This window comes from Aedes albopictus, chromosome 2, assembly GCF_035046485.1.
Source record: "Aedes albopictus strain Foshan chromosome 2, AalbF5, whole genome shotgun sequence".
NCBI lineage: Eukaryota > Metazoa > Arthropoda > Insecta > Diptera > Culicidae > Aedes > Aedes albopictus.
In genome coordinates this window covers 254153073-254222719 of record NC_085137.1, presented here as the reverse complement: position 1 = coordinate 254222719, position 69647 = coordinate 254153073, and the positions used below count along the sequence as shown (strand labels likewise).

Here is a 69647-nt window from a genome sequence, read left to right as displayed (position 1 = left end):
GAAAATTTCACCTGAAATTGCCCTGTGTATTCCTCTGGAAGTTTCTCCAGGAATTCCTATAGAAATTTCTTCAGGAATTCCTCTGGAAATTCCTCCAGGAACTCCTATGGAAATTCCTCCAGGAATTCCACTGGAAATTCCTTCGGGAATTCCTCTGGAAATTCCTCCAGTATTTCCTCTGGAATTTCTCCAGGAATTTTTCTGGAAATTCCTCCAGGAATTCCTCTGGAATTTTCTCCAGGAGTTTCTCTGGAAATTCCTCCATGAATTCCTCTGGAAATTCAACCAGGAATTCGATTGGAAATTACTTCAGGAATTCCTGACAATTTCTCTAGGAGTTTGGCTAGACATTCAGAAATTCCTCCGGAAGTTCCTCCAGGAATTTCTCTGGAAATTCCTCCTGGTATTCCTTTGGAAATTCCTCCAGGAATTCCTCTGGAAATTCCTCCAGGAATTCCTCCAGAAATTCCTGCAAAAATTCCTCTACAAATTCCTTCACTAATTCCTCTGGAAATTCCTCCAAGAATTCATCTGGAAATTCCTTCAAGAATTCATTTGGAAATTCCTCTAGGAATTTCTCTGGAAATTCCTTCAGGAGTTTTTATGAAAATACTTCCAGAAATTTCTTTGGAAATTTTTCAGGAATAACTCTGGAAATTCCTTCAGAAATTCCTGTGCAAATGCCTTTGAAAATTCCTCCAGGAATTCCTTTGAAAATTCCCCTAAGAATTTCTTTTGAAATTCTTCCACGAATTTCTCTTAGGAAATTTATCCTGGAATTCCTTTGGAAGTTCCTCCAGGAATTTCTTTGGAAATTCCTTTTTGAATTCCTGACAATTCCTTTAGGAATTTGTCTAGAAATTTCTTCAGAAATTTCTCTATCTAGCAGCTCCTCTGGATATTTTAGCAGTAATTCCTCTGGAAGTTCCTCCAAGAAATTTTCGGGAATTCTTCCAGGAATTCCTCTGGAAATTCTTACAGAAATTCTGATAAAAATTATCCTAGGAATTTCTCTAGAATCTCTTCCAGCAATTTCTCTGAAAATTATGTCAGGAATCCTTTTGAAAATTCCTTTAGAAAATTCCTCTGGAAACTCCATCAGAAATTCATCTGGAAATTCCTCCAAGAATTGCTCTGGAAATTCTTCGACAAATTTTCCAGCAATTCCCCTCAGAATTTCTCTAGTTAATCACCTCGGCATCCTTCCTCTGGGACTTCCTCCAAGGATTCACCTGGGACTTATTCCAATAATTCCTCTGAGAATTGCTCCAGAATTTCCTCTGAAAATTTCACAAAAAATTGCGCTGGGAATTCCTCTGGAAGTTTCTCCAGAAGTTGCTGTTGGAATTTATCCAGGTATTCCTCTGGAAAGTTTTCCAGAAACATCCAGGAATTACTTTGGAAATTCATCGAGGAATTTCTCTAGGAAATCTTCCAGGAAATCTTCCAGATACTGCTCCACGAATTCCTGCATAATTTTATCAAGGAAATCCTCCTGGAACTCTTCTGGAAACTGCTCAGGGAATTCCTTCAGAAATTTCTCTATGAATTCTTCTAAGAATTTCTCCAGAAATTTTTCTTGGAATTCTTCCAGCAATTCTTCTAGGAATACATGTGGAATTCCCGTAGGAAATCCCAGAGGAATGTCTGGAGGAATTCCCAGAGAAATTCCTGCAGGAATTCCCAAAGGTATACCTGGAGGAATTCCTGGAGGAATTCATAGAGGAATTTCCAGAAGTATTCCTGGAGAAATTCCCAGAGGAATCCCTGGAGGAATTCCCAAAGGAATACCTGGAGGAGTTCCCAGAGGATTTCCTGAAGGAATTCCCAGAGGATTTCCTGGAGGAATTCCCAGAGAATTTCCTGGAGGAAATACCAGAGGAATTCCTGGAGGAAATCCCAGAGGAATTCTTGGAGGAATTTTCAGAGGAATTCCTGAAGGAATTTCGAGAGGAATTCCTGGAGGAATTTCCAGAGGAATATCTGAAGGAATTTTCAGAGGAATTCCTGGAGGAATTTTCAGATGAGTTCCTGAAGAAATTTCTAGAGGAATTCCCGGAGGAATTCCCAGACGAATTCCTGGAAGAATTCCTGAAGGAATTCCCAGGAGTTCCCTCCTGGAGGAGACCCTAGAGAAAACTCATGGCTATACCTCCAGAGAGAACTCCTGGAGAAATCTCCAGTAGAATTCTCTAGGAATCTCTAGAAGTAATTCCTGAAGGAATCCTCTAGAAGAATTTTCATGAAGGGGATGCTTGAGGAATCCCCTGATGGTACTTTTGAAGGAATTCCCAAAATTTTCAGAGGGAACTCTTGGAGGAGTTTCTCATAGGGAATTTACCAGTGGAAGCTCCTAAAAGAATTCTTCAAAGAACTCTTGTAGCAATTTTGGAGCTAAGGAACCAGAAAAAACTCCTGCAGGGATTACAATAGAGAACACTGGAGAAATTAACCAGAGGGAACACCAGGAGGATTCCCAGATGGATCCTCTGGAGGAATCTCCAAAGAAAAACTCCTGGTAAAATCCCCAAAGGGAACACCTGGAGAAAATTCCCAATGAAAACTCGTGGAGAAATTCCGTAATGAGAGTTCCTGTAGAAATTCCATAGAGAGAACATTTAGAGAAATTGCCCAGGAGAAATTTCTGAAAGAATCTGCAGATGAAACCCCTGAAACAATCCCCAGAAAGAACTCCTGGAGGAATTACCAGAAAAAAACTTACTTGTGGATTAAAAAGGAGTTTTGGAATTCCTCAAGGAACTCGCTCTGGGAATTCCTCAAGCAGTTCCCTCTAAGGATTTCTTCAGGAATTCCCTTTTGGGAATTCCTCCAAAAGTTCCAGCTTGTAATTTCTCCAGGAGTTTTCTCAGAGGTTTCCTCCAGGAGCTCTATCTACGAATCCTTCAGAAGTTTCTTCTGATTAATTCCTGCAGTAGTTCTATCCAGGTATTCTCCAGGATTTTCCTCTGGTAGATTCCTGCAGGTGTTACCTCTAGGGAATTCCTGCAGGAATTTCGCCTGATGATTTCTTCCAGGAGTTGCCAATGGGGAATTCCTCCAGGAGTTCAAACTGGGGAATACCTAAAGAAGTTTTCTTTGGAGAATTCCTCCAGGAGTTCCATCAAGGCATTTCCCAAGCAGTTCGCTATGGGGAATAACTCGAGTTCCTTCTGGGTACATACACCTGAAGGATTTTCCAGATGGAACTCCACGAGGAACTTCCAGACGGAACTCCTGGTGGAATCTTCAGAGCAAATTGTTTGAGGAATTCATAAAGGGCACATTTGGAGGATTCCCTGATAAACCTCATGGAATAATTTCCACAGGGAACATCTGGAGGAATTCCCAGTGGGAACTCCTCGAAGAATTTCCCAGAGAAAGCTCCTGGAGGTATTCCCAGATAAAAACCTGGAGGAATCCCCAGTGGGAATGGAACACTCCAGAAAGAACTCCTGGAGAAATTTCCCATAGTTACCTGATGGAGGAGTTCACTGATGAAACTCCTGAAGTATTTCTAGAAGGAATTCCTGGAGTAATCTCCAGAGGGAACTTCTGAAAGAATCCACAGATGAAAGTCTGTAGGAACTCCTGAAGGAAATCTGAGAAGGAACTCCTGGAGGAATTCCCAGGCGAAACTCTTCGAGGAATCTCCAGTGCAAACTGTTTGAGAAATTCACAGAGGGCACTCCTGGAGGATTCCCTAATGAACCTCCTGTTCCACAGGGAACATTTTCTTTAGAGAATCCTTCAGGAGTTCCCTCTGGGGTATCCTACAGGTTTTCCCTCTAGTTTTCTCTGGGCAATCTTTTTAGAGTCCCTTCTGGGGAATCCTTCAGGAGCGCCCTCCAGAGAATCCTCCAGGTGTTTCCTCTGGGGATTCCTCGACATTTTACCAATCTTTCAATATTCGGGATTCTTACTGATCAACATGAGAATTTTGAGCTTTACTCAGAGAAAACTTTCTTCGCTTATGAATACAGAGATCATTTTTCTAATCTCTGAAGATTCGGGATTCTTACTTTGGATCATCTTTGGATATGTCCGAATTTTCAGTTACACCCATAGATCACTTCCTACATTTATGATCTTGCTGTTTTAAATAATAATGGCTTTTGTAAAGAAAATAATCTTTGTGCGGTGCTGGTATTTCTTTGCAAGCCCAAAGATTAGCATTAGCATTAGCATTAGCATTTAGCAAGTCGCACAAATTCGTAGGTGGTACAGCCCTGGATCGCTGTTATGAGGGTTGCATCTTTCCTGTCCGTTATTAAAGCACAAAGATTTGGGACTAATCTCTGACTCTTAGACAAGATTGACGCAATCCTCCAACGGTCGAGTGCTGTCCTGGCCACGTCCTTGCGACAGCTGAGGGATGGGGAAGGAAGATTAGTTGGACACCTATGAAAGTACATAGAGACCTCTACATTCTTTCAGGCCTAGGCGTCACGGGAATTCGGATGTTAGTGAAAGGGTAAAGTTCAAAGGAAACGTTTGGTCAACGTTCAGGTGCACGCAATATTTTTGGTTGATGCCTGGTTCCTTTCCTAATTCCTTGTTGGGTGTTCGATTCCAAATCTGAAATAAAAAGTAAAATTATAGATTTTTAAATGGTGATAGGCTCACAACAGTAACATAATTACAAATTACCTGAATCCTCCTGAAAGAGATGGTTTATTAACAATGAAAAACATAACATGTAAAAGAAAAAAAAAGTAGAGCAAATTGTGATCTTGGATTGTTTCTGCATTTAAATTAACAAAGCTAAGAAAATACAAGATCAGAGGCGCCTCGTCCACATGTTCGACCTGTTCTTGGAACGGGTATAGGCTGAGAATAAAACTCGCAAAATATTCTTTAAGTAGATATACCAAAAGAATAAACTAAATTTAAAACTCCCACCGCACATATCACATAACAACTTGCACACAAGGCGCTAACATCGTTCCCGGTTTATAAAGAACGATAGACGACTCCAAGCCATCCACCGGCAGAAACCATATAACAAGAGCATGCGAGAGCCAGCCTTGCGCAGCTCTCTCTTGCTCGACTCTTCGAAACTACATGCCACCGGTTCCCCGATTCATGCGAACGATGGATGCTGTTCCCAAACCAACCGTTTCCTCCCTTTTTTGCCTCCGAATGGCAGTGTTCATTCGAATTCATTTCACTTTACTCTGTCGCTCATACGTTCCCTACTCGTGTAGAACCAGCAGCAACGTTGTCAACGTTTCTTTCCATTTTTCACTTCCCGCCTGCTTCTCACGCGTACACGCACGCTAAGCGCAATCGACTAAAGTCTTTAAAATCATGTTGAAAATTTACAGTTTTAGAATGCTAAAAAATGTATGTTGTATCGTTGTTGGAAATTAAAGGATTATTTAACAATATCTAAAAAAATGGAATAATGAACATTCATTGCACAGTATTTAAATCAATTTAAATAAATATTTACTTTGCCAGCTATGCTTACCGATCAGGTTCTCAAATGTGTGTAAATGATTGTTAGCATGTTGCTCGGTATACTCTTCAGAGAAAAAAACGATGGATACCAGAGGCACACAGCTAAACGCAAAGAGCTTCTTCAGTGGAAAGTTTACATGTGTGTAGCAAAACCAGAAATGAATGAAAGCTTGCATTGTGCCTTCTCGGTTTGTCGTTCTCACCAGGGTGCGAGGCCGCCATTTTTAAGAATCCAACATCTTGCATGTAAACATTTGGGTATCCACAAAGGATTCTATTGTGGGTACACGATAGATGTTGGCTCCTGTCAGATGCATTGGATGGGATTAGGGTTGCCACATACGTGGTCGTTCTACTTAGGCTGAGAACAACTTGCGCAGCTAGAGCACATTTTGGCACACCCAATGTCGTGCGCGTTTGTTATGCATTACATCCAGCGTGGATGAAGCTGGGGGTGCCGAATGTGCTCTAACTCGTTGGCAACGGTTTCCAAATTTTAAATTCGAGGTCATGATACGAGCTAAAACAATTTATGGAGGTGGAAATTTCGTACATTTGCGGAAAAGAGAGCATGTTGGACATGATTGAAAAAAAAACAAGTATCGTCGGTGTGTGAAGAACGTTAAAAAATGACTTCCACCGAAAATTGATTTTTCTAAACGTATGTGAGATACCAAACTTCGGAAGTCGCTCAAAAGCGCCTCTGAATGCGAATCGCATCATTATTTACGATGAAAATGCGGAAGATATTTTTCAGAAAATGGTTAACAAACAAGAAGATAAAAATCAGCTTATGTTAAAAATCACAATATGTACTAAAACAAAAAAAAAAACAGCAAGCATAGTATAATATAACTCTAATGCGTTTTCATTTAGTAAAATAGTAATCTGTAGAACAGGTCAGTCTGCTAGTCACGAGACGCCTCTGTACAAGATCAAAATTTGTTATGGTAGATCTTACGCCGTAACGCACCATTATAAGGTGATCTACCCACGTTACGGGACATTTCTTTGCAAGCCCAAAGATGATAAGAAATTCAATATCTTCATAATAATGGAAAATTATTCAAAAAGGTATGTCATTTCTAGAAAATCGTTTACTGATTATTTTTCTTATAAATAAGATGTTCTTTCAATAAAAGAACGTATATTATTATTGCCGACATATTAAAAAAAAACTGTTGAAAGAATCTCCCATTTCAACTAACCATCACGTGTTGTGTTAGCAAGTACCATACCCGCCCGCCCGGTCCGACGAAACAGAAAATGAATGTACCGTTCGATGAGATGAACACATTGTGCTTTTGTTGTTGGCTGGCTGGTTTTTCGATTCTCACCTCACACCCGCATGCTGCTGTTACAGCGGGGATCGTTTGCGCTCGAATTGGAAAAGCAAAAAGTATGCTATGAACTTATTTTTTCAGTGTTCTAAATTGCACCATCAGATCGGAAATTTTATAAGGAATCTTTTGGCATATACAAAAGTTTATACTTTCATATAAAAAAATCAAATAATCTTGGGTGCAACGCCCGCACCTGCAACAGCGCATCAACACATGCATGTCCTACGCTGCGTTCGGAAGGATCGAGTTCATTTCTACGACTAGAGTGCGGCTGTGGTTTTTCTTTTCCGTTTGACCGGTGTGACTGACTAGAGAAATCAAAAGATCATTGACAATTATTGCTATGCAGCACTCATTGGAGGTATATAGAAACTGTAATTTCATCGAATATTGGCAATGCGGCAGATTTCAAAATGATGATTATATGAGTATCGACCATTTTGTAATTGTATGCCCGACTATTTTCTTCAGTTTTCGTAATAAATCCGCAATAATTATTCTTGCTTTTTTTTCTTCATATCTAGGATATGAATTTCATTATTATTCTTCCTATTGTTCTTTTTTTTCTCATCAAAAACATAAATTGTTCTATATTACTTTGGAATAAACATAATTCTTTTATTTTTTTCTTGTAGATGCACTAAGTATTTTTACTATTGTTAATTTTTTTCTCATCAAAAACATGAATTGTTCTAATATTACTTTGGAATAAACATAATTCTTTTATTTTTTTCTTGTAGATGCACGAAAGATCTCTCAATATATTTTATATTATTTATTTCACTGTTTACTATGTTCTAAACACTATAATGGGTCTGCTATTTTGATTTCGATAAAATATTAATTTTGCAGTTTTTTTCCGAAATAACAGATATCAATACTTTTCCGGTAAAAGAAACACTCGTTCTTCTAAATTGCGCGTGTAGTGGTAGCTAGTTCATTTTCATAACAGGTTCATCCCATAAATTTAAAACGGCGGTTGATCACAGATTATTCTCGGGCTCACGGCTTCCTTTCCCCTTAAGCACTAATATAGCGTTTGAAAAATTAATTGACGTGGCTTGGTGGTCTAGTGGCTACCGCTTCTGATTTATATGCAGAAGGTCCTGGGTTCAATCCCTGGCCCGTCCCTTTCCTCCTACTTTGTATCTTTCTATAAACTTTCTCTCTGCTCTCTACATATACAACTCATGTATATAAACATGTTCATAGCCGTCGCTAGAACAGAAACGGGTTGAAAAAGCCGTTTCCCTTCCTTCCAAACTTTCACAGCACAGTGTCACAATCCTATTAGAAAACGCCTACAAGTTATGCAATCAAGCGAACTGTGCCGCACATCTTCAAAATAATAAAAAAACACACAATTCTATCACCTTCCCCTGGTATCCACAAACCAATGTGTGAACCTTCTGCCAACCCATTCCCACCAACACTCCAACATCCGCATGAGTTTGTGCTGGCGCAGAGGTATATTCGGCCAGATGTGGATACAAACGATTGCAATCATCACTTCCTTACCCCTTCCCCACATTGACCTGCAACCTGACGTGGCAGGCGCCATTGTCGCCTAAAAATAGAAGATCACCAACGCTCACACACTGAAGATGCCTGCTAGTCCCCGGCAGTTATCGCATTGGTCCTTGTGTGAGTGTAGCTGGTCTGGCGATACTGGAGTAGCATCCACGGGCGGTCAATCAAGCTCAAGCTCAAGCTCAAGCTCAATATAGCGTTTGAAAAATTAAGATACATAGTAAATTTTTACGAGGCTGTTTGAAGTGAAGAGCAATCTTAAGGTCACGGTATTAGGGCATGGCAACAAATATTTCTCCACCGTTTGAGTCTACCGTCTACCGTTGACTTTCCCAATTTGGAATTTTGAAACCTTTATTATTGGTGTTCAATTTGTAGGACCTATACTGCCTATGATCGCATATCAGTCCCATATTTGCTGGGTCTCCTATTCATATGGGACAGTTATGCAATCATGGGCAGTATATTTGCAAAGACCTTCCGCAAAAAAGTTGTAAAAAATGCCGACCAAAACATAAATAGCAACAATTAAACTTTCAAAATGTTCTGAGTGAAAATCAATAAACAAAATATAGAAAGAAGTCAGAACACACAGTTTTAAACCGTCTAATGAAGGAAAATAACCCTTCGAGTAGTCCCCCGTGCCGACGTTCTCCGCGCTGTTCAGGTGCTCATCCAAGTTCTGTTTCCACCTTTCTATTATGATACGACCCCCCCCTCAAGATGCTCCCGTTCTAATCCCTGCTATAAGCCGCACCTTCAGGATGAACAATATGCTTTTATTGAAGATCGCCAACACTAACACAAGAAAAACTATCGTTCAACATTCCATTGGAAGGTGTCATGCGGAGAACCAACAAACAAATGTTTTTTTTTAAATTGTTGGTAACCTGATTTCTTAATGCACATGATTAGAGGTTTAGTTGAATGGCAATACGAAAACTGAAAATGTCCTATGATAAGATATAAATTAAATTTAAAACCAGTTCAAAACGAAAGGTAAAACAAACAAATCAATCTTTCTTGGTCACTTTTAAAACGTATTCAAGCTATTTCTTTCGGTGAACCACCTAACTGAGCACTGTTTTCGTCTGTAAGGGGGACAACACTATCTTGATTCACTTCGTTTTCAACAATCGCTCGGGTCCCGTCGTAAGGAAATATTTCCCATTCTGGGTCCCTAAATCTCACCTGCTTTTTGGGCTTCTTCGGTTTCACCACGTCCGGAACGATATGTTCCATTATTGCTGGTCCTTCTGGGTCGTCATCGTCATCCACAAACGGTTCGATTGCGTATTCGGGCACGTATTCCGGGTACGGTTGCTCGTAAAAATCGTAGACATCTTCAAAATCGGACGAATAGAGATCGGCAAAGGTTCGGACAAGCGTGGCATCCTTGTCAATCAGTTCGCCTCGGTCAACGGTCGGGGTTATGGTCAGAATGTACTGCAAAAATTCGCTATCATCTGGCAGGGATTGCATGTAGTATCGTTGGAAGTTGAAACCAGCTGCGTAGTACTCGGCAATATCGAGCAGTGTGGGATATGTACCGTCCTCTAGTTCGTCGAAGCTAAATAGAAACGCAATTTAGAATGAATATAAATAAGTGAAAAGTACTGATCTTCGCCACCTCCATACATTTTTTTTATGTATGAAGTGGCGAAGTTTCATGTTTTAACCACTTACCTTGGGAAAAGTTCCGAAAATGCTTTCGTACGCTGGCGATAATTTTCTGTCTGAAAAAGATCTAAGTTAATATCTTTTCAAATCTGCTACAGTAAAATTAGTAGGTACACTGAAGTTTTTTTTAACGACGGTAATGGTACCGTGTGAAAAACGCGTTTTTAAAAAGTCGAGAAAAAACCGCGTTATTAAAAAAAAAACGCGTGATAAGTCAAGTCATGGTAGATGTGTTTCAGGGGGACTCCTAGGGGAGCTTCAATGAGTTGTAGGGTGTTGCAGGGAGATTTCAAAGACTTTCCATGATACGTCTTATGGGTTTTCATGGGGTTCCATGATGATCCAGGGGCGTTACATGGGGTCTGAGAGGGTATTGAGGGATTTCGGAAGCATTTCAGGCTGTTACAAAGCCATTTTCAAGGGTTTCGGAAGGTTTATGTGCGTTACATGGGGTCCGAGGGAGTTTGGGGGGGGAATCTGGGGGTATTTCAAGAAGCTTCAGAGGATTTTTGGCAGGTTTCAGAAACGTTTCAGAGGCGTTACATAGACGTTTTCGAAGGTTTCGGATGGTTTCAGGTGCGTTACAAGGGGTCCGAGGGAGTTTTAGGGGGATTTCGGAGGAGAATTTTCGGAGGATTTTTCGGCGGAATTTTAGAGGCGTTACATAGGCATTTTCAGAGGTTTCGGAGGGTTTCAGGCATTACATGGGATTCGAGGGGTTTTTTGGAGAATTTATGAGGCTTTCAACAAGTTTCAGAGGATTTTCGTCGGTTTTTCGAGACGCTACAGAGGCGTTGTAAAGGCGGTTTCGAATGAAGTTTTCAGGGGAGTTAATGGGACTCGGGGGGGATTTAAGGGGGATTTCGGAAGCATTTCAGAAAGTTTCAGGAGATTTTCGGCGGGTTTCAGAGGCTTTGTGAAGACAGTGTGAAACGCCTATGTTTCAGGGTTTCGAAGGGTTTCAGGTGGTTATATGGGGTCCGATAGGGTTTTAGGAAGATTTCTGAGGCATTTTAGGAATTGCTCCTGAAAGTGCTCCATTCAAGGAAATTCTCTAGAGATTCCTCTAGGTCTAGGAATTCCTTCAAGGGTTTCATTAGAAATCCTCCAGGAAATCCTCCAGGGATTCCTTCAGAAATTCTCCCAGGAATGTCTCCCGGAATTATTCCAGGATTTCATCCAGGAATTTCTCCAGGGGCACTTCCAAGCATTATGCCAAGATATCGCCATGAATTACCCCAGGTTCTTTTTTCAGGAATTCCTCCAGAAATTTATTAGGAGCTGCTCCAGGAATTTCTTCAGAAATTTCTCCAGGAAATTCTCCATCGATTCTTTCAGAAACTATACCAGGATTTTTTTTTCATGAATTCCTCCATGAATTCCAGGGATTCTTCCGGGAATTCTTTTAGGTTTTCCTTCAGGAGTTTATCCAGGATTTTTTCCTCTAGAGATTCCTTCAGGAATTTCTCAGGAAATTCTTTTAGGATTTTTCCTAGAAATTTCTCCAGGTATTCTTCTTATGATTCTTCCAGAGATTCGTCCAGGAATTCTTTCAGAAGTTCCTTCAAGAATTCCTCCAGAAATTCCTTTCCTCTAGGAATGTATCTACGAATTTCTTCAGATATTTTTTAGGATTCTTCCAGATATTTCTCCAGGAAATCCTTGATAATTTCTTCAGAAATTTCTTCAAGAATTCCTCCTGCAATTCATCCAGAAAATCCTCTGGGAATTCCTCTAGGAATTTCTTCAGAAACTTCTCCAGGGATTTTTTTTTTCAGAATTCCTCTAGAGATTCCTCCTGGAATTCATTCAGTGATTCATTCAGAAATTCTTCCAGAAATTGTTCCACGGAATTTCTCCAAGAATTCCTCTAGGGATTCCTCCAGGAATTCCTCCTAAAATTCCTCCAGAAATTGCTGCAGGGATTCCTCCAGGAATTTCTTCAGGGATTTTTTCAAGAATTCCCCCTGAAATTCTTCCAGGAATTTCTGCAGAAATTTCTTCAGGGAGTCCTCCAGGAATTTCTTCTGGAATTCATCCAGGGATTCTTCCAGGGTTTGTTTCAGGTATTCCTTCAGAAATTCCTCCAGGAGTTCCTTTAGGAATTCCTCTACGAATTTATACAGGAATACCTCCAGAGAATTCTCTATAAATTCATGTAGGGATTGCTCCGGAATTCTATCAGCAGTTCCTCTCAGAATTCCTCTAGAGATTTCACAAGAAGTTCATCTAGGAACTTATCCAGGGATTGCTCCATGCATTCGTCCAGGATTTACTCCAAGGATGCCTCCAGGAAATCCTTAAAAATATTGTTTCATAAATTCTTCCAGAGATTCCTCCAAGAATTCCTCTAGCAATTTCTACAGGATCTCCTCCAGCTTTACTTTCAGAAATTCCTCCAGGAATTTCTCCAGGGATTCCGTCAAGAATTTGTCCAGAAGTTCCTCCAGGATTTCCTCCAGCGATTCCTCAAAGATTTGATTCAATGATTTCTACAGGAATTCTTCCATGAATTTCTCCAAGAGTTCCTAACTCCAGGAATTCATCCAGAAGCTCCTTCAACTTTTCATTCTGAAATTTATTTAGGAACTCCATCTGGGATTCCTTAAGCGGTTTCTTCAGAAATTTCTCCAGTGATTGCTCCCATAGTTGCTCTAGAATTGCAGGAATTCCTCCAGGGATTTTTTTTCCAGAAATTCCTTCAGGGATTGCTCCGGGAGTTCTTTCAGAGAATGCTCCAGGAATTCCTGTAGTGATTCCTTCATAAATCCCTCTTGGGATCTTTTCAAAAATTTATTTAGGGGTTAGGTCAGAAATTTCAGTAATCCGTCCATAATCTTTTCCAAGGATCAGCCCAAGATTTTTTCCAGGATTACCTGATTTTTTTTTAATTACGTGAAGGATTTCTAGAAGAATTCCTCCAGTGATTTGGAATTCTATAAGATAATTTTAGAGGGATACTGGAGCCAGGAAGTTCTCCAATTAGTCATCGAAGAATTATTTTACAATGATCTCTTTAAGGAGTTCATCCACAGATTTATTCTGGAATCCATCCATGAATTCCTTCAAGGAACTCCCCTGCAGTTTATGCAAAATAGTTTCTTCAGAAATCCGTTCTGCTATTCTTTCAGGAATATATTTTGTGATTCTTTGACAGTCACTGTGACCTAAATACTTTAAACACGTAAGTACTTGCATGCTAGAAGCGCTTTCAGACATTTCTCTAAGAAATCCTTCATGAATTCACCCAAAGAAGACTCTTTCGTAATTCTCCCAGAGTTTCCCCCAGAAATTTATCTAGAAAATGCACCACGGATTCCTCTAGAAATTCCTTCTAAAATTCCTTCAGATATTTCTTTTTGAATACATTCCAGCTATTCGTCCAGGAATTCTTTCAGGTGAATTCCAGGAGTTTTTCAACAATTCCATTATTTGGAAGTTCCAAGAAATTCTTCAAGAATTTATCCAGGGACACCTCGAGGGTTTCCTTCAGAGAAAGTTTCAAGGCTTTAAGGACAAACGTCTTGACATCCCGCTTCAACAGTGCATCAAAACTTCAAACGCACAAATCTCAAGAAGCAAGCTTCACATAACAGTGCGTTTTATTATTCTGTTCTTGCTCACTTGCAATAAGCTTAAAATAAGAAGATCAGATGCGTTGGTTTAATTTACGTTGAGATTTGTGCCCTCGAAATCGTGAGTAGGTACCAAAGTCGGCCATTGTGGCGGCCATGTTGGGATTCTAACAAGTCTGTCCTTAACGAGAATACCTTTAAAAATTCCAAGAATCCTTCCGGGAATACGTCAATTGTCTTTTCTATAAGATTATGTTCTAAGATGATTATATGCAGTATAGGAGTATGTATATCCCTTTCGTGACGAACCAGCACAATTGTGCTGTTGAGCGGTAGAAGTTTTGCATATTTTTATCATCTGTTAAGACTTTGTTTTACGTTATGTAAACTGTTTCAATAATTCAGCCATTACTTATACTTATTTATGTGAAAGTAAACTTTAGTTTACGTTGCCTGTGTGCCACCACAAGGTAAACAAAAAGTGGACAAAAACCGTAAAACATGAAAAAGTTTTGTCTGCCGCATTATTTTTATTAACGATTTGTCTATGTAGTCAAAGCTAGAAATCGAAAGATAAAGAGTAGTTCTTTCAAATGAGGTAAAATAATTGTTGTTTTGTTGGGAGTTCTTGGAGTTCTGGAAAGCCAAAGTTGAGCTATTTGTATGGAGAAGTCAATTTTTTGCGCTCCGTCACGAAAGGGATATAAAACTGTCTTTAGGGAAATTTTAGGCAAGAATGTACTCGGAATAATACAACTGAAGGTTTATTCTTAGAGGAATAGAGATCCAGGATATTCCAAGATTACTGAAAAGCATAGACAAATTGGATGATTATTTACTGAAAATTTTGAAGTTAATTTTGAAGAAAATTCTGGTTTAGAAAGAATTTCCAAAAAAAAGTTAAGCTAGGGTATCGCGCCACTTGGGCTGTGGCTTCTATATTCGTCTGTTTTCCACTATAACTCAGTCAATTTTGAACCAATTGACTTGAAATGTTGTACACGGGTAGATACTATACCTATCTCACCACATTCCAAAAGTTGTGTCAATTGGTTCAAATTTGACTGATTTATAGTGGAAAACAGACGAATATAAAAGCCACCGCCCAAGTGGCGCGATTCCCTATGATTTATATAGTTTTGTAGATATTGCCCGTTGTGAAGATTTATAGATTCCGACGCAAATAAATGATTAGGCTCATTTTCAGCGTAGGTGCATTATATATGTTTGTTTACAATGCAAAACTATCACCAAATCTGTACCTAACAACACAGCGTAAAATATTCACCAGGACGCGGTCTGGTTTTATATCTGTGGGCCCACGCAAGAAAAATCCACGCAACTAATTTTCGCGCAGGAGTCTAAACAGGTGGAATCTCCGCAATAAGACCAAAAAAAATATTAGCGCGCACCCTCCATAAGGACAAGGCAAAGCGCGAAATATTGAACGTGATTGTCTCGAAATTGTGTATTTAAAAAGTTCAATTACGGTGATCACGATATCCGTTACCAATTTGAAGTGTCCGTATTTCAAATCTAGAGGTACTGAACGGTTTGTTACATTGTTATCCAACCATGTATCACAGTTAACTAGGCAATCTATCGCAAGATGGAGGAGATGGAAATTTCTTAGTTTGATACAGGGTTGCCATATGGACTTCTTTCAAATTCTGTCGATGCAAAGCCGGACAGCTGATTTGTATGAATACAATAACTTTTCAATCTTACAAACGACAACGGTCACAGAAGTTGCTAGTCTCGTGCTATGCACGACCTATATCAGACCTTAAAGTATCAGGAAGAGGGAAGACTAAAATCAACTTACGCTCTTGTCCTTGTATGGCACATCATCTTCCCATATGGCATGTCCCTTGATGAACATCTGTTGGTTGACGATGTTGTCCTTGTTGCCGGTAGTATCGATCAGCACCACATCCAGAAAGTTTTCCTGTGAATGAAAAATGTTGATATTGTAAAAAAAAGGAAAAATCCCGGGTAGACGCAAAGAACAAACCAAGCGCAAAACTAATTACAAATTTTGCTATAATGTCTCATTTTTTCATTCTTGTGTCATTGAATAACACACTAAGGCTGAAACAAATTTTGATTTTCTCTTATGATTGTCACGTTACAGACAGGCGCGGAACAAGCAGAACTCAGTCTTCCGGAGGAAGAAGTGTCAGCAGGAAGAACGAGATCGCAAAGCGATGGAAGAGCTGTACCAAGCTAAGGACACACGGAAGTTCTACGATAAGCTGAACCGCTCGCGCAGTGGCTTTGTGACCCTAGCCGACATGGGCCGAGACAATCACGGGAATCTTCTCACGAGTGAGCGTGAGGTGGTCGAGAGGTGGCGGCAGCAATACGATGAGCACCTCAATGGCGTCATTGCAAGCATCGAAAGTGGCATGGTAACAGATCTAGAAGCAGGACGAAAGATTTCTAGCCCCTAACTTCCAAGAGATTGATGAGGAGAGGTTAGCCGGTTGAAAAACAACAAAACCGCTGGAGAAAATCAACTACCAAGCAAGTTACTAAAATACGGTGGAGAACCACTGATGAGAGCACTACACTGGGTCGTTACCAAGATTTAGTAGGAGGAAGTATTACCGGAGATGGAAAGTATCGTGTATCCTACAAGATACTATCTGAAATTTTATGCCGCCGTCTATCACCGATTACAAGAGAGTTCGTGGGACAATATCAGGCTGGATTCATGGGTGAACGCGCTACAATGGACCAGATGTTCGCCATCCGCCAGGTGTTGCAGAAATCCCGCGAATACAACGTGCCCATATAGCCGAGGCGGTAAACGCACGGGTATTCAGCATGACCATGCTGAGGGTGACGGGTTCGATTCCCGGTCGGTCCAGGATCTTTTCGTAAAGGAAATTTCCTTGACTTCCTTGGGCATAGAGTATCTTCGTGCCTGCCACACGATATACACATGCAAAAATGGTCATTGGCAGAGGAAGCTCTCAGTTAATAACTGTGGAAGTGCTCATAGAACACTAAGCTGAGAAGCAGGCTTTGTCCCAGTGAGGACGTTACGCCAAGAAGAGGAAAGAGGAACAACGTGCCCACACGATTCTATAACATTCCCCAGAAAACCAATCCCCAGAATTCCATTCCCCAGAAAACCATTTCTTAAAACGCGTCATTCCACAGAAAGCATATAAAACTATTATTTTATTTCTAAATGGTTTATATTAATCGCTAAAAATCAAATATTCATTCGTAAAAAATCACCGGAAGAAACATCCTGCCAAAAATTCTTATTTGACAAGAAAAACTTGGGAAATAAGCATGATTTGCCTTTACAATTTAGGCTATTAATATAATTATTGACATCGTAATTGCTTACTTTTTCAACATGCATTTTCCCTTCTTTTCTGCATAGGCTGTTCTTTCGAATTGCACTTTTCAGAAAATGATCGGCATCAAAACTTCTTACGTTTTTAATGTAGATTTTCCCTTCTTTTCTGCACAGGCTGTTCTTTCGAGTTACACTGTTCAGGTAATTATCAGCACCACAAGCACAGGTGTTTAGAAATTTGTAGAAAATATTCAATAAATATTTAAGCAATTTTAACACCGGTGGTGGATGTAACGCCAATAATTTCCTGAAAAGCGCATTTCGAAAGAACAGCCTATGTAGAAAAGAAGGGAAAATCTATGTTGAAAATGTAAGCAGTTGCTATGCCGATAATTTCATGAAAATTGCAACTCGAAGGAACAGCCTATGCAAAAGAAGGGAAAATGGTTGATGAACATAAAAGCAGTTGTAATGCCAACAATTCTTATAACGACTCAAACATATTTTTAACGAAGAAGGAAAAAGGTGACATCACAGACACACAGACGTAACGCTCTGACAATGGACTACCCGCTTGACGCGCAGCCACAGTTGATCAGCAGGAGTAAATCCATTTAATTTTGTACGGCGAAAAACATCTAAACTTGAATTACTTGAAATAGAAAGCTCTTCCTACAAAAATATTTGGTAGGCATAATAGTGGTTGCCATTGTGCACAACCACTACCAAATATTTTTTCGATTAATATACTCCCCTTCGAGAAATGTGCCTTTCGATGCTATTCGCCATACAATATTTTTGCGATTTACTTTTAGCGGTTTTTCGCGCATAGAAGCTAGCGCCACATTGGTCGATGCGGAGAGTAGGAAAACAGCCGATGCAGATAATTAATTGCCATCGTACATCGTGCGAAGCTGTTTCCGAGACTAAAATTTGAATCGAAAAATATTTGAAGTGTGACGTCTGTTTGTCTATGGTGACATTGTTTTCCTTTCGGCGTTCAAAAACCCAACAATGCTCTTTCTTTTTAAACAAGTTTTTTTAGAATGTACGCAATTGGTCAGAGTTGATGTACACCTAAGGGATGCGGAATCAACTTTTTTGGTCATTCAATTTGAGCACGTTATTTTTCTTTCAGTGCTTCCCGTTGTTGAGTTGGCTGGAGATCAAATTTAATGTGCACGCACAAACTTATCCACACAAAGTTTAAACAAATCGGCTACAGCAAACGTTGCAATAAAACGTATATATTCAGCTGATTCGGTCATACATGGGGCTTGGATGAATAATTTACAAACTGTGGGCAAGTTTAATGCATAATTTTCACACAGGAAAACTTTGGAAAAACGTTTTTCTATTTGATGGCAAAGTTTTTGTGTCATTATACATTACACTTGTTTTAGCGTGACTAAGCAAACCAAACTTATATCCAGGCACACTCTGATCATTTTGGTGTTTTGGCAGCAAGGATGGGAACTAGACATGTTCACATTTTAGAAAATGTATTGAATCTTACCGGTCAAGTAAGTATCATAATTCTCATGCTAAAATGAACTTCTGGTCAAATTTTCAGCTAGATCGATAAAGATTTCGTTATGCTTCAAGTCGATTTGGTTATTTCGGGCTTTTCTGCACTTTAAAAAATCATAATTATTGAACGGAAAGACATACAGTAAGGATTATAGCTCGAAATCAAAACTTATCATATTCCACAAAAGTCGTCCATGCGTATTAGTACAATTCTTGCAAGTTTTTTCAGTATTAAATTGAGTTTTGTTCTAAGTGGTACCGAAAAATCCGTTATCTTGGAGTTAAAATGCTTTTTGTTATAAATTATTAAAAATGCTGGAAGCCTTGCCAAACGCCAGCACCCACCGAGGGGAAAAAAACACACACAAAGCGCCTATCGAATGAAAAAAAATAAGCACGTTAGCATTGGTTGTTCATTGCTGATGACGATGACTGTTTTCAAATCGTTCTGATTCATCAATGAAATGTGACCAAAACAATCATCGTTTGGCAGAAAAAACCAAGGCTAATGTGCTCATTTTTTGTTAATTTTGATGCCTCTTGAAGCTTTTTTTGTCTCCCACGATGGATTTATTACAAAAAGCTTCCGGGTAACCGCGAACGGGGATCGTCGTGGGATATATTACACGATTATCTCCATAATATTTCATCTCAGAGAATTTCATTAATTCATGCTTCCCAGGCCATTTTGACTCCAAGATAACAGATTTTTCGGTACCACTTAGAGCAAAACTCAATTTAATACTGACAAAACTTGCACAAATTGCACAAGTATGTATGGAGTATTCGAGCTATAACCCTTTCTGTATGTCTTTCCGTTCAATAGCTATGATTTTTTAAAGTGCAGAAAAGCCCGAAACTACCAAATCGACTTGAAGCACATTGAAATCTTTATCAATCAAGCTGAAAATTTGGCCAGAAGTTCATTTTAGCATGAGAATTATGATGCTTACTTGACCAGTGGAATTCGATACATTTTCTAAAATGTGAACATGTCTAATGGGAACACTCACTTGCAAAGAGTTACACTCACTTGCAGTTTTCTCAGCTCAGAAGCGTGCAATCAAGAAATGATGTATGGACGACTTTTGCCTTTTAGTTTTTCGTAAAACTTTGCCGAATAGAGTAGGGGTCGCCCACGCATACCGATGTCGTGAGGGAGCTGCGAAGGCAACTCTCCACAAGGTGAATGTAAATTACACTCACCTCGTGGAGGGGCGCTTTCAGCGCATTGTTATGACTGTAGGATTCGTGTGCGACCTCTACTCTATTCGGCAAAGTTTTAGACAAATCCACAAGGCAAAAGTCGTCCATACATCGTTTCTTGATTGCACGCTTCTGAGCTGAGAAAACTGCAAGTGAGTGTAACTCTTTGAAAGTGAGTGTTCCCATCCCTGTTTGGCAGCAGCCTGGCTGCTGTCAAATTTCAGTCCGCAATCCTCAGATGTACACGTGATGTAGTCCCATGTACGGGAACCACATTGCAAGCAAGCTCCCAGGAGCACAGTACATTTTGAGACTGAAAGTTGTGCACCTCATTTTTCTCCAGATATGTAAATTAGAAAAGTTCACGACAAAAACTTCCTAAATGAACGAGAATTGAAACCTCAACCATTGCATTGAGAGTCCCTAGTCATATCGCATAGACCAACCAGACACTTGTGTTGTGTACGGAAAAAAGATGTTGAAGTTTTTCGTTACCAAGTTGTTGTTTTTCCCCTTAGATACCAGCTCACGCAGCGCATGAGACGAGCTCCCCGGGAGCTATAGGGCACCGCACTGTTTTGATTTTGTATGGGATTTTGACGTTTCGTGGCCTTGTTGTTTACAAAATTTCTGTTAGAGTGAAAGAGAAGGAGAGAATTTCATGCAGTGACCTATGCGCTACGCTCGCACAATAGAAATACACTAGAACGCCAATGGCGCTGTACTCAGTTTTCCTATTTAATTATTTTAATAACTTTAGTTGTAATAATTGATTATGTTTAAGTGCCCATCTTGTAGAGCAGGGACGTGCAATTTCGAAAGAAAAACATGACGCACGAAAGCTGTAGCAAATCGTTTCCCATGCGACGAGGCTGCTGCGATGCTTCATAACTCACACTGCAACACGCTCGTTCATTATTGCTACTGAAACAAGTGTGTTTGAAAATTTAAGTGAAACACTTTGGATTTTCGTTTCAATTGTGGGTCATTTAAAATTTTCAATGTGCTAAAAACACTATTTAAAACAATGTTTCCAATAGTGGTGCACGCCAGTAGAATGATCATTATGTGTTATGAAAAAGGAACACAAGTTCGACCGCTTAAATCCAATTAACCGGCGCCCGTAGCCATTGAGAGACTAACGCGCAAAGGTGAGGCACTACTGCTCTGCTGAGTGAAGCACAAGCAACACCACCCAGAAGAGAGACTACCGAGTGCTACGATGGATGAGAACGTTTTCCGAATCGAAAAGAAAGACTCGAATAGTATGTCAAACAGATAAAGTGACTCATTCAAATGTTGCATGAAAGTGTATCATTGAAACGAAATTAAACGCCCCTGTTGGTGGGAGGCTCGCTGTCACATTTATGTACACATGAGCAATCGGAAACTCTGCAATTGGTATACCTACTATTATTTAAATTATAACTGCTTACATTTTCAACATAGATTTTTCGTTCTTTGCTGCATAGGTCGTTCTTTTGAATTGCACTTTTCAGGAAATTATCGGCATCACAACTGCTTACTTTTTCAACATAGATATTCCTTTCTTTTCTACATAGGCTGTTCTTTCGAGTTACAATGTTCAGGTAATTATCGGCATTACAAGCACAGGTGTTTAGAAATTTGAGAAAATTTATCATAAATATTATAACAATTTAACACCGGTGGTTGTAATAATGCCCATGATTTCCTGAAAAGTGCAATTCGAAAGAACAGCCTATGTAGAAAAGAAGGAAAAATCTATGTTGAAAATGTAAGCAGTTATAATTTCATTAATTTTACTAATTTCCTTAATTCTAAGAAAAATATTGTTTAAAAAGAGGAACATTGTTGGGTTTTTGAATGCCGAAAGGAAAACAATGATACTTTTTTTCCTTCTTCATTAAAATTATTTTTGAGTTTTTATAAGAATTGTTGGCATTAAAACTGCTTATATGTTCAGTTTTCATATTCCATAGTATTGGAATAATGATAAAAGTCCTTCTCATACCGCATGAATGAAGGGCATTTGACGCGAATAATTAGAACAGCCATTGGGATGGAACCCTCCAACCATTTACGTAGAAAAACGTGGTCAGTTGAGTGTTTCCGAGTTACTCAAAGTTTTCGACAGAATAATCTTTTTAGTATAAACCGGCCATAAATAAACTGGTCCATCAACATCTTGTACACTAAACAACATCAGTAGAAAATGCGTTTTCTCTGTACATTTTGCGGATCACAATTAAAACGTTATTCATCGCGAAACACGTGCTGCACAATTTTTACAAATCTGTCAAGAACAAAACATTTGATAGCAACTGGAATGATGACAGTTTGTGAACTTTCAAGATAGATTCAAAGATCAACATGCAACTGTATACAATGGTAATTAAACGTTTGAACCATTGTAGAATATTTTTATGGATATGTATGTATGTATACATCACTTAATTTGTTAAATATACCGTACAATAGATGTTTGCGCGTAAAACGCTATAAGGTTAAAATCCTTGCCTACCATTATGGTCAACATTGTACTGTTTGTGTATCGAATTATACTTATTAGCAGAGTATATTACGCTTTTCTGTTGAATGGTACGTTCTGGGGAATGAATTTCTGTGGAGTGGATTTCTGGGGAATGTTATAGAATCGCCCACACATCACTTGTTCATCGATTTCAAATCGGTGTACGATACAATCGAACTAGAACAGCGATGGGGCGGCAGATTATGCACGAATATGGATTCCCGGATAAACTGATACGATTGATCAAGGCGACGATGGATCGAGTGATGTGCGTAGTTCGAGTATCAGGGACACTCGCGAGTCCCTTCGAATCTCGCTGAGGGTTACGGCAATTCACGAGTATTTTCGCTCCCCTTAGAATTTGTTGGAGAAAACTGGAGATGGTATTTCTTTTTTTGCTCTTTGATACGATCTCACAGATGGGAGAATGTGGATAGGGGATGCTATCATGTTTTGGGGAGAACTCTGATCGACTCTCAGAGGCGCAATGATGCATAGAGAGAATTTTACTATCTGTTTTTAGGGGAAAGATTAGAATTGCTGTCACGGATGTGAGAATGCAAATATAGAAAAAGAGCGTAATTAGTAATCAATCACGCATGGGGGTATTGGGAAATTATTTGCTCTTTGGTCTCGGGGAGAGTCTTGGAGAATTTTGATTGGATCATAATTATGATCGAGAGAATTAGAGTTAATGGATAGGGTTAGGACCCTCATACAAGGGATTGCAGATCCAAGGATTGGGATCATTTTTTTTTTGAATTTCCATTGCTTATCTTGGAACTTGAGATCGACGTCTTTTCTGGACAATCAACACCTCTTGTTATACATCTTAATGTGGAAAAAATAGTTGAGTCCAGTTTTTTCAGTTTGCTTAGGGTTTCCCATTTCAGCTTGGGAAAAAGCAGTTGAGTTCAGGCAGATCAGAAAAATCAGAAGCCCCTCCCTCTGTCCCTCTGAAAATTCGGTCAACCCGGTCAACAAGGTCAACAAGGTAATTGCTACTATTAATAATCATTTGAATATCGAGAGTTGAAATTGAAAAAGGTACCCGGGTATCCTGCCGGCCACATAAGGGTTAAAATTACATTAAAAAGACGACACATATATATATATATATATATATATATATATATATATATATATATATATATATATATATATATATATATATATATATATATATATATATATATATATATATATATATATATATATATATATACAACACGGCAATTACAATTCTTCTAAACTAAAGCCTTCAGTACACGCTTTGCCAAGTGTGCAAACTTTTCCGCACGCATCATCCAACAGCAAAGCATACGCTTGACATTTCCGATGTTTTGTCAATGTTGATACCACTGTTGTCCTGTTGGATTATGCGTGCGGAAAAATTTGCACACTTGGCAAAGCGTGTACTGAATGCTTAACATCTGCGATTGTGCATCGACCGAAAGCATAACGAAATGCTATCGACGAGCAAGCAGACAAGCAGATCGGTGAGAGCATGAGAAATTTTTCAGTGGTTCTCAACACAAAGATAGTGTTCATTAGGGTAGGTCAACCAGGAAAGTTAAAATTTAATCGTTATAACCCGGTTTACCGGCCGCTTTTATAACGTTCAATTTTAAAGACTCTATACGTTTTTACAGTTGTACCACAATTGAACCACAGTGTAGGTAAACTAAAGCGATACTAACCTCTCTGTCAACGTCCACTACGTAGGCATACAGGATCTTCTCGTAAACGAGAGAAAGCAGCGACCAGGAAGCATCCCGCGTCCACCGATGTCCCACGGGCTTCACATACGCCAACGACGCTCGCATAGCCTGTGCCGGCATACTGGAAAAGCACTTGGCCATGAACTTAACTTCCTTTAGCTCCACCTCGGAAACGGTTCCGTAGTCGATGTAGAAAACCTTGACCTTATTGTGCATCAAATCGCTGACGATCTTCGCCCGATGCCACATGTTGGAAAACTTGGCCACGCAATAGAGCCCAACGGCCACACTGGATGGCGTCAGGCGCCACTCCTGCCGTTCCAGATGTGAATAGTAGTCATCGATCTCGTTCATCAGTTCGTCGATTTTGTTGGCATTCTCGCCCATGTGATACCAGAAGCGATGCGGGTTGTGCACCTCGGTCACGAACATTTGAACCGACTGCCTCGGAACGATTTCCGGTGCAATCTGTTGCCTTTCTATTGTGTCAGTCAAATTCATTGCACCCTCGGGTATTTCCAGACAGTTGATCAACGCCAGTACTGCATCGTCCGGAATAGCATCGTTGGATTTGGCTGTGGTAGACTTTTTCGGAGGACTATCTGTGATCGTCATTGTCTGAATGGATTCTTGCACCTGGGCTAGCTGTTTGCCATCTGTCAGAACAAACTTAGGCATATCGTCATCAGAACTCCCAAAACCGTCCTCATCCGCAGCGGTATCTACGAAATCAAATTCCCTGTTTTTGACCTTCCGAGATTCGTCGCGATGTTCGTCATAATAATCGTTCGTAGTCTGTCGGACGTAGTTTTGGGGAGGTTTCCAATACCCGTTATTGGTTGAGGATCGGTTGTAGGATTGATTGTTGCTTTTTCTGTAATCTGAATTATATTCTGGTGACCTGTGGATAAAATTAGTTCAGTTGGAAATGTATTTGAATTCAAACGATTGGCAAAAACAAATCCAAGTACCTAGTAATCAAGAAACTTACCGATATGCCGGACTGGAATAGGTGTTGTTATTGTTGAATCTTTTCCGTGGGTTTGATTTGCTGTTCTTGACCAATTCTCGGACGTGCCGAGTATTTTGTGTCACAACTGGCTGAACCATCGCCGCTGTTCCATATCCCGTTATCTAAAATGGACGTACGCAGGTACAGATCAGTTAACTCAATCATTAATAATCCGCCATCCTGTTCCGCCGGGGTCCAAAACTTACCGTCACGGTGTCGGTCAAACTGCGCAGAAATTCATCCGCAGCTCGGAATCCCAACCGGTGGTAGGGCAGTTCGAATCCTTCGATCTTTTTGAAATCGTCCACCAGCATCTTGACCGAGAGCCCGCGCGCACCGCCGGAGATGGCAATCGACCGGACGATGTTTTTGATTTCCTCCATTGAGTAGTCGGCCATTGTGTGGCAACAGATGCGACCAGTTTTTTTCTGCGACGCCAACGAACGAAAAAGGATGTTTTCTTTTGGCGTTTGCAGCACTTTTCAACAGAAATTTCTACAACAAATCACAATAAAACGCGAAAAACCACCTGGAAAACCAAACGAAAACTCGCAGTTTGTTGTGTTTCTTCTTTATTTTTGCCTGCAACAGGGTGACCAGCCGGTTAAAAAAAACGCACTGTTCTGTCAGGGGTGTGAAATATTTCATGATGGGAGCAAACTTTTCGAACTTGAAATTTGGAAGCTTTGGGCGATCCGGAGCGATGCGAGACTCGAAGACCAATCCAATACCAAGAAAGCAATTCGCCCCCAAAACGACGATTCGACCGCTTGGGAGTGTTGTCGTCGTGGTGATGCTTCCCGAAAGCAATGTCAAATTCGTTCGGGGTTTCAAAACATTGGAAAGAAATTCATTATTTTTACAGTCAGATTGAGATTTACGAGTAAATGAGTGTGAAGTAGGATATTTCTGGGTCTGAAAATCGTTCAGGCGAAGTGGATAGCAAATCCACAGACAAACAGACGTAACACTTGCGAAATTTCCATCGACCACACTTTTAACGATCATTTTGAATTTTCATAGTTGTGGCTTTCACAACCAGAGGCGCGCGCATCGTTTTTCTATGCGTTTGACGTTTCACACTAGCGCCTTCTGTTGACGATATTGCACAACACAGTGATTCGTGCAACTTTTCCACCAGGTGATGGTAGTGTGAACTGGGCGATGGATTTCCATGAAAATCGTTCAATGTGTTACGTCTGTTTGTCTGTGGCAAATCTAACCTAGAATATCCTACAATTTTAACCTCAACACCTCACTTGCACAAGCCGGATCTTATTTTTCACGGAAATGGTGGAACAAAATGCAAAAGTAATGTACGTGCGACCGAGGGAATTGAAAGTTCTACCATTCCCACTTAAAAAAATTGTCGGATGTGGGTTGTAAGTAGGAAAAATAAAATAATTCCCCCAACAGATTATGTTCTATGTTGATAGGTATGTAAAAAAGGTAAACATCATCAGTTCGGTAGTTGCGCTACCGAAACAAAGATGGGTAACAGTATGTTTTGTTTTGCCCTTGAAAGCCAATAGGGCGATAGAGGCTTGCAGCAAAAACCTAACCTGAAAGAAATCCCATTCGATTCAATTTTTTTTTTGAGGGCAAGGACGGCTTTATGGACCGACGCCGAAGGAAAAAAAGAGAAGGAGACAATGATGACGTCAGTGTGCAAGCGCTCATAGTTCGTGAAGCCGCCGCCTTTGGATGAAGGGCGCCAATGTACAAAATTTCTGAAACAATCATTTCCACATATTGTTTAATGTATTAATGCCTTTTTTACTGATTAGACTTCAATGCAATAAATTTCATCCTTCTCTCGGCCCTTCTCCGATTTCGTTGTTGCTATCTGACGTTTTATCACAAACAGACGTCTCACTCTACTCACTTCACATCGTTATACTTTCTAACGGTTAGTTCAAATATTTTGTAGTTCGCAAATCGCGCGGTCACGGCGCTCGCATCGTTTTTGCTCCTGTTTGACGTTTGCTCACTATCGCCACCTACCGAGTGGTTTGCGTAGCACAGCTTGATTAGCATTGGGCGATTATGTTTTCGTGACGATGATTTTTATCGCAATTTGTTCCAAGTGATACGTCTGTTTGACTGTAGTTTTATAACCCTGGTGTTACAGACCTAGGTCACAGACAAACAGACGTAACACTTGCGAAATTTCCATCGACCACGCTTTTAACGATCATTTTAAATTTTCATAGTTGAGGCTTTCACAACCAGAGGCGCGCGCATCGTTTTTCTATGTGTTTGACATTTCACACTAGCGCCTTCTGTTGACAATATGGCACAACACAGTGTTTCGTGCAACTTCTCCACCAGGTGATGGTAGTGTGAACTGGGCGATGGATTTCCATGAAAATCGTTCAAGGTGTTACGTCTGTTTGTCTGTGCCTAGGTGCTGCGAATAGAAACGGTTTTATTTTTCAAGCTAGCTAACACACACCAACACACTCCCGGCACACAGCTTGTAAACACGCACGAGCGTTCAATTTTCTTGCAAACACCTCTCTCAGCGCAGTTGTCAAACATGCCGTCGCGACGCTGTTCGGAAATGGTAAACATGATCAATCCACCATTATTCCAGTTTTGTTTTCGTGTGCAAAGTTTATTATTTTCCATTCGCGATGGAAATTTTGATGGATAGTTATTACAAAATTAGCTGAAAGGGTTCAAAACAATGTTTATCCTTCTCCTCGCTTTCCAACGGATTGACAGCGGCAAATGGAGATATCGTGACTACAGTTTTGATTATATCCGCAGCACCTAGATAACAATACTCTTCAATCAAGCACACAGGTACAACAAGGTTTAACATAACCTCTATCTTCAATGTTTGGCTCCCAATGTTTGGCTCCCGCAGAGAGAGCATATTGAGTCAGTCCGCGGTACTCAGTTACAGACGTAACACTGGTTAAAATCCCCTCGCCCACGGCTTCAACGATCATTTTAAATCTCCGCAGTTGTTTGCTTTCACAACCAGAGGCGCACGCATCGTTTATGTTCGCGTTTGACGATTCACACTAGCGCCTGCTGTAGACGATATTGAAAAGCTCAGTGCTTCGCGCAATATCGTCACCAGTGGGTGCTAGTGTAACTGAGCGATGAATTTTTAAGGTATTTGTTTCTTTGCACAGCAAAAAATAAATGCAACCCACCCGATGTAATTCATTCCCGGTCAACCATTTCACAAACTTCGTTAAAGTTCTTTACCAAAATGTAAAGATTAATGTCGACTATTCTTTACTAGTTAGTTCGTTACAAAAATTCAAACATCTTCATCGATCGATAACGAAACTTGAAAAATATCCTTTATCGGTCATAAGATAAAAACCTTTACCGAAACGTAAATTTATTTCGTTGAATTCCATGTTGTCGCTGGAACTTCGGTTTCCTTTATGAATATTTATCGGAAAATATTCATTTTCCGATATCAACGTAACTTTGCATATTGGTATCGAAACACAAATATCAATCACGATGCTCCTTTATCGTTCTGCTCGGTACCGTTTGATGAAGCTGAGCAAAGGTATTCTGGGTATTCTGATACTTTGGATGACAGGATGAATGTTTTGGTTTTGCCCGAGTTAGAAAAAAAAGAAACCAAAGTGAAAAGACGGTTTCTCCCAGCGGAAAAATGTTTCTTAGGTCCGGATAAGGCCGGATTTCACCGGATTGCTCCCCGGGACAGCAATCCAGGACAGGAGTTTATGCTGTCGGTAGGTACATATGAAATTTCATTCGCAGTAGGAAGCCACTGCGCCGCACCGTCGTGTTGGTTGGATGATTACCCCTCCGATGATTCCCGTGCTCCAGGAAAACTTACTCCTGCGCTAAAGGTTGACCGGGCGGGAATCTTTATGAAATTATGTGGATCTTATTTGATTTGAAAAATTGAGATTTCCCAACAAAGATTCAGTTCCCAAATGCTTGATAAACCTTAGCGCTGTTGCATCTTTGGGAATTATCGTAAATTACTAATTGGTAATTGGTTCTATGTTGCGATGAAGGAATATATGCCTTTGGCCAGCCATAATCTTAGAAATAGTGTGTGACTCAGTAAGTAAGCATCAACATAATACCTTCAAGTTCCTATGAATATAAGTTCAATTCCCAATTTAGGAAATGATTACAAAAAAATCACAATACATATATGATCAGGAAGGGTGGGTGGTGAGGTAGTTGTTATTTTTAGTTTTTTGATGATTTTGACAGATCGATAAAACAGAACCCGCTATTTTCAATATCGATTTATCTTCAAAAATATTTATCTATCGTTAACGATGTGACTTTGCTCTTATTTAAATTTCTTTAAGAAACGATGACGATCGCTATCGATTTTATATATGAACGTCTTTAAAGATCGTAATAAAGAAATGTAAAGATTTTTAAAGATATGGTTGACCGGGTTATTATAGCGAAAACCGTTGAAATTGAGCAAAGTTGATACATACTGCAGAATCCTCACAAAACAGGCTTTCTGTTCCATCATTAAAAGTTTTCTAAATATCTGCCATATTGCTAAAATGACTAAAATAAACTGATCGAATTTTATATCGACAAAAGCACATACGACCTATCCAAATCGAGCTTCAGAACTATCTCATGTTACTTTCACCCTTATTTAAACTCAATCTAGAAATGTACCACAATTCATTAAGACTTTAACCTGCAGAAGAGAGAGTCGATGAAGAGAACTCTCTCATGTTACTTTCGCCCTTATTTACACGCTAAGGTCAGTTTACCTTTTTTCCAAAAAGTGCACAATCGCAAATATGCGTAAATGATACTCAAATATAGGTAAAAAAGACTCAAATATGGGTAATGTGTACTTAATTGTAACCCAAATATGGGTAAATATTACCCATAAATGCGAATGTGCACTTTTGCAAAATATGAGTTTTATATACCCATATTTGCGTAAAGTTTACGCAAATTTGAGTAAAATTTACCCATATTTTAGAAAAATAGGTAAACTGACCTTAGCGTGTAAACTCAATCTAGAATTTTGTCAGCTACACGCTAAGACCAGTTTACCTATTTTTGTAAAATATGGGTAAATTTTATTCAAATTTGCGTAAACTTTACGCAAATATGGGTAAATTAAACTCATATTTTGGAAAAGTGCACAACCGCATTTATAGGTAATATTAACCCATATTTGGGTTACAATTACTTAATAGAATAGCCTTGATCTGTCTATCTGTCCTTCTGTCTGTCTATCTGTCTATCTGTCTATCTGTCTATCTGTCTATCTGTCCTTCTGTCTGTAATGCTTGCATGCAAGTTGGTAAAATTTGCAAACAAGTGCTTGGTATTGAGATGATGACTAAGGGTAGAGGGTTAGGGTAGAGGGCTAGGGTAGAGGGTAGGGTTAGGGTAGAGGGTAGGGTAGAGGGTTAGGGTAGAGGGTAGCATAGAGGGTTAGGGTAGAGGGTAGAGTAGAGGGTAGGGTAGAGGGTTAGGGTAGAGGGTAGGGTAGAGGGTTAGGGTAGAGGGTAGGGTTAGGGTAGAGGGTAGGGAGAGGGTAGGGTAGAGGGTTAGGGTAGAGGGTTAGGGTAGAGGGTAGGGACAGGGGAAGGGGGTTAGGGTAGAGGGCTAGAGTAGAGGGTTAGGGTAGAGGGTTAGGGTAGAGGGTAGGGTAGGGTAGAGGGTAGGGTAGAGGGTAGGGTTAGGGTCGGGAGAGGGTAGGGTAGAGGGTTAGGGTAGAGGGTTAGGGTAGAGGGTAGGGTTAGGGAAGAGGGTTAGGGTAGAGGGCTAGGGTAGAGGGTTAGGGTAGAAGGGCTAGGGTAGAGGGTAAGGGTAGAGGGTTAGGGTAGATAGTAGGGTAGAGGGTAGGGTAGAGGGCTAGGGTAGAGGGTTAGGGTAAAGGGTAGGATAGAGGGTTAGGGTAGAAGGTTAGGGTAGAAGGTTAGGGTAGAGGGTAGGGTAGAGGGTAGGGTAGAGGGTTAGGGTAGAGGGTTAGGGCAGAGGGCTAGGGTAGAGGGCTAGGGTAGAGGTTTAGGGTAAAGGGTAGGATAGAGGGTTAGGGTAGAAGGTTAGGGTAGAGGGTTAGGGTAGAGGGTAGGGTAGAGGGTAGGGTAGAGGGTTAGGGCAGAAGGCTAGGGTAAAGGGCCAGGGTAGAGGGCCAGGGTAGAGGGTTAGGGTAAAGGGTAGGATAGAGGGTTAGGGTAGAGGGTAGGGTTAGGGTAGAGGGTAGGGTAGAGGGTTAGGGTAGAGGGTAGCGTAGAGGGTTAGGGTAGAGGGTAGGCTAGAGGGTTAGGGTAGAGGGTAGGGTAGAGGGTTAGGGCAGAGGGCTAGGGTAGAGGGCCAGGGTAGAGGGTTAGGGTAAAGGGTAGGATAGACGGTTAGGGTAGAAGGTTAGGGTAGAGGGTTAGGGTAGAGGGTAGCGTAGAGGGTTAGGGTAGATGGTAGGGTTAGGGTAGAGGGTAGGGTAGAGGGTTAGGGTAGAGGGCTAGGGTAGAGGGTTAGGGTAGAGGGTAGGGTAGGGTAGAGGGTAGGGTAGAGGGTTAGGGTAGAGGGTAGGGTTAGGGTAGAGGGTAGAGAGAGGGTAGGGTAGAGGGTTAGGTTAGAGGGTTAGGGTAGAGGGTTAAGGTAGAGGGTAGGGTTAGGGAAGAGGGTTAGGGTAGAGGGCTAGGGTAGAGGGTTAGGGTAGAGGGTAGGGTAGAGGGCTAGGGTAGAGGGTTGGGGTAGAGGGTTAGGGTAGAGGGTAGGGTTGATTGAGATGAGATGAGATGAGATGAGATGAGATGAGATGAGATGAGATGAGATGAGATGAGATGAGATGAGATGAGATGAGATGAGATGAGATGAGATGAGATGAGATGAGATGAGATGAGATGAGATGAGATGAGATGAGATGAGATGAGATGAGATGAGATGAGATGAGATGAGATGAGATGAGATGAGATGAGATGAGATGAGATGAGATGAGATGAGATGAGATGAGATGAGATGAGATGAGATGAGATGAGATGAGATGAGATGAGATGAGATGAGATGAGATGAGATGAGATGAGATGAGATGAGATGAGATGAGATGAGATGAGATGAGATGAGATGAGATGAGATGAGATGAGATGAGATGAGATGAGATGAGATGAGATGAGATGAGATGAGATGAGATGAGATGAGATGAGATGAGATGAGATGAGATGAGATGAGATGAGATGAGATGAGATGAGATGAGATGAGATGAGATGAGATGAGATGAGATGAGATGAGATGAGATGAGATGAGATGAGATGAGATGAGATGAGATGAGATGAGATGAGATGAGATGAGATGAGATGAGATGAGATGAGATGAGATGAGATGAGATGAGATGAGATGAGATGAGATGAGATGAGATGAGATGAGATGAGATGAGATGAGATGAGATGAGATGAGATGAGATGAGATGAGATGAGATGAGATGAGATGAGATGAGATGAGATGAGATGAGATGAGATGAGATGAGATGAGATGAGATGAGATGAGATGAGATGAGATGAGATGAGATGAGATGAGATGAGATGAGATGAGATGAGATGAGATGAGATGAGATGAGATGAGATGAGATGAGATGAGATGAGATGAGATGAGATGAGATGAGATGAGATGAGATGAGATGAGATGAGATGAGATGAGATGAGATGAGATGAGATGAGATGAGATGAGATGAGATGAGATGAGATGAGATGAGATGAGATGAGATGAGATGAGATGAGATGAGATGAGATGAGATGAGATGAGATGAGATGAGATGAGATGAGATGAGATGAGATGAGATGAGATGAGATGAGATGAGATGAGATGAGATGAGATGAGATGAGATGAGATGAGATGAGATGAGATGAGATGAGATGAGATGAGATGAGATGAGATGAGATGAGATGAGATGAGATGAGATGAGATGAGATGAGATGAGATGAGATGAGATGAGATGAGATGAGATGAGATGAGATGAGATGAGATGAGATGAGATGAGATGAGATGAGATGAGATGAGATGAGATGAGATGAGATGAGATGAGATGAGATGAGATGAGATGAGATGAGATGAGATGAGATGAGATGAGATGAGATGAGATGAGATGAGATGAGATGAGATGAGATGAGATGAGATGAGATGAGATGAGATGAGATGAGATGAGATGAGATGAGATGAGATGAGATGAGATGAGATGAGATGAGATGAGATGAGATGAGATGAGATGAGATGAGATGAGATGAGATGAGATGAGATGAGATGAGATGAGATGAGATGAGATGAGATGAGATGAGATGAGATGAGATGAGATGAGATGAGATGAGATGAGATGAGATGAGATGAGATGAGATGAGATGAGATGAGATGAGATGAGATGAGATGAGATGAGATGAGATGAGATGAGATGAGATGAGATGAGATGAGATGAGATGAGATGAGATGAGATGAGATGAGATGAGATGAGATGAGATGAGATGAGATGAGATGAGATGAGATGAGATGAGATGAGATGAGATGAGATGAGATGAGATGAGATGAGATGAGATGAGATGAGATGAGATGAGATGAGATGAGATGAGATGAGATGAGATGAGATGAGATGAGATGAGATGAGATGAGATGAGATGAGATGAGATGAGATGAGATGAGATGAGATGAGATGAGATGAGATGAGATGAGATGAGATGAGATGAGATGAGATGAGATGAGATGAGATGAGATGAGATGAGATGAGATGAGATGAGATGAGATGAGATGAGATGAGATGAGATGAGATGAGATGAGATGAGATGAGATGAGATGAGATGAGATGAGATGAGATGAGATGAGATGAGATGAGATGAGATGAGATGAGATGAGATGAGATGAGATGAGATGAGATGAGATGAGATGAGATGAGATGAGATGAGATGAGATGAGATGAGATGAGATGAGATGAGATGAGATGAGATGAGATGAGATGAGATGAGATGAGATGAGATGAGATGAGATGAGATGAGATGAGATGAGATGAGATGAAAATCTTTCAGGGATCCCTAATGGAGCTCCTCCACCGATTCCTGCAGGAGTTTTTTCGAGGATTCCTGAAGAAGTTGCTCCATGGATTCCTACAGGAGTTCTTACAGAGATTCCACTTAAAATGGCACCAAGGATTCCTCCTGGGATTCTTTCTAGAATTCCTCCTTGTTCCTGCAGGGAATCCTCCAGGAATTGCTTCAGGGCTCCTCGAATTACTTCAGGGATTCCTCCTAGAATTGCTCGACGATTTCTTTCAGGAATTGCTTCAGGAAGTCCTTCTCGGCTTTCTCTAGCAATTTCATCGGAGATGATGTCTCGAGTTCCTTCAAGGATTCTGCCTGGAATTCCTTCTAGAGTTCCGAGAGTTCTGTCTAGAAGTTCCTTCAAGTTTCGTATGAGGGATAACCCTAGCAGCTCTTTCTGGGATTAGTCCAGGATGGATTATTCAGCGAGTTCCTTCAGGGGCTCCTTTCCAGGTATCTCTTCAGGAATTTCTCAAAGATTAACTCCTGAAATTCTGTCTGTGATTCCTCTAAAATTTCAATCAGATTTATCTTGAAACTTTTTCGGTGATCGCTCCATGAGTTCCATCAGGATTATCTCCAGAAGTTTCTAGAGAGATTAGTTTAGGAGTTCCCTAAGGGATTAGCCCAGGACTTCATTTAGAGATTACTCCAGGACATCATTCATGAATTTGTCAAGAATTCTTTCAGGGATTCCTCCAGGGTTCACTTCAAGGATTATTTCACGAGTGCCTTCAGGTGTTCCTCCTGGAATTTCTTCTAGAATTCCTCTACGATTTCAATCAGAGATTTCTCCACGAGTTTCTTCAGAAATTTCTCCAGAAGTTTCTTCATAGGGTCCTCCAGGAGGATTTTGTATTTGCTCCAGGAGCTCAATCAGGGAAGAAGCTTATTCAGGGAAACATATAAGAGTTCATACAGTAATTGCTGCAAAAGCCTTTGGACAGATCTCTACAGAAGTTATGCCATGGATTCCTTTAGAAGTTCGTTTAGAGATTACTTCTGGAATTTTTTCAAAGAATCCTGCAGGAATTTTTTTTAGAAATTCCTCCTGAAATTCCTTTGGCAATTTTTTTCAGAAATTCCCCTATCTATTCCATCGGGGATTCCACCTATAATTCCTAAGGCGATTCCTAATTCGAAATATGTCAAACTTTAAATTATCCGCTGTTCACAACTACCGAGAAACATGCGGCGAAGCCGCATATAGAGGATTGAGGAAACAAGGCGGCAGCAGGCCGCCGAAGTTTCCGATATCCGACGCGGCGTGTTTGCGTCGGTTCGGTTCTAGGCAAACCACAGATCCAAGATTTTGCTCGGTATAATGCAAACAGAGATGTTATCCTTATTTTTAGTCCGACGAGCGTTAGCGAGTTCGGACAGCAAGCGATTTCTCGGTCTATTGCACGCATAGTTTTAAACGTCTCTCCAATCATTCTAGCATAGATGTGTCATTCGGCATTTTTTGTCTTAAATTTTCTATGTGTTACGAACGCGAAGCGTGAAGTACATTTGAATCCACACAATTCGGAACGAATTCCTTTCCAACCATTTCCTACAACTAACCAAGCGAGCCGCATCATAAAACCCCAATCAAATTCGAACAATCATGACCTACCACAATATAATAGGGCCCGCGATTATAAACGTAGAGCAGAGCGGCAATGTTTATCAGCATAACGTAGCAAAAGATATGCGGCTGAGGGACTCGACTGACTTTGAGCAGCATGATAAAATAAACAATCTGAAGCGACACCCGATGGAAACCATACCAATAGCCTAGCAGATCGGTAGCATTCTAAATGTAATCAAAATCCATCATTGAACTTGATCTTGAAAATTAGGTCAGCTGAGCATCGGGATCGTGCAAAATATGAATGGTAGATCTAATTCTGTACAAATACAATCAAATCATGTAGCTAGAGAGATTGCTCAAATTCAGGAAAATTCTCTCTTCGGAGAAGAAAATATTTCTCCTGTGAAAACACGAAAAACCATGTACCCGCGAAAGATCATTCTAGAAATCTGGCCGCTCATATATTCATGTTAAAACACGTACTGAAAGTGTAAATGTGTAGATCGTAACGAGAGCCGCTATTTCATCATCCTTTCAGGAAAGATCATGTGTAATTTTTGGTAGACCCTGCGGCTATAAAAGAGGAAGATCAATGAAGACGACAGTCAGTTTTGTTTTTGGACTCCACACTGGATACCTCCCGGATAAGTATTTTGCTACTCGAATTCCTTTGATCCTGAACTTGCACTTGCGAAGCTTAAATTATTCTGATCACTTGATTGGATAATTCAATCCTTCTAAAGTGTTGATATTTAGAATCGTGGAAGTCTAAGTCATTGGATCGGTCGAACTTTTTCTCACTCTGGTAAGCCAAGGTTCCGAATGCGAGAAACGTTGGCATGAGTCTAGAAAAGGCCAGTTTGATTTTGATCCAAGTGTAGAGGCACTTATTTCTCACTCTGGTACGCCAAGGTTCCGAATGCGAGTAACGTTGGCATGAGTCTAGAAAGGCCTAAGTGATCTACACACGATTTTAGACGAGTCCCAAATCATTGAATCTATCGAACTTTTTCTCACTCTGGTAAGCTAGGGTTCCGAATGCGAGAACGTTGGCATGAGTCTAGAAAAGGCCAGTTCGATTTAGATTCAAGTGTGAAGGCATTTATTTCTCACTCTGGTACGCCAAGGTTCCGAATGCGAGTAACGTTGGCATGAGTCTAGAAAGGCCTAAATCCTATCACACACGATTTGGACGTTCGATTTTAACTATTCTCCTTCTTGAACCTCCTACCCTGAGTGAGTAGTATCGGTGTTCGAAAATAACGCGTTCCGTCTAGTCTGTTGGTTGGCACGCACGGAATGTAATACCGTATCCCTTCGCAACGGTACCGTGAAACGATTGTGGGTTTCGTCATCCTGATCATCGTCGATTCATCATCGCAATAGCTGTGGACAAGAGTGCTGCTGGATTCAGTAAGTATTTGGTCTAGTCCCACCGCAAGAGGAACACACCCCGATCGTGCTGCCAATTGGAAGATTGCGCCCCGGTGCCATCGCCAACAATTTGGTGGCTCCAGAGAGGAGGAGCTACTGCCACCAACATTTTGGTGGCCTGCCAGAGAGGAAGGAAAATCGAACTCCAGGAGCGCGCTGAAAAGTGGAAATCGACACCGAGTCTAGTGTGAAACAGTGAAGAATATTGAACACTGAATATCATCAAACCGTCGTGAACCTTGTCGTGAACAGTGACAAGTACTGAAGAAAAAGAGTACTTATGGATTATGTTTGCTGAAAAATAGTGCCGGAAGGTGAATCTGAAATCCGCAATAAAAATTGTGGAAGACTGTCAATGTTAAGCATAGTGAATTAACTGGTTGCAAAGTGGGTAGAAATCAATGCCAACGAATAGTATTTTTTCGAGTTGTAACGTGGTTTACTGTCGCCAAAAGTGCAGTCTGAGTGTTGTGCATAGTCACAAATTATACGGTTACAATTCTATCGGATCCAAACTGTGAACTGACATTCACGGATAGTGGCAAATAAGCCTATACAGGCAAGGAAACCCGAGGTACAAGTGACACAAGTGTGCAAGGAACAAGAAGAACCCAATTCACGATAATCAAGTGAAAAGGAATACGAATACCCAGCAATCCAGAACAAAGAAGAAAAATAAATCACGATTGTTTTTATGTGACTGACCTGAACAGGTCTAGTTGGTCTAGTCGTGCCATAGTGACTAGCGCCCTTTTTTGGGAAGGCATCATTGAACTCGATATCGTGAAGAATATAAGTGAACAGACATTCACAAATCGGTCTAGTCGTGCCATAGTGACTAGCGCCCTTTTTGGGAAGGCAATTAGAAGTGAACTGACATTCACAAGTAGAAATTTGGTCTAGTCGTGCCATAGTGACTAGCTCCCTTCGGGAAAGGCAACATTGAACTCAACGATATCGTGAAGAATATAAGTGAACTTACATTCACAAATTGGTCTAGTCGTGCCATAGTGACTAGCGCCCCTTTTAGGGAAGGCAATATTGAACTGAACAGTCGTGAAAAATTAGTGAAAGTGAACTGACATTCACAAGGTTTTGGTGGTACGAGATACAGCACTGTGCAGACAGTCTTGGACGGCGACTTTTATGCAACGAGGTTTGAGTGGACTCAAGGAAATTCCGAAGCAAACCTGAGAATCAGCAAACATGTCTACAAGGTTCGTATTGAACAAGAACGGCCATTGCCGTCTTTGTAATGAGGATGATACAGTGTGTGATATGGTATGTTGCGATGAGTGTGACCGCTGGTTTCACTTAACGTGTGCAAAGCTGGATCATAAACCGACTAAACAAGAAAAGTTTTTATGCGTAAAATGCACACAATTGGAAATTGAACGCAATGACTTGCTCGACAAGCTACAAAAACAAAATCTGTCAGAGCATATAAATCAATCGATAAGTAATGCGTTAGCAAGAAACAATGATGCAACACCATATTTCAAAAGACAAGGCCTAATTAAACTTCCAGCCTTCAATGGAGCTCCACGTGATTGGCCAAAATTTAAAAATATTTATGATGATACTACAATTGAAGGAGCATTCACTAATTTGGAAAATTTAAACCGGTTGGAACAAGCGTTGAGTGGGTCTGCAGCAAAATGCGTTGCAAATTTGATGATAAGCGCAGCGAATGTCCCGCAAATCATTAAACGACTTGAAGAAACTTTCGGAAGACCTGAAACTGTTTATAAGCAGCTGTTAAGCGACTTGATGAAAGTACTTCACCAAATACGAGTAAACCCTGTTGAGTTATCGGACGCTCTGGACAATCTTGTAACAAACATGGAATCGTTGAAGAAAATAGACTTTTTACGTGACCATCGCCTAATTGAAGATATCACGAAAAAGTTACCATTTAATTTGCAAATTAGTTGGACAGAAGTGGTGCAGCGTAATCAATCTCAACCCACACTGATTGATCTGATCTAGAATACATGTTCACACTAAATCCAACGATTTGTGCAATATTTGCAATTTAAATCATAAAACTCAGCAATGCAACAAATTAAAAACTGCTAACGTTAATCAACGTAAGGAAATATTATCGCAAAACCAACTCTGTTTCTCTTGTCTTGGAAAAGGGCATTACTTAAGGTTTTGCCCCAAAAAGACGGAATGTAAATTGAATGGATGTAAAAGCAAGCATCATCGATTATTACATCAACCTAAGCAACAACAATACAAATCGGAGAGGAATAATCATCATGGATATAAAAAGGATGTGTACTTTCAAATAATACCTGTAAAACTGAGCAACAAGGACAAAGTCATCAATACATTTGCATTTCTGGATCCGGGATCATCACTCAGCTTGATCGACGAAGCCATCGCAGATCAGTTGGGGCTTGATGGAAAATCTGATCCATTATGCCTCACTTGGACGCAAAATTTATCAAAAGAAACTCCGAGTAAACGAGTTAACATTCAAATACAAGGGAAAGGCAAGCAGTACGTCATGAAAGGTGTTAGAACAATTCCGGACTTACAACTGCCAAAGCAATCACTGAAGATCAAGCACATCAAAAAACGTTTCAAGTATTTGGCAGACTTGGACATCGACGGATATCATGATGCAAAACCAACTATATTAATCGGGCTGGAGCATCCCCACCTCCTGATGACAACTGACAGAAGACACGCTGATGAAAACTCTCCTATGGCAGTAAGAACCAAACTCGGTTGGCTGATTTTTGGTAAGATCTGTAGGGAAGATGATTATTTTTCAATGTCAATTAAAGAAGAAAAGGAAGCAGAAAATCTCTCCAAAATGTTAGAAGACTTTTGTTCGTTAGAAAATTTTGGAGTTAAAATCATTGAAGAGCTCCCTAAATCAAAAGATGACGAAAGGACAGAGAAAATTCTTAATCAAACTCTCAATTATAAGGATGGACATTATGAACTAGGTCTTTTGTGGAAGAATGATAAATCTAGTTTTCCTCCAAGCTATAACAATGCCCTGAATAGACTAAAATCACTAGAAAGGTCTCTAATGAAGAACCCAGAATTAAAAGATTGGGCAAATGAAAAATTTAGTGATTTCTTGGAGAAAGGTTACGCTAGACAGCTTTCACCTGCAGAGCTGATGAGTGAGAATCCCAGAATATTTTATTTGCCTCATTTCATTGTCATTAACAAAAATAAGGTTCCGCCAAAGCCACGAGTTGTATTCGATGCAGCGGCAGAAGTCCAAGGAATATCATTTAATTCCGAACTAATGACTGGTCCTGATAATTTAATGGGACTTTTTGGAGTTCTCTTGAGATTTAGAGAACACAGTACCCAAGTAACCACTAAGCCGTAAAAATTGGCACCAAGTTGGTTCTATATCCACATGAAGAGCAATGTTAACAGAGCTCATTAGAACTACATCCTATAATAGATCTGCTTAAAAGCCAATTTTGGCGAAATATTCGGCTGATATACGGCCAGCTTCAATCTGCGTACCGAGTCTCTGGTGAAAGAGTTGTCAAAAATGGGTCAAGAAAAAAGAAAAAAAAGTTATTTACTTTCTTTATTTTTTTTTCTCCGGATGTTTTCCATCGAAGTCTACTTTTCTTCGATTTTTACAGCCTGATCCAGATTCGATCTGATGTCCTAGGGGTCGTAAGTCTTAAGTGGAAGTCGTCACGTTTCGCATCTGCTCCATCGATGCACCAAGAGATCGGTTTGCTCAGCCCCGTATTTAAGGAAAAGAAGGCAACAAGTTGGGACAGCATTGATGTTCCGTTCCGAATGTTCCGGATGATCCGATGTTCGGATATGAAATCGGGCACAATGTGGCCGCATTGGAAATGTATAAAATAGTTTTATGGAGGGTGGAGGGAGATCTGCAGGAGATGCAACTAGGGAAGTTTGGGAGGTTGACGAGGTTCCGTAACAAGAAGAATCAAAATGGGGCCCATCGATTAGTTTTGGTGTTCGTCTGTAGGAAAAACGATTGAAACTCATTGAAACAGTAAACATCCGATGCATTTATATCATAATCGAGGAAGCAGCTATACATTTGCTGTTTCAATGTAATGCTTGAAGTGTCCGACGACAAGCTTCCACCGCACTATCGATAGTACGAAATTTCCGAGGAGATTTTATTGTCTTGCTTCGGTTTTGTTTTGTTTTGCTTGAAATCAGCTTTGATTGATATAAACGTCATGCACGCCAAGCCTTTTAACAGCACTGTCAGGCTTCTTATTCGGCTGATAGACACTGGGTTTACAAGCACTATAGCATAGCGTCATATACTAATATACGGCTTATTTCAGTGCTTACTATTTATAATGCCTGAGAGCATTTGAAAATTTCCTACTGAGCCTATTGACACGAAAAAGCTGCTGTATGACCTTTAGACCGCTTACGCCAGTGCTTAGTGGTTACTTGGGTATTGCAGTATCTGGAGATATTATGGAAATGTTTCAGCAAATTAAAATTATAAAGGAAGATCAGTATGCTCAACGATATCTCTGGCGTAATTGTAACACAGCTGCACAGCCGAATATTTATGTCATGGAATCCATGATATTTGGTTCAACTTGTTCACCCGCTTGTGCCCAAGCAGTAAAAAATTATAATGCTAAATTATTTGAAAATCAATTTCCAGTTGCATCTACTGCAATTGTCAACCAACATTATGTGGATGATTATCTAGACAGTTTTTCAAGCATGGAAGAAGCAATTAAAACGGTTAATGAAATAATAAAAATTCATCAGTATGGTGGATTCTTTATAAGAAATTTTGTTTCAAATAAAAATAAATTGATTGATCACATTCCAAAAGAAAGAGTTCAGATAGTAGACACGAAACAATTTGAACATAAAGATTCAATTACCGAAAAGGTACTCGGAGTGTTTTGGAACATTAAAAGAGACTCTTTGCAATATCGAGTCAAATTTGGTAAACTGGGTGAAAACATATTAAGAAAAGATCAAATGCCAACAAAACGCGAAGTGCTTTCATTTGTAATGAGCATCTATGATCCACTAGGGCTCATATCAAATTTTATTATTCATGGAAAAATGTTACTTCAGAGATTACATAAAGAAACTTCTGACTGGGATACTCCTATCTCTGAGAGAGCGTTTAATCAGTGGAAATTGTGGCTACAAATGATGAATCAAGTTTCGAAAATTGAAATTCCCAGGTGTGTTACACACCCATCAGCAGAGTATTACGAATTACACACATTCGTTGATGCTTCAGAAGATGCATTTGCAGCCGTAGTTTATTTGAGAAATAAAACTAATAATGGAGCAATGGTTACGTTGATAGCAGCAAAATCTCGAGTTGCTCCATTAAAGAAAATTTCAATACCTCGTCTAGAACTACAAGGTGCCGTACTTGGTACTCGTTTAATGAACACAGTTAAAAAAGAGTTGCGCTTGAATATATCAAGAATCATAATGTGGACAGATAGTCAAACTGTACTAGCGTGGATCAATAGTGAGCATAGAAAATATAAACAGTTTGTAGCTTATCGCGTTGCTGAAATTTTAGAAACAACATACATGGATCAATGGCGATATGTTCCCTCAAATCAAAATCCTGCTGATGAAGGAACCAAGATTGTTAAGAAAAATCCAAAGTGGTTTTCTGGTCCATCATTTCTGAGTGATAATGAAAGAAATTGGCCATCCAGAAATAAAATTGGACAAACAGTTGAAGAAATCAGAAATTATGTTTCTTTGCACAATAAGTTAGAGAAATATTCTTTCATCAAAGACGATCATTTTTCTGACTTTTGGAAATTGAAAAGACATGTTAACATATTCAAACAATTCGTTAAATGGATTGTCAATAAAGGAAAACCATTGCATAAACTCTCTTATGAGGATATGGTTGAAGCAGAAAATATTTTATTTAAAAAGGCTCAGTGGGAATGTTTTAACGATGAAGTCGTGTCTCTTACAAATGGTAATGGAATAGATAAATCAAGTAGACTTCGTGAGCTCAATCCATTTTTGGATCAAAATGGAGTTCTTAGAGCTAAGGGCCGTTTAGAAAAGGCAGTATGTCTGTCTAGAAACGCTAGAACTCCAATCATACTCCCATACGAACATTATATATCTTTTTTGGTAGTCAAAACGTATCACGAAAAATATTTCCACTATAACGACAATGCAGTTATTGCTGCCATCCAACAAAAATATTGGATCCTCAAGTGTAGATCATTATTGAAAAAAGTTAAGAAGTATTGTCAGAAATGCATACTTAATAAAGCAAAACCATCTCCTCCCATGATGTCCACCTTACCGGACTTCAGGACTCAACCATTCATTTATCCTTTTACAAACACAGGAGTGGATTATTTTGGCCCACTGGAAGTAATGATTCGAAGATCAGTTGAAAAAAGATGGGGTGTAATATTTACATGCATGTCTAGCAGAGCAGTCCATATTGAACTTGCAGAGAAGCTTGATACTGATTCATTTTTTGTTTGTCTCCGTAATTTTCAAAATCGCAGAGGCAAGATTAAACACCTTTTTAGTGACAACGGAACAAACTTTGTTGGAGCAGCTAGAATTATTAAAACGTTAATTGACGAAATCAATGAAAAAATGGATAATGGGGAAGCTGCAAAATTGGATTTAAAATGGACATTCAATCCTCCAGCTGCCCCACATTTTGGAGGTGCATGGGAAAGGTTAATCAGAATTATCAAGCAATCCCTCAATGTTATGCTGCAAGCTAACAATGGTAAGATACCAAAAGTGGAGGAATTAAGAGCTGCCTTGATTCAAGCTGAATTTATTTTAAATTCGCGTCCCCTAACCCACATACCAGTTGATAATATTGAAGATGAAGTTTTGACACCATTTCATATTTTAATAGGAAGAGCAGGAGAGTATGTCCCTCCTTACGATACGCTTGATTGGAGTTTGAATCAGAAGCAATGCTCAAGTGTAATGGAATATGGTAAATATTTTTGGAACCGTTTCAAAAAGGAATATATTCCTACATTAATTAAAAGAAACAAGTGGAATAATAAAGTCGATCCTATAAAAATCGACGACCTTGTGTTGATTGTCGATGAAAAAATGCCACCTGGATCTTGGTTAAAAGGTAGAGTTATTCAAGTTAATACTGCTGACGATGGTCAGGTTAGATCAGCATTGATACAAACGAAAAAGGGAGTTTATTCTCGTCCAACTACAAAAATCGCTGTAGTGGACGTGAATGGGATGAACATAGAACCGATTAATGAAAAATCAACCAAATCCAATTTAAGAACAAAAGAAACAGAGAAAAACAATAATGTTTTATTAATTTCATGTGCAGAAAACAAAGAAGACAATCAAAGCACTATGAAAAAGAACAACGCAATGCTGGGAAAACGTAAAGGAAATCAGAATATGAAGCATTTGGCAAAAAGAGCTAAAAGTGATATGGACAACAAACATGAAACAAGAGAAAAGTTGCATACCAAATCAGAAATCAAGCAAAGAGCTTGGTTATCATTGGTTGTAATATTGTCTTTTATTGCATTAATAGCTGGATTTGAATCTAAAGGCTTAATTGCTTATGATTGTGCCAATCCCGAGGTGAATATGACAAGCTATTCTCTTCTTGATGTCGAATCATGCGTTCCACATATGAATAATTTATCTTCATCTCAAGTATCAATTCAAGTATTACAACGAAATGTCAGAACAACAACAAGGGTATTTCAATGTAAAGTTATAATTAAAAGATCTATTAAACATTGTGGAGCATTCTCACATGTATCGGAATATCAATATGGATACTCTTATATAGTGAAAGAATTTAACTCAGAAGAATGCAGAAAGGTGCACGCATTGGGGACCGTTGCACTTACACATGACAGATTGATACATGAACTGAAATTAAATACCACAACTCATGGAGAGACACTTATTATAGGAAGTTTATCAGGAAGTAAGTGTTACGGTGGGACTTATAGTACACCCTTTTATACATGGACAAATGCATTGGTATTTTATGAATACGAAATTTCTTTGTTTGGCTACATAGCTCATGTAGACATAGAAAATGATCAAATTTCATTGAGGAATGGTCTGTATTGTCCCTATTCACTCGGACGTTGTTTGGACTCTGAAGAAGGATATTTAACATGGGACTTGAATTTGAATAAGTCATGCGAGGATACTGAATTCGAAGTTATCTATGAAGGGTTGGTTAACAAAACAATGAATTCAGAACCAGCAGTTCATCTTTCTACAGCAGTAATATATAGCACAATTTCCGAGTCACAAATATTTTTAATAAAAACCCGGAAGTTAACGAGGATTTGTGGGTACTCAGGATTTACAACTGATCATCCTCGTATTCTCATTATTGAAAACAGTGATTGTAAGTCACCGTTCTCTAAAAAGGTAGAGTCAGGAAAAAAATTTATACCTATTCACATATTTCAACTCGAAAATAACTATAGTGGAACACTACATTGGACAAAATTTGAATGACATTTACAACATGGTAATGACTGAAATGTGTAAGTTGGACCGAGCTATAATGGAAACCAAACTAACCCTCGCACGATTGAATCCGAACGAATTCGTTTCAAGTATTATGAAAGGAAACGGCTATACGGCAGTCGTGGCAGGAGAAGTTCTTCATGTTTTGGAATGTAAGCCAGTGTATGTTACTCCCAAAGCGTCAGAAAGATGTTATCAAGAGTTACCAGTGAACTATAATAATATAACCATGTATTTAGCCCCAGTAACACGTATATTACAGACAAGAGGCACAGAAATAGATTGTACTCCCCTGTTGCCTGCTAAGTTTAAATTTGGGTCTCGGTGGTACACAACTGATGGGAGATTGAGAGAAAGTACAAGCCCAAACAAATTATCAACTAACATTGTCACAAGCTGGAACTATACACCGCTACCAAATTTGATGGAAAGTGGAGTATATGATTCTGATAATTTGGTTAAAATGAGAAACATGATATATGAGCAAGGAGAAAAACGTGCGGCCTCCGCAGTTGTGTACTAAATAATGGCTGGACAGCATCCAAACAGACAAGGATTTCAATTTGAAGCTATGATTTCCGAAAAGGTATTGGATAATGTATTCAGCAAATATTGGAAGAAGTTAATATCTTGGACTACTTGGCTGGGCAATCTAACATCTACTGCTATTGGTTTATACCTAATAGTGCGTATTATTAAATTCTTCGTCGATACACTTATTCATGGAAGAATTTTATATGACATATATGGATTTAGTTGGAAGTTAATTGCATCATGCTGGGATTCACTCACTAGTCTTCTATCTCACAAGAAATTTATGGAAGAAACCAAAAAATTCACCAAGGAAAACGATAGAACAAAAGACCTGGAATCAGTCAAAGAGAAAAGCGACACTAAACTAAATGAAAATGTAGAAGAGCCATACAGAGCCAGTATGTATCCAACAATTAAGAAGATATAGTTGTTCAAGATAATAAGATCAATAATAGTAATAAGAAAAATAATTACTATACTTTATCATAATCAACATTGTAAAGGAAATGTTTGGAAGATCACTTCGCTTATCGAAAGATACTAGGTAAATCTCCCTGGTAGATTTACGAGGGCCGGAATGTTACGAACGCGAAGCGTGAAGTACATTTGAATCCACACAATTCGGAACGAATTCCTTTCCAACCATTTCCTACAACTAACCAAGCGAGCCGCATCATAAAACCCCAATCAAATTCGAACAATCATGACCTACCACAATATAATAGGGCCCGCGATTATAAACGTAGAGCAGAGCGGCAATGTTTATCAGCATAACGTAGCAAAAGATATGCGGCTGAGGGACTCGACTGACTTTGAGCAGCATGATAAAATAAACAATCTGAAGCGACACCCGATGGAAACCATACCAATAGCCTAGCAGATCGGTAGCATTCTAAATGTAATCAAAATCCATCATTGAACTTGATCTTGAAAATTAGGTCAGCTGAGCATCGGGATCGTGCAAAATATGAATGGTAGATCTAATTCTGTACAAATACAATCAAATCATGTAGCTAGAGAGATTGCTCAAATTCAGGAAAATTCTCTCTTCGGAGAAGAAAATATTTCTCCTGTGAAAACACGAAAAACCATGTACCCGCGAAAGATCATTCTAGAAATCTGGCCGCTCATATATTCATGTTAAAACACGTACTGAAAGTGTAAATGTGTAGATCGTAACGAGAGCCGCTATTTCATCATCCTTTCAGGAAAGATCATGTGTAATTTTTGGTAGACCCTGCGGCTATAAAAGAGGAAGATCAATAAAGACGACAGTCAGTTTTGTTTTTGGACTCCACACTGGATACCTCCCGGATAAGTATTTTCCTACTCGAATTCCTTTGATCCTGAACTTGCACTTGCGAAGCTTAAATTATTCTGATCACTTGATTGGATAATTCAATCCTTCTAAAGTGTTGATATTTAGAATCGTGGAAGTCTAAGTCATTGGATCGGTCGAACTTTTTCTCACTCTGGTAAGCCAAGGTTCCGAATGCGAGAAACGTTGGCATGAGTCTAGAAAAGGCCAGTTTGATTTTGATCCAAGTGTAGAGGCACTTATTTCTCACTCTGGTACGCCAAGGTTCCGAATGCGAGTAACGTTGGCATGAGTCTAGAAAGGCCTAAGTGATCTACACACGATTTTAGACGAGTCCCAAATCATTGAATCTATCGAACTTTTTCTCACTCTGGTAAGCTAGGGTTCCGAATGCGAGAACGTTGGCATGAGTCTAGAAAAGGCCAGTTCGATTTAGATTCAAGTGTGAAGGCATTTATTTCTCACTCTGGTACGCCAAGGTTCCGAATGCGAGTAACGTTGGCATGAGTCTAGAAAGGCCTAAATCCTATCACACACGATTTGGACGTTCGATTTTAACTATTCTCCTTCTTGAACCTCCTACCCTGAGTGAGTAGTATCGGTGTTCGAAAATAACGCGTTCCGTCTAGTCTGTTGGTTGGCACGCACGGAATGTAATACCGTATCCCTTCGCAACGGTACCGTGAAACGATTGTGGGTTTCGTCATCCTGATCATCGTCGATTCATCATCGCGATAGCTGTGGACAAGAGTGCTGCTGGATTCAGTAAGTATTTGGTCTAGTCCCACCGCAAGAGGAACACACCCCGATCGTGCTGCCAATTGGAAGATTGCGCCCCGGTGCCAACACTATGTACGGATTAACGGATTATATAGTAATCTCTTAATATTTTTATTTCGATATTTTCCTAATATGAATTTTCAAATATGTTTGTCAAAAATATAAATTTTCTTGGCCGCACTATTTTTTTGTGATAATTGCAAACATTTTTATTTTATTGTTCCCATTGCTTGATACTCAATTATGTATGGTTTATTTAAATTCTATTTTGTATTTTTTTAAATTTGTGTTTGAATGTTTTGATTGTTTCATATATTGCTACCACCCGTATTTCCCGCAAATCCAACAGTTTTTCATGCAGTTTTAGGAAAGAGATTATAGTATAGTATAGTCGAAAATAGTTTAATACAAAAGTGCACACAAAACACCAATTGGAGAAGCAGGCTCAATTCCAAAGGAAGCAGTATGTCAAGAAAAAACAGTACTGATGGTTATACTCTTGAAACAAAAAAAATGATAAAAAAGAGCATAAATATATGAAGCTGACGGGCGCCACGGCGCCTTCATACTCACTAGTTACTCATATTTGTGTCCACATTACCCATATTTGAGTTCTGTTTACCTATATTTGAGTATCATTTACGCATATTTGCGGTTGTGCACTTTTTGGAAAAAAGGTAAACTGATCTTAGCGTGTACGACCTTTTCGCGAATTTCTCCGGAAATAACACATGATTTTTTTTTTCTGTGCATGCATTCTTGGTTCGATCGCCATCGCCCAATTCTAGTGTCAAAATTTTCGAAGATAATCAAACGGCAGCCCTGCAGCGAGCACCGCTACATCGAAAGAAAAACACTCACCGCTGGAAGAAGAAAACCTCTGTGTGCGACCATCTTTTTTGACATCCGCAACTATCGGACGAGAAAAGTTCCGACCGACCGAGAAAAAGCAGCCCGTTTCCGACAAATTTGTGATTTTCGACTCCAAATTATCCCGAAGGTTAGTGGCCGGATCGAAGACCGTTCGAAATCGGTGCGCGGTGGTGTGTTTTGAAGCAAATTACTCGAAAATGAACGGCTGGTAAAATAATCTTACATAACACTTGCGGTTCGTGGTCCAGCCAGCCATTCAGCAGAATGCGTTGAACTGTCAAGTGGGAAAAAGATTATTGTGTAATAACCTGTGATAGCGGAGAATCTGTGTCCTGATCGGGTTTCTGTTTCCCATTTCGGTTGCATTTCCAGGAGGCAGCAAGATGTTCAAGTCCGTTGTTCCAGTTTTGGCCCAGGTGCCGGCGGAGGTCTGCCTCGGACAGCAGCACCGTGGAATGGCCACGCTGAAGGCCATCTCGATTCGTCTGAAGTCGGTCAAGAACATCCAGAAGATCACTCAGTCCATGAAGATGGTGTCCGCCGCCAAGTGAGTTTTTCGGGATTTGGGGGGAATTTCGGTGAAAACTGTACGTTGCTTGATTTCAGGTACGCCCGTGCTGAACGTGATCTGAAGCAGGCCAGACCGTACGGTGTCGGAGCTCAGCAGTTCTACGAGAAGGCGGAAGTTGCCGCCAAGGAAGAAGAACCCAAGAAGCTCTACATTGCCGTCACCTCCGACAGAGGTATGTTTAATTCTTTATTTTTTCGCAGTAAATCATTGAAGTTTGGTTGCAATTCCAATTAGTCCACAAAAAAAGCTAGGGTTCGTTTGTTAAAAGAGACATCAATGTTCAGTTTACTCTTTTCTTTTTTGGGTCTTAAGTCGTTCTTTTGAAGTCTACGCCAGAATGACGACCCTCTATTGGCTTCGATCCTGGATTAATCGAATAATCCCCCTGGATAATTATCCTTGGGTTTTTATTAATTGTATACCGACTTTGGTGCTTAATTTTAATAGGAAACCACTATAGCCATAACTGGTACACTTACCCCATCCCTTATTTTGACCATTGCTACATACACCATCGAATATCAACTAATCGAACAATATAACTTTATTCCTATTTCCAGGTCTGTGCGGTGCTGTCCACACCGGTGTGGCCCGTCACATCCGTGGCGATTTGGCTGCCGATCCCAACATCAAGGTGATCTGCGTTGGCGACAAGTCGCGTGCCATCTTGCAGCGTCTCTATAGCAAGAACATCGAAATGGTGTGCAACGAGGTGGGTCGTCTGCCACCGACCTTCCTGGATGCTGCCAAGCTGACCAATGCCATCCTGAACCTCGGATACGAGTACACCGACGGCAAGATCATCTACAACAAGTTCAAGTCGGTCGTGTCGTACGCCGTAGCCGACATGCCCATCTTCAGCTTGAAGTCCGTCGAGTCGGCCGAGAAACTGCCGGTTTACGATTCTCTCGATTCCGATGTCATCCAGAACTATCTGGAGTTCTCGATGGCCTCGCTGCTGTTCTTCGCCATGAAGGAGGGCGCTTGCTCGGAACAGTCCTCCCGTATGACTGCCATGGACAACGCCTCCAAGAACGCCGGCGAGATGATTGACAAGCTGACTCTGACCTTCAACAGAACCAGACAGGCTGTCATCACCCGTGAACTGATTGAAATTATCTCTGGTGCTTCCGCTCTGGAGAGCAAGGATTAAGCAGGTGCACGCTTCTGTGAATGCGATCGTACGAATGATAACAACAGATCCTGTAAAATCCATTCACTATCAGAACAGCAGAGCGGTCACGCGGGAAAGCGGGAAATTGTATTGCGATACTAATGGTAAGCTGTGAAAACCTACAGTGTATCAACATCTTCGTGATTGGGTAAAATAGTACACGGAATATTCGATAAAATATGTTATATGGAGAATCTACAATCTCGCTATGTAACCGAATGAGAAAAGAAAGCCTTAAAGGAGCTCTCCGTTAATTACGTAAGGGTTTAGGGAGAGAAGGGGGTTTGAGAAATCTTACACGCCATACAAAAATATTTAGGGTATTTATCATACAAAAAATCTTACAAGGGGTGGAGGGGGTGTCGAAAAATCGCAAAAATCCTGTTGGAAATCATAGCAATCATGTGAAGCATTTGAATTCCATCATAGTACATAAGGCTAATGTCGGTTGCTATGTACATAATAAATAACAACTGCATGGCAACCGTTGGGGTATAAATATCGCTCTGGTCCCTGGGAGCAACTCAGTTTCTTTTCCACCTAATAAACCACCAGTTACAGTGCTCTTGTAAAACGTGTTTCTCTTCAGGTTATTGGCCCAGTCACGCCAACCTAAGAGCAAAAAGTGAAAAATTCTCAAGCCCGTTCCAGAAACCAGGATGTCCAGTGCGAAGAAGGCAGGAATCGTGCAGTTTGCCGGCGAAGGCTACGACACGTGGAAGTTTCGAGTGGAGACTCAGCTTTCGGCGCACGGAGTGAAGGAAGCCATCACGAACGACCCCCCGGAGGAAGGCGCAGCGAAGGTGGCATTTCTGGAGAAGGATGAGAAGGCGAAAGCGCTGCTGGTGGCGTACATTGCGGACAGCCACCTGGAGTATATTCGCGACAAGCAAACCGCAAAAGCGATGTGGACGTCGTTGGCAAATACCTTCGCGAAAAAAGGTTTTGCTGCCCAGACGTACATCCGGCGGTCGATGGCGTTGCTGCGAATGGAGGAAGGAACACCGCTGGCGGACCATTTCCGTCGGTTCGATGAGCTGGGACGACAGCTGAGGGATGCCGGTGCCACGGTGACGGAGCTCGACATGGTGAGCCAGCTGTTTATTTCGTTGCCACCTAGTTACGATGTGGTTACCACGGCAATGGAAAATTTGGACGACCAACAGTTAAACCTCGGGACTGTCAAAGCACGCCTTCTAGCGGAGGAGCAAAAGCGTTCTGGACGAGATTCCGGTACGAGTGCAGCGAGCGGTTCGAATGGAGTGGTGTTGGCGGTTAAGTCCGGAAATCGGCGTGGGAAGTCAACGAAATTCCCAGGAAAATGCTACCATTGCGGAGAAGTGGGGCATAAAAAGTTTGCCTGTCCCAAGGTGAAAAATCATCCGGATCGGGCGCAGGTAGCGAGACTCCCGATCGACAAAGAAGTGGCCCTTGTTTCCGGAGCGACGGTGTCCCTCGAGCAGGACGAAATCGAGTGGGTGCTGGACTCGGGTGCAAGTTGCCACATGGTCAGCGACGAAGGATATTTCCAGGAGATCCATGTGCTACGGGAACCACTTCACATCGACAGCGCGAAGGATGGTGAGGTTCTGGTAGCATCCAAGGAAGGAATCGTGAAAGGCAAGTCACTCGTTGGAGAGCACCGATACACGTTGTCATTCAGCCACGTGTTGCTTGTCAAGCAGCTGAAGTATAACCTGCTGTCGTTGGCGCGGCTACTGAAAGCGGGTGTGCACGTCGAATTCAAGCCGGATTGTGCCGTTCTGACGAAGGATGGCGATACCGCAGACAGACGTTCTAGCTCGAACAAATTTATTCAAATTTTCCATGTAAATTTTCACTAGCGACACCTAGGCAACCGATTGCCACAGTGCAGTCGCGAGCAGTTGACAGTTTGAGAAACCACGTGCTTCCAGCCGCTTACTTACCACCCAATTCACCACCCACCGAAAAATAAAATCAAAATAAACACTGTCAAAATCATTCCTACATTTGCGTCACATTCACAAAGATTTCCCAATGCGAGTGAAGTTCATCCAAATGCAGTTTTATTCAAGCAAATCTATGTAACATAAAAGTAATAATGTGTAAAATATTTTACAAGAGTCTTGCGCTAATTTGTGCAAAAGATTTTAGACATTAAATAAAAGTCATTTACTCTGCACAAATTATGTGGAAATATTATTAGCGTGCAACACGTGCGGTCTTTTCCCGCCATCCGGCTGGAAGACGACCGTGGTGACAGTTGTTGGTCGCAACGCACATGTGAGGCAGCAATTGAATATGAACGCCGCTAACGCCATCTGTTCACTGATTGCCACTTGGCAATTTGTGGCGGCCATGTTTTTTACACAAGCTGCTGAGTCAAACTTGAACGTCTGTCTGCGGCGATACTATCGGTGTGGCGAGAGCGAAGGGTAATCTTTTTTACCTGCGGATGAACCGGCTACCCAATGGAACGGCGTTGGCGGCGGATAGCACTCCGGACCTGGGGCTGTGGCACAAGCGTTATGCGCATCTCAGCTTCAAGAATGTGCTCAAATTGAAGAATGCCAAGATGGTGACAGGACTGGATGGTATCCATGGTGACGCAAAGTTTTGTGACACATGCGCGGAAAGCAACATGGTGAGGCTGCCATTCAACGGAACGAGACCGCAGACTCGAAGACCATTGGAGCGTGTGCACACGGACGTGTGTGGACAAATCACACCGACGACGGCGGATGGTTACCGCTATTTCCTATCGTTTGTGGACGATTACACGCACTTCGGAGTCGTTTACCTGTTGAAAAGAAAGGATCAGGTATTCGATTATTTCAAGGTCTACGAAGCAATGGCGACGGCTAAATTTGGAACAAAAATAGCAAGCTTGCGGTGTGATCTTGGACGTGAGTATTTCTCAAATCAGCAACTGGCCTACTATGTACGAGGAAAAAGGGATCCAAGTGAAGTCAACGGTCGGGTACACCCCGCAGCATAATGGTGTGGCGGAACGCTTTAACCGCACCATAGTGGAGAAAATGCGAGCAATGCTGACGGAGTCGGGTGCACCGAAGTACCTTTGGGGAGAAGCGGTCCTGAATGCTGTCTACGTTGCCAACAGAAGTCCGACTGAAGCAATCAAGGGAAACCAAACGCCTGCGGAACGATGGCACGGAGAGAAGCCGGATGTCACCAAGCTGAGAGTGTTCGGATGCCAAGCGTTTTCCTGGATACCGAAACAGAAGAGAGGTAAGCTGGATCCAACCGGACGGAAGTGTGTATTTGTCGGGTACGCACCGGCTGGATATCGCCTCTGGGATCAAGATTCCCGGAGAATGTTCGTGGCCCGTGATGTCCGCTGCAATGAGGCAGCATTTCCATTCAAGTCACCAAGTGAAGACATCGATCGTCAACTGGTTATTCCGGAGGAAGTATCACCGATTCCCGAGCAAGAGGGGGAAAATGAAGATGCTGGACCAGACGACAATGCTCAGGACGATGACCATGTCTCCGGTGGTTATTCCACTGCTGGAGAGGAGGACGACAACGAGGAAGGCGCAACCGCACTCCCGCCACAATCAGAAAGGAACACACCACGTAATGATGTTCCGAGGTCCAGTGGTCGGGAGTGCAGGAGACCAGGTTGGTTTTCTGATTTTATTCCGTATAGAGCGCTTTCTGCTGGTGTAAATTCCATACAGGTTCCCGAACGTTATTCCGATGTCGATGGTCATCCGCACGAGCCTGACTGGAGGCAAGCAATCGATGAAGAGCTGGCAGCGTTGCAGAAAAACCTCACATGGACCGTGGTTCGATGTCCCGCCGAGGTACAACCCGTACCGTGCAAGTGGGTGTTCAACGTAAAGACCGATGCTGATGGACGTCCTACGCGCTACAAGGCGCGGCTGGTAGCTAAGGGCTACGCACAGAAGAAGCACATCGACTACGAGGAGACGTTTGCGCCGGTGGCGCGGTTGGCTACCATCCGAACTCTCCTGGCACTTGTAACGACGAACGGACTGAAGATTCACCAGCTAGATGTCAAGACTGCCTTTCTGAATGGGAAGCTCAACGAGAAGGTGTACATGCAGTGTCCAGAGGGGGTGGTCCTACGTCCTGGAGAAGTCTGCCTACTACATCGAGCGCTTTATGGTTTGAAGCAGTCGCCGAGGTGCTGGAACAGTCATCTGAACGAGTTCCTGACAACGTTGGGATTTACGCGATCGAAGTACGACTATTGCCTGTATGTTCGGATTACTGGCGACAACACGGTGTACATCGTAGTATACGTGGATGACCTTCTGATTGCTGCCAGGAACGAAGTCGAAATCGAGCGAGTAAAGAATGTGCTGATGCGGAAGTTTGAAATGACGGACATGAAGGAGCTGCATCACTTCCTGGGCATTAAGATCACTCGAGATCTGGATCGAGGAGTAACGAAGCTGTCCCAGTCGGGGCATATCGACAAGATTATTGCTCGTTTTGGCATGGAAAACTGCAATCCCGCCAAGACTCCAGCAGAACCCAAACTGCAGCTGAAGCGAGGAGATGGAAGATGTCCGTATCCCTACCGCGAGCTGGTCGGTAGTCTCATGTACATCATGATGGGCTCTCGACCGGATCTTTGTTTCATCGTTGGCTACTTGGCGAGGTTTCAAGATGCTGCTGGTGAAGAACACTGGAAGCATGCCAAGCGAGTCCTACGGTATCTGCAAGCAACGAAAAACATGGAGTTAGTCTACCGAAGAAATCCAAGAGAACCGATGGTCGCTGCCTACGCAGATGCAGACTACGCAAGCGATGAATCCGATCGCAAGTGCGTCTCTGGCTTTCTACTGAAGGTTCACGGAAACACAGTTGCCTGGTCATCGAAGAAGCAGTCTACTGTGGCAATGTCTTCTACCGAAGCCGAGTACGTTGCCATGAGTTCCTGCGTGAGTGAGACGATATGGTTGGCCGGTTTGATGGCCGATCTTCAGCCGGATGCCCTGCTGTATCCGGTACCGATATATGAGGACAACCAAGGAGCGATTGCGATGGCTGAACGAGAGGAAACGAGGCGAGTCAAACACATTGACGTGAAGTACCATTTCATCCGAAATGTTGTTGCCGACGGTAAGGTGAAGTTGGTATACGTTCCGACTCAGAAGCAGCAAGCCGACATCCTCACGAAGTCCTTGCCCGCTCCAACGTTCGTAGCTTTAAGGAATAAGTTAGGAATAGAAGGAATCAATTGAGAGGGGGTGTTGGAAATCATAGCAATCATGTGAAGCATTTGAATTCCATCATAGTACATAAGGCTAATGTCGGTTGCTATGTACATAATAAATAACAACTACATGGCAACCGTTGGGGTATAAATATCGCTCTGGTCCCTGGGAGCAACTCAGTTTCTTTTCCACCTAATAAACCACCAGTTACAGTGCTCTTGTAAAACGTGTTTCTCTTCAAATCCCCTAGTCCAGTATCTGCAGTAATTGAATAACGTATTCACCATTGGTATTGATTTATCAAATAGAAAGATATTCCACAGGGAAAAGTATTCCCTTCTTGACACTTCAGACACAGATTTTATTATGTCCCGTTTCTAACGATATTTTTATGACTAGGGGGATTAGGGGCATAATAAACACCCGGGGTGAAATAGACACCCCTGGTTTTGCCGAAACCGTTGACTTTTATGTAAAACTTTTAATGCATAAGTGTAAAGGAACAAGTCATGGTTCTATTTTTCAAGTACCATATATGTTGCTCCAAAATAACCAGAATATCATTGAAATTGAAATATGTTTTTAATATGGTGAAATTCTTATAATTTCGAAGCAGCATCAAATAAGGTACAGTAGACGTTCGGTCGGTGCAAATGGTTTAACTGCAATGCTTTCTAACTGCAAGTCCGGTAAGTGCAACAAATTTGCAGTTATCGCACCGCCAAACGTCAAAATGGTGCGCCATGTTAGCCCTAATGAACAGTCGAATGAATTTTTTGTTCATTTTACGTCAATTGACGGCTTGTTGACACTGTCAGGCGTTGCAGTTATCGAATTTTCGTTCGCTAAGTAAAACGTAAACATGTTGCAGTTATCGAACGTCTACTGTATTATGAGTGATGAAGTGTGTCCACCATAAAAACAAGTTAGTTGTTACCTTATCTACATGTATACGAAGATTTATCAATGGATAAAATATTTTATTTTTGATCAGAATTTAATTAAAATACACTCCAAAAAATCCACACGTCAAGGCTACATGGAAAATCACGTAGCCTCAGAAAAGTATTCATTTCTCTGAGTTTACTTGACGAAGGTGACAATTACCAAACCATAAATAAATACGAAATGATGTTCCAGTTACCTTCACGCAACTGCTCAGTAGCTCTGACGTGAAAATCACTTGCCTGCGTAAGTTCATTTGACAGCTTCATTCCCTGTTCATTTTGTGTTTACGTTATCATCAAGATGGCGTAGCTTGATTGCAAACCTCGTTGCAAAATTAGGACTTTTTTTTGCATAATTTGGCATTCTTATTGAAGGTAAGTAAAATTAACTGTAAGTAGCAATGCAAATAAGTCATAAAGATCATTTTCTTACGACGCAGCAGGAATTTTAAATTGCTAAGCGGTTGAGTGTCGCTGAATTAATGCCGTCGGTGAAACCGCCAGCTGCAAGCGGAAAAGATCCCGGGTTTGCAGAGTGGGCTTCGGCACTTGCAAATACAATGCATCAACGTCGTCGAATAATGCCAACTGCCATGCTGTTTGCTGTTTGATATTTCAATATCCAGTCATTAGAAAGGCCGCATCAACATTGCAAAAAAAAACAAGTTTCTGTCGACTTAGGGCCATCTGGGATCTATGTTTACGCGTCTTTATCATTAACAAAAAGCTTGTAAGGTGCGCTATTTGCTAATGATATTGAGCTATGTGGGTGGAACCCAGAAATCCACAATTCAACAGAAACGTGTTTGCTTACAAAATGTTGATGTGGACCTTTTAATTGCTGGTCTTGATTTGTGAGATTACCTAAATCGAGTCCTAAATGTAATACGGAACGGTCGTTTGTGCCAAGACGTAACAAATAGATTGTGTCAAAATATACGATAATCTTCCATAATTATGTATCTTGTTTTAACTTATTCCAATAGCTGCATTATCCTTCTGCTAATGAACGATAGTGCAGTTTATTGCGAAATTTGATTGAGTTTATTGTGAATTATTGTAAATAAAGCGGGTCCAGCTTAAAAAGCAGTGCAATTTACCTTAATAATGAGTAAATCACACCAAAGTACCATCTACATCCTACTAAAACTATTCGTGCAATGGACTGGAAGTATCACGTAGCTGCTACGTGAAACTCCGGTGGAACAGGAACAGTTCATAAGTTCATGCGTTCATTCTTTGTCACCTTCGATTCACGTAGGTGCTACGTGGAAAGTGCGATGGAAAAAATCTACGTATGTTTTCACGTAGCCTTGGCGTGAAGAATTTTTGCAGTGATAGCAATTTTAATGTTGTAGTCGATTCGGGGCGAAATGAACACTGGCAATTATGAATGGATGTATACGCGCATTAGGGGTAGGCGGGGTATTATGGACACCCTAAGGTTTTTGCCAACTTTACCTGGCAAGATGTTAAAAAAGTTTAGTTTTTTGATACATGTATCCTTTGAAAGTCTATTTAGCATCTATTGCATAAGAATGCTCACGAAGAAAAATGATTATCCACTTCAAAAAATGTTACGAAAAATGTTAGTTTTTCATGACCGTCTTCAAGCATACGGGGCAGAATGGACACCCCCATGGGGCAATATGGACACCATGAGACTTTTACGAATTTCGTACATTATTTACACCTATAAAGTCATTTCATTACAAAACAACTATTTTGGTTGAATAATAGGCCAAAGTAGTTCATTTTTGTTCAGTTAATTTAAATTCAGGCTGTTTTGGATAAAGCTTCGTTTTTGTCGGCATGTACAGCTGTGCCTAGAACAACTATTTTCCACTGCTGTCGTTTTTTGACCAATTTGTTTCACCCTATGTCTACTATAGTGAACATTTAACCGAAAATATACTGAAATCGAAGAATTTGGTTGGTTTGTGATTTAGGTTATATTTTTCCCTTGCCGCTTCTTTCAAAAAGGTGAGTGACCATTTTGCCCCGGCAGCAGAAGATATTTCCAAACTTGATTTTTGATATAATAAAGAAGAAAATATAAACATCCCTCCCCCTGGATATTCGATCTTGACGCGATGGGAGGGCTTAACCCATTAGCACTTTAGCGCCAGTTCTTTCACCACCGCTTGGACTTTGAGCTAGATATATCTAGTTTACGAGTTGAGCGCAAGTGAAGGAATCGCCGTAAGTGCTAATGGGAACCAAAGGAATATCCGTCGTGCATTTATCACAAGTCAAAAACAAATTATAATTCAGCTTGCATAGACCTAATCTTTGCAATCTTTGAATTTTCTCAAATTTAACAATAATTGTTAAATTTAGCGTAACGCAAGAGTGGGTAGAGGAGGTCTCTGCGTTACACTCATCATTCGTTACTTGAATTCGTTAGTACACAGGACAGGGGACGCTAGGATAAGTTGACTTACAGCCTTACAGATTAGATTCATTACAATTAGAAAATTATGGACTGATTAGGTAAAGATAAAACTGTTGATTATAGGAGTTTGTATTTGTATTTCTTATTTTTATCGGTTTTGTGAATTTATAAAAGTTGACAAATAATCATTATCATTGCAGGATCGTCAACTACGCACGCAATTTTTTTATATTTTTTGTAGTGAATATAAAACCCTAAACATGGTTGCATATGAAAGCCTTAAGTCTAAGCTGTAACACGAAAAATATTGAAAAAGTTTCATCAAGTACATATTGAGATATAATGTTTTAAAAATGTATTCAAAAATTTTATAAGTTTTACTAAAAGTTCTATAACTTTCAGAAAACTTATTCGATCTCGCTCAAAATTTTAACAATGGAGCTTTAATATATGGGTATAATTGGTCAAAATTTCAGCGTTTTTTATTGACGCATAAAAAAGTTGTAATCATTTAAATGAAAAATTATTTTGACCAAAAAATTGCTGTACGGACAATTGTTTGATACACTGTATATTCTCCATTCATTAAAAGTTCAAAAAAGTTCGCATATTTCAAAATATTAAGGGTGTCCATTCTGCCCCGGGTGTCCATAATGCCCCGCCTACCCCTACGTACTGTTAAGCGTTTTAGAGAGTTTGAAAAATATCAATTCTATTATTTTAGCCTAAAGTTTATTTAATTAACTTTGATGTTATGTAAACTCGTCTAAGATGGAGTATTATATCTATGGTATTGATCTCCGTAGGCAAATTACTTAACTGGTCGAAGTAACCAAAGAATTAGCATAAAATATGCAGGGGTGTCCATTATGCCCCGATGGGTGTCCATTTGGCCCCGTACCTTTTCTGCCAGCCCTGAAAAACACACGGTTTACAATTCATTATTTCTTCACAATAAAGATATTCTACCTGCTGTAAATGATTGAAAGACGTAGGAAACAAGTTAAAGTTGTAAGTCAACTGATAATATGTTAAGTTTTACTGTGTTATACAGGCCTAACGTACTCATTTGCTTAGGGTGTCCATTATGCCCCTAATCCCCCTACTTAGATGTGCAATACACTGAAAAAACCGACATGGTAATTTTGACCGTATCGAGGGTGAACTTAAAACACTTTTACTACTTGATTTTGGTAGACCATGATTCCTGCTTGAACGTACAATGGGAGGGGTTGAATTTACCATGCTGCATAATGTTGACATTTCATGGTATTTTTGAATGGGATTCCATAGTTTAATTTACCATGCGCATGGTAAAAAGCAAGCAGTAACATAGTACGTTTAACCATCGTGTAATAGTTTCAGTTACTATGCATTTGGTTCCGTTAATGGTACTTTCATCTCTTTTGTTTAGATTTAAAAAAAATCCTTATGATACATTCAATAACTTTATTGGCTTTCAACAAATAAATAACATGTATAAACACAATAAACATAATAATTATCTTTCGAAAACGCCATTGGCGTACGGCGAAGCTTTTTGGAAACGTACGGCTAAGTGGATTTCGAGGCATGCATCGGCGGAACTGAAGACAGATCCGGCAACGGGCGAGGCGCTGGGGTTTCCTGGAAACTGAGGCCGCTGGCGCTGCGATGCTGTTGAGCTGTTACGATTGAGATTGTCCTGACGGAGACTTCTCCACAAGGTTCACTCCCTTCATTCAGTCCCGGGCATCAGGAATAGTCCTGAAACTTTTACAGCTGTTCCGTGTGCTGCCTGGTAGCCGATTTGTTGAATGTGGAGGTTTCTGCGTCGTTCGTTTTCGGAGGTACTTCCTTGATTCTTCTATGGTTTGAGAAACGGAGCGACCGGCGAAGTGGGAGTCCTGCATCTTCGGTTCAATTGCAAACGGTGCTTTGGCATTCCGAATTAGAGGAGGCTCCACCGTAACCAAAAACATCATGCAATAAGTGTCGGAACTTCTGGCTGCCATTTGGGTGATGAGAGTTGCGTGTTTTTAGATTCGTTGTCTACCGGTAAACAATCTTTAACCTCCCACGGTGACGGTGGAACCTTGGGTGGAACAGGCTTCCGGAAATACTGGCTTCTGTTAGTGGCAGTAGGTACCGAGGTTCTGTGATTTTTAATGAATAGTGTATATAATCAATATTATTTGATTGAATCAACTATGAGCCAACTCAATGAACGCTTACCACTAAGTTTTCTGTTCACTCAATGCACGATTCTACAATTTTGCTTTAATTATCTATCACAAATTCTTTTTGTTTTTATGAAACCGACGTGGCAAACATTTTATTCTGTGGAAATGGCCAATAACGAGAAAAACTTACGGAAAAGGTGTGACTAAGCATAAGAATTGTATTGGAAAACATGAACATAGTTCTCACAATCACGTAATCAAGATAACCACGTTAGATGGTATTGATTACTATGCGCTTGATCGTCAAATTATGGTAATTGTAAGGAAAACATAGTAGTCATTACTGATATCATGTTCATTACGACTATTTTTCGGCATGGTAAAATTAAACATGGTTGAATTATTAATTTTACTATGTTTTTTTTCTCAGTGTAGTATCACATCTCCTTTTCTATCATTTTTTTACTTTCCTAACTTCGCGAATGCTGGATTTTTGATTTTAGGTTTTAGTTGAATTTAACAATATGTATGTACATAATTGCTTCGTTATTACAAAATAAGATGTAGTATTCAGTCTGCATTCTTGATTATTTCAACTTCTTGCTTCTCGGTAATTCTTGCAATTCTTAGAATTTGTTACGAGTTCTGTTGCGAAGAGATTCTTTCGGAGTTCTCGTAGCAGAAACTCGCAATTTGGAGTCTGTTCAGCTCAAAGCTATAAATGATAGGTTTATTGATATCGAGTTCAGGTTTCTATTTAAAGCTATAGCTTACTATATATATATACTATATAGTATATATATATAGCTTACTATATATATATACTATATAGTACTTACATTTTAGTCTCCGATTTAGTTCAATAATAATAATCAATTCGCAAACAGAGATAAGATTTTCTTTCCTAATGCTACAAGAAATATTTGAATTAACTTCTATAGCCAAATAAATTACATTAAATTCACCTCATAAATTCACCTGTTTTTCACTATTAGATATTCGAGATCAAAACAAATTATCTACGTCAATGCCTATCACATTCAATCTTGCATGTCATCCTTACCCATGTCAAGCAGGCCATTGGGCCGAGATAGTGGCTCACAATGGCTCAACGCAGAGCTGTTCGATACACTCAAATTAATTTACTGATAGAATCTAAGTGCAGAAAGCACATAGATTACGAACGAGAGAGACAAAAATCGATCTAAGTGCAACTAATGAAAATTAAAAGTTACAATATTATAATTCATTCTTCCTATAATATATTTAGAGTGGGGCAACATAGAAAGCAACCCGGTCAACATAAAATCCAAACACAAACATAACAAACCGAATCGAACATGGCGTGCTCAGAAGATACACATTTGGTTGCGGAATATTGAAAAAAAAAAAACTCTTCCATACGTGGTGCTCCGTCGCCCGAGTCGCTTGCTGTTTTTGAAGGTAAGTAGTGCACTTGTTAGAACCTTTTCAAACTACGTACATTCCTTTTGTATTTCTATAGAATTACACTTCATGGTCGCCGCTCCTTCACCGTCACCAAGGACGAACGCGTGGACGATTTGGGATCCTGCCGGGATCCTGGGAGCTGCCGGATCCTAGACTGAATAAGGCTGCGATGAGGATGTGCTTTTTTATCAGTTTGGTAGGGTCTAAATTGATCACTTTAGTGTTAAGTTTAGTAAATAAAATCAGCTTGATCGTAGACTATGAGAAATTTGGATTTATTTACATTTTGATGCCAATCCCACGTGTAAATTGTGTTATTATTCGTCATAATGGAAACTATGCACTGAACGATTGGAATTCAAAAGCGATGCACATACATTCTATCATGATTGAATCGACAAAGACTCAATAGCGCTGCACTTATTTTCCAAGTGTAAAAGCAACTGGTCACAATCTAAGTGCAGAACTTTTGAATTTAATGTGTTATTTATTCTGAGTGTACGATGGGCTGCTGCGGTGAACATCCTCCCCCCGTGTCGCCTGGACTTCCGGTTCAGCGTCACCAGGTATTCCGACGTCTAGCACAGCCAACTTCGTAGCGGGCCGTTTAAGGATTCCTCCTATAGTCTTCACCTCTGCTTGCCGTGTCACGCCGTCCTTGCCCGGAATAGTCCGGATCACTCGTCCACGTATCCATCTGTTCCTGACGGTTTCGGCCACCACGAGCACCAGATCGCCCACCTGAATCGGTCTTACGTCCTTAAACCACTTCGTTCGGCGGATAATGGTTGGCAGATATTCCAATACCCAACGCCGCCAAAAATTGTCCAGTGTGTGCTTAACCATATTCCAGCTACTTCGTAACGCCGTACCTACATCTGTTGGATACTTTTCAGGTTCGCGAACACCATTTGAGCTTAGCAACAAAAAGTGATTCGAGGTCAGCGATTCCTGGTCCGCCGTTTCCAAAGGGATAAACGTTAATGGTCGAGAGTTGACCATACTTTCTGCCTCAGCAAGCACGGTCGCAAACGATTCGTCATCCAGTTTTCGCTCTATAGGAATCGCTCGTAGTGCTGATTTGATAGAGCGAACCATACCTTCCCAGCAGCCACCCATGTGAGGAGCTGCGGGGGGATTGAACCGCCACTGAGTGTTACCATTTGTGAAGGTGCTGCCCAGATCAGTGTACAGTATGCGGCAGGAAAAAATGCGAAAGTGTTTTTCAACTTCAAACCTCATTTTCGTCCATTTGACATTAACCAATCTATGTTTCAACGTTCCATGATCTATAATAGGCTAGTTTTATGAAAAGTTAATTGAAAAATTTTCCATTTTGGTCACTAACCTTTACAGGGCGGCGCCTGAAGATGAAGACATCCAGAATTTTCAAACCGCAGAAAATCGCACAGGTCGCTAAATTTCGCATCTGATAAAACAAAATTTTTGATTTTCTCTACAATATCATCAAATATATGTACTTATTTCATCTGCTATGTGAAACTACATGGCTCTGGATCAGTGTGGTCTGGTTGTTCATCGAATTTGAGCTAATTTTGTTACTGTTATAGTCATTTTGTTTAATGACCATTGGGCGCGCAGTTTATGGATATCCGCTAATTAGGCCTACATTATCACATGTTAAACATCAAATGTGTTCATTTTTATTTTTCAGTGCTAGAATATAGACATTGACTGATACACTGTCATGAAAAAATAGTCATATATATCCCATATTTAGCGTGTAATAGTGCCTTGAACTTTTCGCATTTTTTCCTGCCGCACCCTGTAGATTCTGTTGATTTCATCTAGCAGTTCCCGGCTTGCTCCTACAAAGTTAGTCCCATTGTCGGAGTAGATTTCCAGTGGGGATCCCCTCCGGGCTATAAACCTTCTAACTGCCTTCTTAAACGCGTCGGTAGACAGACTAGCTACTACCTCTAGATGAATAGCCCTGATCGTAAGACAGGTAAAAAGGCACACCCATCGTTTAGCTGCGCTCCGTCCGACTTTCACCAAATATGGGCCAAAAGGATCAACGCCCACATAGGTGAACGGGCGAACATCTGGTTCTAACCGTACAGCTGGAAGCGGTCCCATTTTTGGAGCCACAGGCTTTGCTTTGTGTATGCGGCACCACATGCAGCGTTTCCTGATTAAACGTATTTCGACTCGCAGGCGTGGCACATGGAACTCTTGGGGAGTTGTAATAAAAGAACAACCGTCTCGGTTGATGGTCTAACGATAACTGATCATTTATTTCTAATTAATTACATACTAATGTCATGGCATGCTTTGCATCGCACTTGCTAATGTGCCTACTTCAACACTCCTCCTCAAGGACGATGTTCTGCAGGCCAACTTCTTCTCTTATCTTCCGCAGTTTGAGCCGAGCTAGAGGCTTCGTCAGCACGTCAGCCAACATATCCTCCGTCGGACAATATTTTACTTTGATGATTCCAGATGCGGCCAAATCCCGGACGAAATTGTATCTGGTGTCGATGTGCTTCGTCCGTCTCGTCCCTCCTTCAGCGTTCAGCATAGAGATGCAACTTTGGTTGTCCTCCTGAATCGTCACTGGGTGCCGGATGTCCTCGCCAAGTCCTCGCATCAGCTTCAGCAGCCAGAGTAGCTCCTTGCTTGCTTCGGCGAGTGCGACATACTCCGCTTCGGTGGACGACAAAGTTACGCATTCCTGCTTCCGTGCTGTCCAGCTAATTGTTCCATTTCCGAGCTTGAACAAGAAACCGGAATTTGACTTCCGGTCGACGCGATCACCAGCCCAATCCGCGTCAGCGTAACCCTCGAGATGACCAGCTCCTCCTAGCTGCAGCTTCAGTCCAGCGGTTCCCTTCAAGTACCGCAACGCTCGCTTCGCTTCCGTCCAGTCGCTCTCCGTTGGCTTGCTGACCTTACGCCCGAGGATGGACGCTGTGATAGCCAGATCCGGCCGTGTGCATACGGCGACGTAGAGTAAAGCACCCACTAGACTCTGGTATTTGTCGGTGGTGGCCATTACCTTCTCCTCCTTTTGCTCTGCGGTGACGTAGCCAGGATCCATCGGAATCTGTGATGGTTTTGCTTGCTCCATCTCGAATCTAGCCAAAACCTTCGCTATGTAGCTTTCTTGACTAAGCAGGAATCCTCCGTCCTCTTGTCGCTCGACATGGATGCCGAGGTACTGCTTCACATTACCCAGACAAGTAATCTTGAATCTTCTTTCCAGGTGCTTCCGTACTCGCTGGTACTCGGTGTCGTCTTCGGTGGCGATCAACATGTCATCTACGTACAGTAAGATGAACGACGACTTGTCGGCCTTCACGAAAAGGCAGCTGTCAGCTTCCGTAGCTTCGTACCCCAGCTCCTTCAAGACATCGGTGATGGTTCGGTTCCAGACCCTTCCGGCTTGCTTCAGGCCATACAAGCTCCTCCTCAAATGGCACACATCTTCCTGATTCCCGGATTCATACCCGGGCGGCTGCCGCATGTAGATGGTCTCCGAAAGCTTGCCGTGCAAATATGCCGTCTTGATATCGACATGCTTCACTTGCATCTTCCGACGAGCTGCAATCGACAAGAGTGCCCGGAAAGTGGTGTGCTTCGCAACCGGCGCGTAGACCTCGTCGTAGTCGGTACCAAATTTTTGGCTGCATCCCTTCGCGACGAGTCGAGCCTTGTACCTCGCCACATTCCCATGCTCGTCGAACTTCTTCTGGAAAACCCACCGACAGCCTATCGGTTTCCGGTTCGGGGGTAAACGTACGATGTCCCAGGTGGAGTTTTCTTGCTGAGCTGCATACTCTTCATCCATCGCGGCCTTCCAGTGGTCCCGCTCTGGGCTCGCCAGCGCTTCTGCTAGCGATTGTGGTTCCCACGTTTGCTGACTCACCAGGCTGCTGGTTTCACGGAATCGAAATGGTGGAACTCCCTTGTTCAGTCGGCTTGACACACGTATCGGCGTGCTCGTTGACGATGGTCCTCTCGGTGCGTTGAGGGGACGTTCAACGGCATCGATATTCTCGGTGAGAGTAGTGTCTTCGTGCGACTCGACGGACGTGTCGTTCTCATCTTCCTCCTCTTCCGGATCTGACCGACCCGACGCAAATTCTTCTTCATCGTCCGCTGGCTCACCGAGAACGTCCCCTGCAACGATAGGAAATGAATTAGCTTTTACATTGTCGGTCGAAGGAAAGTGGTACTCGATGATACTTCCATTGCCTTCTTCTTCTTCTTGGGTACTGCTCGTTGGCATGAACCGAGCATCACGGCTACTAATGACGCACCCGGTACGCCTATCCAGGAATCGGTACGCCTTCTGCTGAGGCGAATACCCAACGAAAGTCATCTTCTGTGCAGCTGCATCCAGCTTCGTTCGGTTCTGCTTCGGAATCCACACGAACGCGTCAGCTCCAAATGGCTGCACGTGGCTCAGGTCCGGCTTTTCTCCCCACCACGCTTCGTATGGTGTGACCTCCAGTGACCTAGTCGGTAGTCGATTTTGGAGGTAACTCGCCGTGTTCACGGCCTCTGCCCAGTACTTCGTCGGTAGTCCTGCATCCTGAAGCATGCACCGCGCCATTTCGTTCAACGTGCGGTTTTTGCGTTCTGCTACTCCGTTCTGCTGCGGGGTGTGTGGTGCAGTGAACTGCTGCCTGATACCTTCTTGCTTGAAGAACTTCTCCAGGGACCTGTTCTTGAACTCACCACCATTATCGGAGCGAATGATCTTCGGCGGTTTGCCGAACGTCGTCTTCACCTCCATTACGAAATCCCTCAGCTTCTCCTCAGCGTCAGATTTCTCTCGCAGAAAGTACACGGTTGTGTACCGGGAATAGTCGTCGATCACTGTGAGGTAGTACCGACATCCTCCTGGGGTAACGTTTTTCATCGGACCGCACACGTCTGCATGGATCAGGTCCAACGGTTGTTGTGACTGCTTCTTGGCCTTCTTCGGAAACGGGAGCCGAGCAAACTTCGCTTTTTGACAGCACTCGCACACGGATCGAATGCCGCAGTCCTCGAGGAGCACGCCGGTCGCTAGCTTCTTCTTGAAAAGCTCCTGAACGGCATCGTTGTCCCGGTGGCCGAGCTTCCTGTGCCACACGTGCTGGCAGTTTGGCGTGTGCGCTGTGTCGTTGATTTTCATGGCGTTGTGAGGGTTCTTGATGCAGTACAACCCACCGGTCGGAACCGCCACGGCTGCCACCTGCTCACCCTTCATAATGCGGCAATTGTCGGTGTCGAAAATCACTTTTCCGCCCTTCGCAACGAGTTTGCGCACGGAGATCAAATTCGACTCCAACTTCGGCACGAACAAAGTGTCTGAAAGGGTGATGGAACGTTTGTTACCTTGCAGATCGCAGCAATCCAATTCGCACGTCCCTTTGCCATTCGCAGCTGTCATCGTCCCGTCAGCCAGAGTGACTTTTTCGCGGGTGGTTTCATCCAGGTCCAGAAACGAATCCCGCTCGGCGCACATGTGTGATGTCGCCCCCGAATCGACGATCCAGCTTCCGGTTTTTCCAGTCCCCTTCACGGTGAAAGCGCAGCTGCCATTCGTCTCACGAACCGCCTTCGCTTTGGATGGATTCTTCCGGTTTCTCTGGTCGCCCTTCGTGTCCGATTCTTGGTCACTGGCTTGCTTCCGGCACTCCCTCTGCTTGTGTCCAGGCTTTTTGCAGTAGTGGCAAACGATGACCTTCTTTCCGGATCCAGCCTTCAGAACGGATTCGCCGAAACTTCCCTGCTTCGTCACTTCGTCGATCAGCTTGGTTTTTACGAGGTCCAGTGTCAGCTCGTCGTCCGCCCGACTCTCCAACGCGGTCGTCAGAGTGTTGAAAGTTTTCGGGAGACTACTCAGCACCAGCGCAACCTGCAGCTTTTCGTCCAGCTTCAGCCCTGCCACGGAGAGGCGCTCGAAAACTTCCTCCATTTCGTGCACGTGCTTCTCCATGTCCTCGCCTTCGCAGTACCGTTTTGCGATCAAACTCCGGAGATACGATACCTTCGATGTTAGTGTCGGCTTCTCGAAATGGTCCTTCAGCCTGTCCCATGCTTCGCGTGCCGTTTTCGTCTGTTTGATGAGGCCATGCTGGTTGCTCTCCATCAAAAGACCGATTGTGGCTCGCGCACGCTGGTCTCCGGCATCCCAGGCTTCAACGGCAGCAGCATTCACCGGAACGTTTTCCGTCGCAGCTACTTCTTCCGGCCGTGGCTTGGTGACGAACTTCCAGAGGTCCTCCCGGATCAGCAGCAGCTCGGTGCTGAACTTCCAGCTGCTGTAATTCGATCCATTCAACTTCGGAACTTGAACTTTCTCCATTTCGGCTTCGGCTTGAGAAAATTTTTCACTTGTTGATTGGTTGCTACGGCAACGGATGCCCAAGCGCAGGGCCCATAACCTCTTGGGGAGTTGTAATAAAAGAACAACCGTCTCGGTTGATGGTCTAACGATAACTGATCATTTATTTCTAATTAATTACATACTAATGTCATGGCATGCTTTGCATCGCACTTGCTAATGTGCCTACTTCAACAGGAACTTCTGACGTACCTCGTTGACGATGGTTTCATCATTGGCATGACCATATTTCCGGTGATAGAAATCCAGCAGCAACTCGGTGACCCGATGATTTCTTGGCAGAATGACGGGAAACTTAGCATCAAACGTCAGTACATGAGCTTCTGCGCCCCTACTGCCTACTCGCAGCACTCCGAAATCATCAGCGAATGGTGAAAGTTTCGCAAGACAACTGGACGATCCCACTGACTTCTGGCTTCCCCGGCAACGTTCCAAGTTTTGCTTGAGGATTGCGACTTCGTCCGGAAA

At 41.5% G+C, this 69647-nt stretch overlaps 3 protein-coding genes and 1 long non-coding RNA gene across 6 annotated transcripts in view; 3 read left to right on the top strand and 1 right to left on the bottom strand.

The window, feature by feature from the left end:
* Positions 1-9103: 9103 nt before the first annotated feature.
* On the bottom strand, positions 9104-25507 carry LOC115263988 (tudor domain-containing protein 5). 2 transcript variants are annotated; one of them, XM_062851536.1, is made up of 6 exons: positions 25092-25507; positions 24865-25007; positions 23853-24774; positions 15414-15536; positions 10020-10069; positions 9104-9903 (listed from the first exon to the last, which is right to left on the bottom strand). In XM_062851536.1, the coding sequence occupies exons 1-6, from the start codon at positions 25281-25283 to the stop codon at positions 9378-9380; spliced, it is 1956 nt and encodes a 651-aa protein (XP_062707520.1). In that variant the 5' UTR covers positions 25284-25507; the 3' UTR covers positions 9104-9377. The 2 variants fall into 2 exon arrangements, with proteins under 2 accessions (XP_062707520.1, XP_062707521.1); XM_062851537.1 differs by having other exon boundaries at positions 9755-9903; positions 10020-10065; positions 25092-25504.
* An 18764-nt stretch (positions 25508-44271) lies between these two features.
* On the top strand, positions 44272-46285 carry LOC134288802 (uncharacterized). The gene is made up of 2 exons (XM_062854683.1): positions 44272-45298; positions 45381-46285. Exons 1-2 carry the CDS (start codon positions 44272-44274, stop codon positions 45944-45946), a joined length of 1593 nt encoding a protein of 530 aa, XP_062710667.1. The 3' UTR covers positions 45947-46285.
* A 2611-nt stretch (positions 46286-48896) lies between these two features.
* Positions 48897-50867, top strand: LOC115263987 (ATP synthase subunit gamma, mitochondrial). Its single transcript, XM_029867288.2, has 4 exons — positions 48897-49055; positions 49301-49475; positions 49535-49671; positions 50060-50867. The coding sequence occupies exons 2-4, from the start codon at positions 49312-49314 to the stop codon at positions 50650-50652; spliced, it is 894 nt and encodes a 297-aa protein (XP_029723148.1). The 5' UTR covers positions 48897-49055; positions 49301-49311; the 3' UTR covers positions 50653-50867.
* Positions 50868-62501: 11634 nt separating this feature from the next.
* Positions 62502-69647, top strand: part of LOC134288016 (uncharacterized) — a 286653-nt gene continuing 279507 nt past the window's right edge. Inside the window, exons 1-2 of one of the 2 annotated variants that reach the window (XR_009997694.1) lie at positions 62502-62812; positions 62874-63019. This is a non-coding gene — a long non-coding RNA (uncharacterized LOC134288016). Of the gene's footprint in view, positions 62813-62873; positions 63087-69647 lie in introns of those variants that run through there. The other variant, XR_009997693.1, reaches the window with a different exon arrangement.

Bases quoted from the DNA above. Each gene is read 5' to 3' on its own strand.
- LOC115263988 (XM_062851536.1), bottom strand. From the start codon at position 25,283: ATGGCCGACTACTCAATGGAGGAAATCAAAAACATCGTCCGGTCGATT. The intron at 24,775-24,864 runs GTAAGTTTCTTG...TTTTATCCACAG, and splicing joins TATTCCAGTCCGGCATATCG to GTCACCAGAATATAATTCAG. The intron at 10,070-15,413 runs GTAAGTTGATTT...GATCTTTTTCAG, and splicing joins TGCCATACAAGGACAAGAGC to ACAGAAAATTATCGCCAGCG.
- LOC134288802 (XM_062854683.1), top strand. From the start codon at position 44,272: ATGAAAAAGAACAACGCAATGCTGGGAAAACGTAAAGGAAATCAGAAT. The intron at 45,299-45,380 runs GTAAGTCACCGT...AAATAACTATAG, and splicing joins CATTATTGAAAACAGTGATT to TGGAACACTACATTGGACAA.
- LOC115263987 (XM_029867288.2), top strand. From the start codon at position 49,312: ATGTTCAAGTCCGTTGTTCCAGTTTTGGCCCAGGTGCCGGCGGAGGTC. The intron at 49,476-49,534 runs GTGAGTTTTTCG...GCTTGATTTCAG, and splicing joins AAGATGGTGTCCGCCGCCAA to GTACGCCCGTGCTGAACGTG. The intron at 49,672-50,059 runs GTATGTTTAATT...TCCTATTTCCAG, and splicing joins TGCCGTCACCTCCGACAGAG to GTCTGTGCGGTGCTGTCCAC.